Genomic DNA, 72,089 nt, shown 5'->3' on the forward strand with positions numbered 1-72,089 from the left:
GCATTAACAGCTAGTCACTGCCCTCCTGGCAGGTGTCGGGAAGCCCCTCACCGAGGACTGAGACTACACTTTCCCACCAGATGCCTGCCTTCTCAGCTGCCAGTCCAGGTGATGACATCATCACGGCTTCCCATGCAGGAGCCCCCGAATCTCCAAATTTCAGAGACCCTGCTTTTGTTTTACCAGCTTTAGGGGTGGGCGTGGATGAAGTGGGAAATCCTACATCACCCCCTTCCATTCCATTTAGGGGGTATTCATACAGGTAAACACACAGGTAGAGTTCCTAAATATTTCTAGGCACCCTGGTGTCCTCTACCCCCAAGTGAACTCTACCCCCAAGTGAAGCGAGTACAGAGCTGGGAAATAGGTGAGTCAGAGGCCCATTCCCTGGCTTCCTGGCTGGGGACACACCTCAGGTGCCAGGGAGGCGGTGATCTTGAGTGCTCACCTCCATGCCCTCCGGGGACTGAGACTACAGTGGGATAGGAAGTTCAGACCTGACACACAAGCAAGCTCTTGAAATACCCCTGGTTCTGGTCAGGACCAGGGAGAAAGGAATCAGAGCCTTTAGGGTCTGGGCGCCCATGGCTGGCATTTAGTGAGACTTAAGCTCCACACAATACATGTTGCTACCACACTCACTGATTATGAGAGGACACAAAAACCAAAATAATAAAAATCAAGGCTATGATAACTTTTAAACTATGCTGGACTTCCTTGCATATGGCCATTTCAAGAATTATTCCTCTTCATTAACATGAATCCATCAATGAGAAAGAAATACTTCTCTTAATCACAGGCAATATTTTCTTGAGGAAGAATCAACCTCTTGGCGGCTCTTCCTATAACAAACACTCATTCTATTATTACGAAACAAATTCCAAGTTCCAAAAACATAACTGTTCCTAGTTCCAGGTTTTACGGCATTATTTAAATTGTAAAAAATAATGGGTTTTGGCCAGGTTTTTTTTTTTTTTTAACCGGTTGTCTCACTTGTAGTCCAAATTCTATTTGGGAATTGCTTTGGGGGCTTCTTCCTGAATCTGTGGGGCAAAGGCTACAAGTCAAGGAAGAGAGTGAATTTTTATCAGTAACTGTGTAAAAGGCAATCAACGCTTTCCTTTTCCGAGGCAAGAGATGAGTCACACTCTGTTCCTCACCCACCTCTGGGGCCACGTTGGCTGGCGTTTGAGGTTTTGTTGTGCTTGTGCATGTCTGTATGCATGCATGCATTTGAATTATTTTCTTCAGAGACCTAAGTATATTGCAACGCCGCGGCTCATACCCTAAGCTAAAATTATATGCTTATACAGGGCTTTATAACTTCTCAAACTGAGTTCATGGAATAAGCAATTTGATTGTCCGGCCAGCATGTGCAAGCACTCACAAATGATAGGATTATCCCTACTTCGTCGAGGAGCCGGCTGAGGCTCAGACATATTGAATGGCTTGCCACATCCACCTACTACTCTGACCAGCCCCTTCTTCTTTCCGAGCCTCCCACATGCCCTTCATGGGCTGACTACCTGAAGGAACACTTGCTTCAGGGTGCTGGAATTCCCTTTATCTTCTTTGTAATTAGGGAGCCAAATTCTCCAGGCTCGTGCTAGCAGAAGAGGAAGGAAACAAGAAGGTGCACAGATGTCCACCTTATCTTCCAGAATCCAGGAGACATGACGTGCAATCCCATTTCATTTTTTAAATTATCCCCTTCTGTGCTGAATGTAATTAGGAGTAGTATAAAGATGGAGGGGAATTCATAGTTAATGGGTTCCTACAATGTTTTAGGAAGAACGGTAGATTCATACTTCATTTACATTTTCTCATCAGTTTAATCCTCAAGACAACTTATAAATAAAATATTATTTATGTCTCAAATAGGAAATCCCAATTTCCTTTTGAGGAAATAATATTCAGAGATATTGAACCACTGATCCAAGTTTACACATCAGCAAATGGCCGGCAGGATTTGATTCTCACCTCATTTACCCTAGGCTCATTCTTCCACAAACACGAGATGGGGCCAGCCCTCGACACTGATCTTCCCTCCCCTATTTCTAACCCCCCTAAAAGCCCTGTTCTGTAGGACAGGGTGAAAAACCAGCTAAGGAACTGAGGACATTCTCTTTAGTAGAGAAGATTAAAAAGATAAGGATCCTAACTTATTTAAATCCCCAGTTCTTTGGAACTTTGAGTTAATGATATTATCTTTGGTGAGTTGGTTGGATTTTTTCTGGGTTTTTAAGTAGGGATAAGGAAACTGTTAACGTTTCCCTTCTTGCAATTTTACTGTTCTCTTCTTCTTTATGTCCCTCTGACATAACCTCACCCAGCCATGTCTACTCTGGAAATGTCACCAAGGAGCCATCAGTAAGTGCAGAGCAGCAGAGGACAGTTTCAGTATCCAGTGGTGACAGATCAGATCCACCAGCTGACTCTCAGAGAGAGAGAGAGAGCCACTGCAAATACTGGATAAAGCATGAGAATAAAGGAGGGTAAGAAGGAAGAGAAAAAAAGGAGGGTAAGAAACACAAAAGAGGAGAAAACATGACATGGACAGAGAACTGGGAACATTTGAGGCAAATAAACTTTGAAGTTATTAAATAAATATTCTCCCCTCCCCTGCAAAAATCCCACAACATCATCATCATCATCATCATCATCAACAACAACAAAAAGACCACAAGAATTCCATTTAACAACATATAGCTTGGTCGTCTAGAGCTTACATTGAGTCTGTTTGGCAATCCCCATGTAAGTTTTAGGAGAATAGAATATTCATTAGGGAAGTACTAGGAATCCTTCCTAAAAACATATTGATTTTTTTAAACTTGTTATTGTGGAAAATTGTAAAGACAAATAGATGAAGGAGAGCGCCTGGTATCATGGACCCTCTGGGGCCAAGCGTGTTTCAGAACTATCACTTGCCTCCTGGATCCATCACACACCTGCCAATGACATCAACCCAAGGTCAACTTTGCCTCATCTAAAGCCTCCTTTCTCTCTCCCATGTCCTGGATTATTTTGAAGCAAATTCCAGACATCGTTGCAACTGTAATCAATGCTTACCCCCAAAGATAAGAATTTTTACAAAATATAGCTTCAACGCCATTATCACACTGAAAAAGTTTATTAAGAACTCCTAATATCATGAAATATCCAGTTAGGGATCAAATTTTCCCTATAGTCTCAAAAGTTTTTTACACACTTCAGTTTTACGTGCTAAGGCTGAGTTCACTTTCAATCACTGGTGATGATATAAGCAACGTTCCTTATGTTTCTATGTCTTTTGAGAATATTTCCACTAAGATACCTGAGCAACCTTTCCAAGTTCTTTACCACTTAATAACCTTTACCCTGTGACTCGTGGCAAACTTCACAGGAAATAGTTTGGTCAGTCCCTAGTAGAGACTGACCACATCCCTACAGATAAGCTTTGCGAAGAAAGGTTTGTTATTGCCAGAAGACCATGCCAGCTCAACCTCACGTACAGTTTATGAATCAATGTGTGTAACTGTGCATAAGCCCGGCTCCTTCCCGGTTCACAGCTGTATGCTTGCCAATTGTGCTTCAGAGACATTAACCTCCTCTTGAAAGTAAACACCCTTAATCTATTTACATGCTGCTTGGCAGTATTTACATGTATTGCTTAACTTATTCCACATGCAGATATCTGTATCATTTCAGACTGTGGCACTTTTGTATGAATAGTATATGGCCATCCTAAGTAGAGCAAGAGCCGTGCAAAACTATTATGCCTGGAGTTGAATCACAGGATATGATTCAATAGGAACAAGGAATAACAGGAACTGTTCAGATGAACTCTTGTAAAAACATCCCACAATGGCTTTTTCTTTTTTCCTTTTTAAAATTATTAATCCGAAAGTTTGAGAATCCTAAAGTCTTCTGATTTTACTAAAGATACCTGTTATAATAATCGTGGTGATGATGATAATAGTCTATTAAAATTTGAAATCGTGGCTAAACTGGAAGTAAGCTTGTGGTGAGTCATGCTTCATAAACCATGACCTTTGGGGATTTGTAACCATTGGCTAAATACTCCTGAAATTCAGATAAACAAGATGACTGGCAAATATAAATTTAGGAAATTTACTGAAGCAATTCATGAGGAAGACAGAGAAAAATTCAAGGGAGTAGACAAATACCATTATCCTTAACTCTACATGGGATCTACCCGCAAAATAACCATCTGTTACTCAGTTCTATAAGCCAGGCGAACAATCTGCTTGTCTGAGAGATGGGCTGTGTTCACACTTCTGAGTAAAAGCTGTCCCCCCCACCTCCTTCCTCCACCTCATGAGCTCCCAGGTAGAAGCTCTTTGGTGGGTTTGGTCCCATGTAAAGACAGGAAGCACTTTATAGGCATTTGGGCAGCAAGGCAATAGCTTTCAGCTGTTACAGAAATGAACAGTAATGAAATATTAATATGAAACCCATTACAGAAGACAGAGCTGATTCTAGAGCTCATTAAGAATGGGATTTTAAAGTCACCTCCTCTGGAGGTGCTTAAAAATCAATGACTTGTTTATTTATTCAAACTTTCAATGAGAATGGGATGTAATTCTGTACTTCCATGGATTCAGATTCCCCAAAATGAAAACTTGACTATGTAAATAGAGCAAATTATTTTAGACTATGTAGAAAACACAAATTGGTCAGATATTTCCAGACACAAATTGATTTGAATTAGTTGTTTTGTGTATTTTAATTTTTAATTTTTTAAAAAAGATTTTATTTATTTATTTGAGAGACAGAGCGAGAGCATTAGCAAGGGAAGGGGCAGAGGGAGAGAGAGAAGCAAACTCCCCCGCTGAGCAGAAAGCCTGATGCTTGACTGTTAAGACAGGCAGATGCTTAAGTGACTGAGACACGCAGGCGCCCCTAAGTTAGTTGTTTTTAAAGATTATTTTTCTTTAAGGAGACTTTCAAACTGAATGAATCCTTTTCCTCTGAGAAGCCACATTAAAGATAATTGTGGCAAATAATAGTTGAACAAAATTCCAGAATTATATCACATTGAAAGTCAGAATTTTTTCTTGAATTACTTCAGGTAAAGAATAGATTTGGTTGTGTGTTTCTTTGTGCAATTTTACATTTATAGACCATAAAATTCACTTTCTGTGCATAATTTTGTACTTTTTGACAAATGTATAGAGTCATGTGATCATCATCATAACCAAGGTTATAAAAGAGCTCCCCATCCCCAAAAAAGCTCCTGGTGGTGAAATGTGTAGTCAAAGCCTCTGCCAATCTGTTCCTGTCATTTTCTCTTTTCCAGAATGACATATAACTAGAATCACACTGTGTGGAGCCTTTGGGTCTGATTTGTTGGCTTTCATATAATGTATTTGAGACCTATCTGAGTCGATGGATGTCTCGGCGGTCCACTGTTTCTGCTGCTGGATGGTATTCATTGTATGGATAAACCATAGTTCATTGATCCATTTGGTTATTGAAGGATTCTTTTTCCACTCAATTTGTTGAAAAGACTGTTCTTTGTCCATTGACTTGCCTTGTCAGCCTTTTAGAAATTCACTTTACGATAAATTAAAGTGTGTTTCTAGATTCTCAATTCTGTTACATTGAATTCTATGTTCAGCCTATGACAGCATCAGACTGTCTTTATTACTCTAGTCTTGTAGTAAGTTTGGAAACTTGGGAGTGTGAGTCCTCCAAGTGTTTTCTTTCTCAAGATTTGGTTATTCTGAATGCGTTGCATTCTCATGTAAAATTATAGGATTCATTTCTTAATTTATATATAAAGTCCAGCTGGGATTTTGATAGAGCTCGCACTGAATCAGTACATCAATTTAGGGATTTTTGTCATCTCAACAGTATTAAGTCTACCTGCCCATAATTGTGGTATATCCTTCTATTTAATAAATTTCTTTGAAAGGTATTTTATAGTTCTCAGTGTACAAGTCTTATAATTACTTTATGAAATTTATTCTAAATATTTCATCATTTTGAATACCATTGTAAATAAAAGTATATTTATTTAGGCTTTTGAATTGTTCATTGCTAACATATAGAAATACAATGAATTTTTGTATTTTGATTTTACATCCTTTGCCTTGCTAAAATTGTTTATTAGTTATAATAGGGTTTCTTTTTTTTTTGCAGATTCCTTAGGATTTTCTATATAGAAGATCATTAAATTTACAAATAAAGATAGTTTTACTTCCTCCTCACTGATCTTTATGCCTTGATTTCTTTTTCCTGGCTAAGTGCCCCATGTAGAAACTCAGTGTTGGATGGAGTTGTGTCTGTGGACGTCCTTATCTTGTTCTTGATCTCAGGAAAAAGGCATTCAATCATCCACCGTTAAGTATGATGTTAGCTGTGGGCTTTTTGTGGATGCCTGATAGGTTTCAAAAAGTCCTTTCTGGTTTGTTGAATGTTTTTATCATGAGGGTTTGTTGGATTTTATCAGATGCTTTTTCTGTATCTATCTTCAAATATAATTGTTAATCCGTCTACACATACTTTCTGTCCTATCAATTTTTAAAATGTATTTTGATTGCTTGTTGTTTAGTGAATATACATGCAGGACTGTTATGTCTTTTCAGTAAATTGACCTTTCTATCCTTTGGTAATGACCTCCTTTAGCCCTTTCAAACTTCATTCTTTTTGAAGTTCACTTTGCCTTAATGTTTATGCAGTCAGCACAGCTTTCTTTTGATTAGTGTTTGCATGGGTTATCTCTTTTATTTTTTTCCATCCTGTTCCCTTTTAACCTCTCCATAGCGTTATATTTACAGTGGGCTTCTTGCAGACACCACATAGTTGAGATTAAAAAAAAAAATCTAGCTTGCCAGTCTTCATCTTTTACTTGGTGTATTTAGATGAGTGATATTTAATGTATTTATTGATTTTGTGGGGCTTAGTTGTATCGTTTTATTGTTTATTTTTTGTCACCTCTGTTGTTTGCTTCTCTGATCCTTCTCCCTGATGCTGTGGACTGACTGTTTGTGACACCCCAACTCCCAAATTCCTATGTTGAAGTCCCGACACTCAGTGTGATGGTGTTTGGAGACGTGGCCTTTATGGAAGCAATTAAGGTTAAATGAGGTCAGGAGGGTGGGGTCCTGATCCAGCTGGATTAATTCCCTTATAAGAGGAGACAGACACTGCAGAGCTCTCTCGTCATCTCTCTGTGTGCACACAGAGCAGAGGTCGTGTGAACGCACGGTGAGGTGGAGGCCACCTGCAAGGCAGGAAGACATCTCTCATCAGAAATGGAATCTGCTGGCACCTTGATGGTGGACTCTCAGCCTCCAGAATTGTGAGAAAGCAAATGTCTCTGTCTTAAGCCCCCAGCCTGTGTATTAGTCTGGGTAGAATAACACATTTGTCTTCTTTTTGGGCTCACTTGAATATTTTTTAATGTTTCGTTTTAACGTATTTTTTTAACCAACATCTCTTATTATTTTAAGTGGTCCATCAAGGGATTAAAATACAAATGTCTGACATCACAATCTTCTTTAAGTTAATATTTTACCCCACCAAGGAAAACGTAGAAGACTTGCAACCCCGTAGACTTGCTCAGCCTCCCCTCGCTATTGTGGTTTCCAGGTGAATCACAGCTCTCTCCACCTAATGAACTCTCCCCAGACAAAGTCAGAATGTTTGCTGTCAAAAGCCAGACATAGTTTAAAGATTTTTAGCGCTGGAAAAATACTCCATTACTTTAGATAGATAGTTACTATTTCTTTTGCTGTCCCTTCATTCCTGATTTGGGAAGATTCCTTCTGGTATCATTTCTTTTCAGCCTAGAGATTTTTAGATTTTTAAAATAGCTTTTCTGTTGGAATTGAATGATCTTAGGTCTTTTTCATCTAAAACTGCATCCTGCAGATAGACACTCTCATCTCAGACCTTATATTATCTTTCCCATCTCTCGCATGCATGATCGGCTCTTTCTTGGATTCTATGCATCCATTGGCAAAGTAGCCAGACCTCACCCTGGGAAGTCTTGCCCTCCTGCCCTTTCTCTCTCCTTTTCTCTCATCTAAGTTTTAGTGTCATACACATCAGTAATTCCAATTGATTTAACACAAAAATATTTTCAAATATACCCATTCTTTTCCATTCTAAGTGACACTGCAAAATACAAAGTCTAGAGGGTATCTCTGCGTCTAGTCTTGCCACACAAAGCTGTTGGATGCACGACCTGTATTTCTCAGTTTGAAATCTACCCAAGTCTTCTTGCTCCTAAACCTTTCAGCAGCTCCTTCCTGACTATGTGATGAAATGCAAAGCCCTTAGCTTGGTATTGGTCTTATAAATAGGTCATAATCACATTGCCCTAATAAGTAATAAGTTTCTCAAAGTCAAGGTTCATATTGTGCTTTTTTTTGTATCCTGAATGCCTAGGATAATTATTGCCTAGTATAAATATTATCTACTACGTAGTAGTAGATACTAGTAGTAGATACTTACTAGTATTTCCTGAGCTCAAAATCTTGTCTTTTCCCAAAATGTCACCAATAATACAAGCATACCCCACTATGGCAATTAACTCTTCCTCTTATTTAGTCTAATTTTGTTCACTTACATGTTTTACACACCTTAATAAACTCTAAGCTCTCTTAAAATAGAAAACATGTCTTTCTTTTATAGCATTTTGTCTACAGTAAAGATCCTCCCTCATACCTGATTGATAATCAATAGGTAGTCTATAATTAGGTGAAGGAAAAAGTGAAATATTCAATGATAAATTTCTTTTGATATCGTAAAAATTCCTTCCTTAATTTCATTTATGTTTGTAATATTATTGTATGATCTATTTTTAACTGGGAGGTCTTTTCTCATGAGCATAATAGGAGTAATTGCCTTTCAAAAGTCACAGTTTAAAAGGCAGAAACAGGATCTATGTGATATATTTCAGAGAGAAACTCTGTCATGTTTTCCAGCCTGTTGATTCTCCAACATAGTATATCTATATCTATCTATCTGTTGGATAAAAGAGTGAAAAATATCAAGTTACTCCTGATGAAACACATTTTAGCTATCACAAAAGCTATAAATTCAACAATTGGGATCAAGATTTTTTTTTTTAAGATTTTATTTATTTGTTCATGAGAGACACAGGGAGAGAGAGAGGCAAAGACACAGCAGGGGGAGAAGCAGGATCCATGGAGGAAGCCCGATGTGGGACTCGATCCTGGGTCTCCAGGATCACACCCTAGGCTGAAGGCAAGTGCTAAATCGCTGAGCTACCCAGGGATCCTCTGGGATCAAGATCTTTAAACAAATGTCCTCAATGGGCATTCAAAGATATTTTCTGATTACAATATTTTCTAAAAGTAAAATAATCTGGAGAATTATTATCTGTTAATATTATTAAAGAAAACACTCTGTAAGGACTTTGATTTTGCTTTGGTTGGAAGTTAGTTTTTTTTCTCAAACATTTATGTCTGTAATAACCTTGATGTTCGCCTTGTGTCAACATGTGGCCCACGCATTCAAGTTCATGGTGAGTCCTGGTCCAAGGTCACTGCTGGTTTTTTTGGTGCCTGTGGAGCCCATCAGGGAAGCTGTACAAAGAGAAGGTGACAAACTATTTGAGTAGGTGGGTCTGTGTGAGTGATCAAAGGATTTGCTGAAAGGAGGAATTCCGGCATCAGCTACTTTTGGCCAAGACCTTAGAAATAAAATAGAAGGGAGTAGAAGGAAGATCTGAAGTTTCCAGGGGCACAAATCAGGTGATTTACCACGAGAACCAAACCGAAAATAGCTAGAGAACATGGATTTAATTGAACTGGGGGTTTTCTTTCCTCTTCTCCTTAATTTTCCCAAGATGTGCTAACTTCTTTTTTTTTTTCCTTTTGAGTTCCACAAGCGTGCACACACACATATGCACTTGTATGCAAGTGTACTGTAATCACATTCAGTAGCTTATTCTTGACTGTATTATTATCAACAATCCTGGAAGCAGATAATAGATCTCCTTCAACCCAAGATGACAAAATGAGATATTTTAGTAAAATTAGAAGCTGAAGCCAAAAACCAGAGTTTAGAATTAGAGAGCTCAGCAGTGCTCATGTAAAGGATTGTATATTTTGTACTATTTATTACAAATATGAAATGATATGATCCTTAGCTGTGGCCTTGGGATGGGCATTAATTTCAAGATTCCAGTCTGCTTCAGGGAAACTTCCCCCAAACAGAGCCAAATGGAAGAGTGCAGAGGGACCAGCTTGACATGCACAACACAAATGGGAAGACTGAGTCAATTCATAGGCTAAATCAGAATGGGTTTTCCTACTGTGTGTGCAGGTTGGAAATCAGGTTTATGGGGCTGTGCAAACCATGGGATGGGTAGTCTGCTGAGGTGCCGGCAGTAGGCATGTGAAACAAGAGGTCGCCTTCTCATCGAGAGGAAAATGGGTGATGCATCAGTTGCATGTGTCCAGTGCCAGAACCAGCCAGGACCTTTCACGCTGCCAGACGTCACTCTGTTCTCTCTAAGCCCATTCTCTCTGCACGTTGGTCATTGGCTCTTCCAGTCTCTCCTTGGGTGGGGTTGGCTGGCAGTGCCTTCACAATTTTTTTTTTTTTACCTGACTCTTCAGATTGTAGGTTCCAAGCCCGCTTCCTCTGGCAGTGAGGCCTTTGCACTCCTGTGCTATTGGAGTTTTAGGTTGTGCCTCCCTCCCACCCAGGGGGTGGTCCTGGCCCCCAGCCCCCCAGCTGTCACGTGCTCTGAAAGTGGGGCTCAGGTAGCTAATGTCTGCAACCAGAAGGAGACAGGCTGCTATTACTTACTTCTATTTTGTAAACAGAGAATCTGAAGTTGGCAAAAGTAACTCTTGATCCCCCAACCCTGGGCACTCCATATAACACGCTATCACCGTACAGGTTTACGAATGCTTGAAATGCAAGAAAGCACTTGATGTACCTCTAAGTGTTTCCATGTTCTGTGACAAAAGTCAATGAAAAGCTAAAACTCAGTACAGGCAGGGGTCATGGTTCAGAAGCTTCTGGAGTGAGCCATAACCAGTGGAAGGGGTGGCTAAGGGCAGAGAGAATGGGAAATGGATAGCGGAGGAAGTAAGTTGCAATATAATCTATGGTTACAGGTCCAGCTGCAGAAAGAAGGACTGTGGTTGTGCTCATTGTTTTTCCTTGAGATTTGATGGGATTCTCTCTTCTTTTCTTCCATTGCTGTACAACCTAGAATAAGATACTTTAATAATAATTAACTTGACACCTCAATAATTAAGTGGCAAGTTAATTTCCTAAAAACACTTGCCCACCTGCCAGGAATTCTGAACAACTCCTCAATCCTCCTCTCTGTCCTCTTCTACCCCAGATGGGGGCCCCAGGATGTCACACATTACACGGGATGGTTTGTCATTTAATTTTCCTTTCTTCAGAAAGATGAACAGTTGTGTAGCCAAGGTTTTGTTTGTTTGACTGTTTTCTGTTTCATGCCTCTCACCTGCAGCCTGAGAGGGAAGTTCAAAGTGTTGAGGAGGAAACCTGATCCAGCTGACCCAGTGGGATTCCACACATAGCGCAGCATGAGTCACAAGTGACGCTCAGAAGGAGCAAGCATTAAAGGTTCCACTCACTGGTTGGGATTCTCATCCTATCTATTTTGGTATGATGCAGTTAACGTCCTTTGATTGTTAAAATTTACTTTTTCACCTGTTCAATTTATCTGTTGCTGCAAACAAACCGCCCCAGAATTCAGTGGTTTGGCCTGGCATCTTTCACTGGTTATGGGGCTCTGTGTCCTTTGGTGCTGGTTGGGCTTTGCTTGGGGGAAATCAGCTGACAGAGGCTGGTCTGGAGGATGAAGAGAACTCCTCTCACATTTCTGATGGATCTTCACAGGGATGGCAGAGACGCTGGGCTTGGCTGGGCCCTCCCACTGGTCTCTCCATGTGGTCTCTCTGGCAGGGCAATCCAATTGTTGATAGAGAAGCTCTAGGCTCTAAGGGAAAGATGGGCCCTAGAATATAGTCTTACCTCTGCCACTTGGCTGAGGAGTGGGAAAGTCAACCCCATTGCGTGGCAAGATGGGTCAAAGAATGTGCAGCATCATTAATTCACCTCACCATTTCATCTCAGTCCTGAGGCCAGAGCTTATGAGTAAAAAGCACCAGTAAAAAGCACCTGCTGCTGTAAAATAGTGCATGAGGCCATCAAAGGGACTGTGCTTTGTTTAGTCATGCACCCCCCCTTGTAGGGGAGGAAACACATCTTTCTACCCTCTTAGGTTCTTCGGTTCGGCCTGTGAATTAGCTGTAAGAATCTGACATAAGGCAGGTTAGCAGGAGAAAAGCACATACATTTTATGTAATTTATTTATTTATTTATTTATTTATTTATTTATTTATTTATTTATTTATTCAAGAAGGTTTTCTCCTTTTATTTTTTTAAAAGTATTTATAGTTTTAGTTTTTTTATAAATTTATTTTTTATTGGTGTTCAATTTGCCAACATATAGAATAACATGTAATATTTTTTAAGTGTAAGAAGAGTCCTCACAGGGAGACTGAAGACCCCAAAGGAGCTGTGAGATCCAAAAGCTTACATACTTTTAAAAATAAAAAGAAATAAATCGTGGGGACATAATGAAACAAAAGAGGTTGGGCTGGGGCAGTAAAGTGTGGGTCAATGACTATGAAATCCATGGAGGAAAAGAATGGAAGAGAAGGGTTTAGAAGGTCTGTTCACGCAGGTCCGTTATGGTGTCCACGCTCTGTCTCTGGTGATGAGAATGTGCACCTTTCCTCGTATAGGGAGGGCCTTTCCTGTGGGAAGTCTGATGCCCTGCTTCTAGGTACAGAGAGGGACACCAGTGGCCCTTCCCGTATGCACTGATTCTCCAGGGCCTTCAGCTCACAATAATCAGCATGCCCAGGTGGCATATTTTGGGGTGAACATGTTCCGAACCCCTTGATCTTCACAGCTCTAGGTTTTGTGCATTTTAACTACTGTTACTTTTTATCACCCACTGATTCGAGAGTGCTTAGGGATACGTACGTGGATAGGCAGATAGATGAGAGAAAGATAACATTTCACCTATCAAATAAATAAGCAAACCCGATTCTTGGGTCAGCGTTCTCCCTCTTCAAAGATGATCATTGTACACAATCCCTCAGAGCAATGCACAATGGAATTGCGATGTTAATGGGATTGTCTAACATGAAAGGGACATCGACACAACAGCGGTGAAGAGATTCCCTCCAGGGTTCCTGCAAACTGAAGCGCCAGTGTGCAGTTATTGCTAACGCCAATACGCTTTGTCTAGTTTGCACATGTCTGAAGTCCCCGGCTACTGCTTTTGAGATTGTGTTTGCTGGCAGCAAGTTTTAGCTACTGTTGCCTCATTAGTTCAGAATCATAATTAAGGGTCAGATTCTTGCCACAGGTTCATGGAGACACTGGGAAACGTTTACATCTAAAGTCTCCTCCCCACAACTCTAACAGGTTCGAGTATGAGTGCCATCTCTGGCTCTCTGGCATTTAATTGCCCTCAGTTTTATATGCCTTTTTCCAGTTCCCCAGATTTCTTTATAGAGTAATGTTTAGAGAAGTTCTGGAGAAATTTTTTTTAAAGATTTTATTCACTAATTTGAGAGAGAGAGAAAGAGAGAGAGTGAGCACCAGCATTGGGGGGGCGGGGCAGAAGGAGAAGCAGGGTCCCCATGGAGCAGGGACCCTGACAGGAGCCTCCACCCCAGGACCCTGATCATGACCTGAGCTGAAGGCAGACACTTGGCTGACTCAGCCACCCAGGCACCCCAGAACTTCTGAAAAATTTTAATACTAAGATCAGGAAGGAGCACACTTCTTTAAAGATAGCAATGTACCTGGCATTCTGCTAACCACTACATATAATCCGGGCACCATATGAAATGCGTTTTAATATTATCCACATTTTGAAAAGGAGGTGAAACAGACACAAATAGTAATTAAGTTGCCCAAGTTTTAAAATACAGAAACAAATAAAACTGTTGACAAGGCCCTGCATGGTCTGGCCCCTGCTTACCTCTTCAGCCTTATCTTCTTGAATGGTCACTGCATTTTTGCCACGTAATTTTTAAATTAATAATATAAAAACAATAAAGTAAAAATAAATGTACAGTGTGCTGGAAATGAACTCTGAAACCATGCCAAAGATTGAGAGATGGCAAAGAGGAACTAGCTGTGTTTTAAATGGGCACATCCTGGTTTAGTGAGTTATTTGTATATTTGTAAGTATAAGAATAATATAAGGACTTTGGATCTGTCATGTGAGATCTTGGTCCCTTTCACTATAACTTTTCTTTGAAGTCTGAAGTTTGGTGGTGATTTGCTCTCCTACCTGGGTCCTTGTGCCTTTGTTTGTTTTCAGACAATGTGAGTGGCTGCACTCAGTTCCCTTGCATCCTTGTTCCCATCCCCATGCTCCATCCCTTAGATGCTGAATGCAGGTTCCAACTAGGCTTATGCTTCTTTCCAATCCCTCTTGCCGCTAGAAAGAACACACAAGTACACAGACACACACAAAGCACAGAAAAAGAAAAAAACATTGAAACTGGAATTTGGCTTCATGTTACAAAATGCCAGATATCAAAATGTTAATACTTGAGCTGTATAATCCATTCCTAAACCACATATATTAGAAAGAACCTAAGTAGTAAAATGCCAGCAAAAATATGATTCTAGGCCTATGTTCATGTCTCTACTAACAGAAGGCGTAGTTATTTACCAATTGCATGGGGATAAATAAAATGATAAATGAGATGATTTTTAGGCTAATTGGAGGACAGGTTCAATAACACATATATTATTTCCACAAATTATATGAGAATATTAAAAATACAAAATGTATATTCTGTTTCAGATATATGGATGCCTTACGCACACATATCCTGGGATCTTTTTTTTTTTTTTTTTAAGATGTTTTACTCATTAAAGAGAGAGTGAGCATGAGCAGGGGGAGAAGAAGAAGCAGACTTCCTGCTGAGCAAGGACCCCCCAGGATCATGACTGAAGCTGAAGGCAGATACTTAACGGGCTGAGCCACCCAGGTGCCTCCACCCTCAGATCTTTCTAAATGTTAATAAAACCTCATTGGTTCTAGGCATTAAGTAAGAGATGATAACTTTCATGATATAGTAAAATTATTTACACTTGGTCTCACTGCTTCTGCTCTTGCCTTTCCATGGTCTGCTTTTATACAGCAACCAGGATCCTTTTGGAATATAAGCCACATAATTGTCTCTCTCTCTTTCTTTTTTAAGATTTTATTTATTTATTCATGAGAGAGAGAGAGAGAGAGAGAGAGAGGCAGAGACACAGGCAGAGGGAGAAGCAGGCTCCATGCAGGGAGCCTGATGTGGGACTCAATCCTGGGACTCCAGGATCATGCCCTGGGCCAAAGGCAGGTGCCAAACCACTGATCCACCCATGGATCCCCCATAATTGTCTCTCTTATGCTAAAACCCTCGCAGTGGCTCCCTACTCACCTGCTGAAAGCCAACACTTTTACAGTTGTCACATGAAGTGCTCTCTGCCCTGTCTCCCACTCCTGTCATATCTGACCTAATGTTTCCTCCTTTGAGCATTTGCATTTGCACAACCTGCTTTGTCCAATCTAGAATGCTCTTCCCCTCATTTCTCTGTGGCTAGTTCCCTCACCCTCTCACCATCTTCAGGTCTGTGCTCAAAAATTCTATCCTTGATGAAGTGTAGGGGAGGAGAATACTTTTCCTCTACCCTCTTAGATTCAGTCTCTGAGGTCCTGTGAATTAAATGAACAGAAGCTACATTAGCAGAAGAAAACGTATGCAGATTTTTTTGATGTTAATATTTTTATGTGTATGAGGGCTTTACCGAAAAGAAGTGAAAGCACAAACAGGCAGTTAGACTGGGGGCTTGTATGTCATTTTAACAGAGAGTGATAAACTGTGAGGAAGTGACACAAAGGAGAGGGGGCTTTGGGCTCTAGGGCTGGTTAATTGTCAGAGGGTAAAATTTGGAAAAGTAAGGGTAGATAAGGGTTACTTAGTAAAGTCTGTTTATGTAGATTTGCCTTGGTGCCAGCCTCCATCCTCCATGATTAAGGTTGTTCTCCTCCAGATGTAGGAGATGGGGAACCTACAAAAGCAGAATTTATGTCCACCTTACACAGGGAAATTTATGCTCTGCTTTTAAGAACAAAGGGGAGGGCAGGATATTTCTCCTGTATCTGCTGCTTCTCAATTGCCTTCAGCTCAAAATAACTCTTACACCAAAGTGACATATTTTGGAGTGGCATGTTCTGAGCCACTTCAGAGGCCACCCTGACCAAACTCTTTGTATTACGATATTCCCAATCTCTACGATATTCCCAATCACTGCCTCCCACATACAACCACCACTCCTCAGCAATCCAGGAGAAGAATCTCTCTACCTTCTCCTTCAGCTTTTTTAAATAGCACCTTTCACACTTCATTGTTTATTTTCTATCTTTCCTGCTATAATATAAGCTTTATATGGTTAAACTTTTCTCTTGTTCTCTGATATATCCTAAGTATTAGAATACTGCTTGGCATGTAGAGGCAGCCAATAATTTTTGGTTAAATAAATTAATTAGCTTTGTAAGTATTTGTTCTGTATGACACCTGAACATTTAAACATGTGTCCACCTAACAAGAGAGATAAGTTATGGTTCACATTGCAGCTTTGTTTCACTTTACTGGTTTATTTAACTTAAAATAAGTGAAATTTTTCATGTAGCTTCAGCAATCTTCAGCATTTCCAAATTTTAAACAGATTCTCTTTCTTCCACAATGAAATTAATTTGTTGGGGAAGGTGACTAGTGATGTATGGAAGCAAAGCCTACTTAAATACCGAAGCCTGGTGTGCTAGTTCACATTGAAAAAAATGATATTTTACAGATCCTTGTTTCTGAAATTTAAAATCAAAGCAAATTCTTTCTTATTACTGTAGTATTTTGTTTAACTGAACGCGTTTCTCAACAATGCTTCAATAACTATGCCTGACAACATTGGAAGATAGTCAGCATAGACCATCTGGTTCAGAATTGTGGATGGCAATTCATAATGCTCTCATTTGTATTTGCAAAGCTGACAGTCCTGCTCTGGGGTAAAAAGTGTGCAACCAGATTATCTGTCCTTTCCACAGTGGGAATCCCTAGAGATGCCCTGTGTTTCTTAGAAAGGCCTGCCTGCTGAGAGGTTTGGCCTTCCTGTCTCACAGCCTGAGTGATATTTTTCTCTCAAGTAAACTTGTCTACCTAGTTTAACTCCCTTTATCCTTAGTAGTTTCAAAATATTTTTATTTCCATCCTTCTGTCTCCTCTAAGAGTATGGGTATATAAAAGTTATGATCTTTGCATAGCTCATATGTATATGAAAATGTCAAATCAGAAAACTTGTTTCATATTTAATTTATAAATCCTTACTTTATTATGGGAATTTATTGGTTAGCAGAAATGTCAGGTAAATATTAAAATTGTCCTACAGTTATTATGATATTCATATTTAAAGGAATCAAGGAACCAGTGAATCACATCTTGGCCTTTTGGCTAAGATCAAATGTAAGGAGTCAATGACACGTGTGTGTGTGTGTGTGTGTGTGTGTGTGTGTGTGAATCACGTACCTCATTACTTTTCACACCAAGAACCAGGCTAATTTCCCACCAACCACAGTACAGTTCTTTTTCTTCTCATCTGGTGTCCATTAATTTTATCAGATGGAATAATTTATTTCAGGTCTAACCAACCTGATGTGGGTTAAGTCCTCCAGAAAATAGATTTAGTCCAAGATAAGAAAGGAAAATTAATTCTTTTCCATGACAAGATGAACTCATGTGGTTGACTAAGCTGGAATGAGAAGAACAAACCATGGCATGTTTCAGAGAGGAACTGCCCCTTGATGTTCCTTCTCCATCTGATCCAATCACTGTCAATCACATCTAGCACACCTTTGAGACATGGCCTCAGAGGGGGCGAATCATTGGGAAAGGAGAAAGTTTATGTAAAGCATGAATCCAGGCTGCTTCTGAGACAATGGAAAAGATAGAATAGATTTTAATTCCCTACAATAGTGAAGTGACCGTTTGCCTCGTTTTTTTTTTTTTTTTTTCAATTTGCTTTTCAAACCTGAGCTCCACCAGAGCACCTGCTTTCTGCCCAAATTCCCACCCACCCCTAGCAATGGGGAAAATCAGGGAGATTAGTAGGTGTGTGGTGATATGTTCACTCTGAGTTTTAAATATCATAAATATTTTCCCCTATAGTTCATATTTTCTACTTTAACTCTGAAATGTAACTGGGCCATGAAAATCCCAATTTTCCCCTAAACAGAAGCTCTTAAAAAACTTTTTATCATTGGTTAGGAGAATAACAAAGGATCGTACATTGTTTAATCTATTTGGGTTTCTTTTAAAATGAAAAAAAGTATATTTTCTTGGAAATTGTACAATATTCTGAGATAATGAATATTCACCATTTTAGTAAATATATCACATAAGTATTGATTCATCAACTATTCCTTCATTTATTTGTTTTATGACCTCTTTGTCTTGATTTTTGGCACCATACCTGCCATAAAATGTGTTAGCTTCAAATAAATTTCTACAGTGTAAATACTGAACTCAACAGACCTGTATTTTTCCTTGAACTTAAAAACATTATAAAATTACAAGCTTTCTTATAGCAACAGGAACAAAAAAGAACACACTAAGCTTTTTCCCATTGTTTTTAAAGTTCAAGTTACAGAGCCATCACTCAAACATCGGAACAATGAGGTCAATGTATTGGCTCTAATCTGGATGCCTTGGGCTGAGTGGATCAGCCAGTGACAGCAGCATGGCCTCTGACTCAGCTGCCTCTGTGTTCACCTCTTTTCCTTTAGATTCCTCTCCAAATCATGGTAAAGATGTCCCCAGCAGCTCCACACTACATGAACCTCAGTACTCATTCTCCCAGAGGGAGACTAATTCTCTCCTGTGCAGTGTCCATATTAAACTCAGGTATATTGGATTTCTAAAATCTTGCTCTCACTCCTGGACTGTGGAAGGGAAAAACTTATCATCGATCTGGATCATGCCCATTCTGTGTGAGTAAACTTGGATGCACTTGATCAGGGGTGGGGCGGGGGGATAATTTTCAAAAGAAACAAAAGGGGAAGGGATGCTGGGCAAAATGAAACATTTGATGACATTTTAGAGGCAAAATAATTTTGTAAAATACTCGTTCTGTTTATCTCATTTGCCTGGGGAATTCTTTGACTCTCTGGTCACTTTGTAAGTAGTGGCCTCAGCAAGAAAAGTGCATTTTTTTTCTATGGCTTATTCTAAAGCCCTGCCAATACTTTTGAAAATAATGATCAGTGGGACATTTTAAAAGGAAATTTCTCTAAGTGATGCTTCTCTCCATCCCTTATATTGACCTTCACCAAGCTTACTTAGGTTAATCTATGTATCATACATATATATGTGTATACGCAAGTATATGTATTTTGTATGTGTATATAGATAGGTTAATCTATATGGTGATTCATTTCTTTAATGCTGTCATATTATCAATTTTGTCAGTTATTAAGATTTGTACCAGAACCTAATACTAATTGCTCTTGCAAGAGGGACAAGAATATGCTCTCCCTTTTTAAGATTTTATTTATTTATTTATTTGAGAGAGAGAGAGAGAGAGTGATAGACAGCACAAGAGGAAGAGGCTGACTCCCCCTGAGCAGGGAATCTGACACAGGGCTCAATCCCAGGACCCTGTGATCATGACCTGAGCCAAAGGCAGATGCTTAACTGACTGAACCACTCAGGAACCCCCCCAAAAACAATCTCTTCAACAAATGGTGTTGGGATAACTGGACAGCTTCATGCAAAAGAGTGAACCTGGACCACTTTCTTATACCATGCACAAAAAGAAACTCAAACTAGATTAAAAACCTAAATGCAAGACCTGAAACCATAAAAATCCCAGAAAAGAGCACAGGTAGTAATTTCTCTGATATTGGCCATAGCAACATTTTTCTAGATGCCTTCTGAAGCAAGGGAAATAAAAGCAAAAATAAACCATTGGGACTATAGCAAAATAAAACACTTCTGCACAGTGAAGGAAATAATCAACAATCTAAAAGCCTACTGAATGGGAGAAGATATTTATTTACAAATGACATATCTGATAAAGGTTTAGCATCCAAAATATATAAAGAACTGGGGAATGCAAAGTGGTTCATTGTAGAAAACAGTACAGAGGTTCCTCAAAAAGTCAAAAATTCTACAATCCAGCAATCTCAATACTGGGTATTTACCCAAAGAATACAAAAACACTATTTCGAAGGGAAACAAGCACCCCTATGTTTATAGCAGCATTATCTATAAAAGTCAAGCTATGGAAGCAGACTGAGTGTCCATTGACTGATGAACAGATATAGTAAAGGTGGCACACACACACAATGCAATATTACTCAAACATCAAAAGAATAAAATCTTGCCATTTGCAGTGACATGGATGAGGCTAGAGAGTGTAATGCTGAGCAAAGTAAGTCAGAGAAAGACAAATGCCATGTAATTTCATTCACATGGGGAATTTAGGGAATAAAACAAATGAGCAAGGGAAAAACAGAGAGAGTTAGAAGCAAACCAAGAAACAGACTCTTAACAACAGAGAACACACCACTGGTCACCAGATGGGGAGGTGGGTGGGGCCCAGGGGAAATAGGTGATGGGGGTGAAGGAGTGCACTTGTGATGAGCTCCAGGATATGTATAGAAGTGTTGAATCACTACATTGTCCACCTGCAACTAATGTACACCATATACTAACTATACAGAAATTAAAATAAAACACTTCAAAAACTTTTTTAAGAACCGTAATTGCCATTCTTAGCAGATAGATTATCTTCCTTGTTTAAATTACATTCTAGCAGCTTGCACACAACTGTAGAAAGATCTCTCATAATGGAAGAAAGAGCTCAAACTAGTTCCTGATCACCCTCCAAACCTCTCCTGTCCTGACGTTTATGCAAAGACAGGTTTGTGTTATCTACATGGGCCCACCATTAAGTCTTGACAGTCCATGTGCATAACTTCCAATTTCTCCTACTGCTATCCCCTTCAGCTCTAGTCCTTCGGTTTTATGAACCATCAGAGGCTTGTAAGACAACATGCAGTTGGCCTTTGGTCTTTCTGCCTGAACAAAGCGTGCACCACTGGCTTCACTTGGAGTGCATAGGAAGACAGGTACATTATACTAAAGTCTGAAGAAACAAGCCCAAAGTAGTTCAGATAACTGAACATTTTCCCAGAGCAATGCTCGATCCTTTCAATACCAGACCCCAAGTGAAGAGATAAATAACATTCCAAGGCTTAAGTGTTAGCATCTTATCTGTGTGCACAGAAAAACACAGAAACTTCCACATGTCCAAGGGAAATTCTAACAACGCAACAGCATCATGAATCTGTCATCACAACTTTGAAAATCTGTAGAGTTTTTGTACCCGGTAATATAAATGTGTGTGGGTATCAACACCTGTGCACATAAAGAAATTAATTTCCATATGCATACATGTATAGGTTTATATGTGCTCATGACAAGGGGTAGAAATATGACATAGATCATTTTCTTTGGAAAATGCCATAACAGACAGCAAACTAGTGATGCCTTTGTGATTCAGTGGCTCCTGGGATTCCACAGGGTGGCTGCCCAGTGGGCAGGGCACCAGTGTTCCGCCTTCAGTGGCCAGGTAGGAAAGGACTACTTGCAACAGAGAGAAATGCCAGTCAGAACGATAGTGACTTTTGTCCTCATTAAGAGTGTGTGAGGGTTTTCACAGCTCCACCCGTTTCCTGTTTAATATGCAGTTTGGACATTTTGAGGAAGAAATCTAATTTCAAAATTGTCTACATATGTTTAACGACAACCATCATGCTGTTTGAAAGCACATCACTCTGAGTGACATATGTCTTGTGTGCTACTTGCGGTAGGTCCAGAGATTTTTTTTTTCCTGAAACAATTTTCTTTCAGCAGAAAATATTATACTGTTTCTGAGTAACTAGACAAGTTACCTGCTATAGAAACTGTTTGCTATAGAAGCTAACTATATGGGGATCCCTGGGTGGCTCAGCGGTTTAGCGCCTGCCTTCGGCCCAGGGCGTGATCCTGGAGTCCCAGGATCAAGTCCCACATCAGGCTCTCTGCATGGAGCCTGCTTCTCCCTCTGCCTGTGTCTCTGCCTCTCTCTCTCTCTCTGTCTTTCATGAATAAATAAATAAAATCTTAAAAAAAAGAAGCTAACTATATCACAATGTTTGGCCCTGCACATTTATATAAAATCGATAGGACTGATTCTTTTTTCTATCCTCTTTATAAGTAAAAACCCAACATATAGAGAAGTATTGCTCCCAAGGCTTTCCCTTTCTGCAAAAGCTTCAAATGGGCTTTAAAATTATCCTCTGAACAACTTCAAATTTGTATGTAAAGGCACATGCATATGGTATATTCTTATCCTACCCAAATCCAGTGTAACTTTCAGAGTAAAAACTCCCACCGCTCTTCAAACAAGAAGAAGACCAAAAATAACTTGATGCCATTTATCATTTGTGTGAGTTCTCAATACCAGGAGCCTTCTAGACTGAGGGAAATTTCCATGAAATTCCATTGTATGCCCATGTGGTTGGAACATAAGGATGAAGGGAAAGCTCACCCCAGGTCTTTGGCCCTCCCTACCATTATGATAGGATTCACTCCATTGAGAGTCAGGGAAACTGGAAACTAAAGAAAAGAAAACTCATGGTGTTGGAAAGCCAGCACTGAATGGGAATCAGAGGTTAAATCCCTGCTGTAGGGTATCAGCAAAGTAGGCTACCCATCATCTTGTTCATGTATATTTATGTCTTCCACCTCCATCCATGAATCCACAGCCACCTCATCTCTACTCTGCAAAAGGCACTGTGCTCATCCATACAGGAGATGCCAAGAGGGGTGGAGGAAATCCTGTTCTCATGAAATTTATGGGCTAGATAAGAAGATACAGGTACAGCCCCAGTGCTGTGTCAGCATTTATAAAGCTCTTCCCCAGCCACTCCTGCTGCCGAGCACACACATGGAATACTTATAGGATAGTCACTTGCCAGCTAGTGGAATTATATATACCAAGAAAATGATGTAGATATTTAGTGATATTATTTCAGAGGTGTAATATCCAAATTAATTAGTGTAAGAAGTCAGATATGACCTAGGCTTGATGGGACAGATGTGGGACTGATTGAAGTGTGAACCCCTCTCAAGTGCCTCCTGTCACCCCCATCTCTATCAACACCATTCACCACTGGTATTTGTATTTCTAGAGCCCTCTGTAAGGCATTATTCTGGAATGGTTCATTTCAGGAAATAATAATGGCTGGTTTTTAGGTCTGTGAAGTTGGTCAGTTTGAGTATGGATGACCATGCTTTCCATGTGACCCCATACAACCTGACTATTTACCTAAGAAGGCTGAGCAAAGAGAGATGGGCTGCAGAATCCTAGCTTTTAAAGCTTTGCAGGGGCAAGTGTAACACAATAAGAAATATATATATATATGCATATATATGGTATTAATTATATATAATATAAATACATAAAATATAATAATATATAATATATATCTGTGTATATATAATACATATGTATTGATCTACTATGTGTATATATTTCCTGGGTGACAGAAGCATCTTTTTCTCTCACGAGGCAATGCTTGGTGGCCTCTTGGCTAGGGGCTGGTTACCAGAAAGCCCAAGCCATGATGAGAAGCTTAGAAATTCCAGCCCACCCCCATCCTCTGGAGAGGGGAGAAGGGGCTAGAGATTGAGTCAATAACTGATCATCTCTACATGACGAAGCCTCCATAAAAATCCCTACACTGTGGGGTTGGGAGAGTTCAGGTTGCTAAATGCTTCCTAATGTGAGAGGATGATGTACACCAACCCCACAGAGACAGAAGCCCCTGCACTCAGGAGCCTCCTGGAGCTCACCTATGTACCTCCTCATTGGCCTGTTTGTTTTTATCCTTCACTGTATCCTTGGTAATAAACCATAAATGTCAGTAAATTGTTTCTTTGAGTTTTGTGAGCATTTAGAGCAAATTGTTGAACCTGAAGAGGGGGGATGAGTTGCCCACTCAGACAGAACTGTGGGGACCATGGGGACCTTCTACTTGAGAATGGTGATCTGAAGAGAAGGCACTGTTGTGGGATTGGCCTTCCCCGGTGTTCTCAAGGCTAACTTTGGGCGGTTCAATTTGAATGAAATTGTAGGATAGTCCCTTGGTGGATGCAGAGAATTGGAAAACTGCTTGGTGTGAAAAACTCAGGCATTTGACATCAGAAGTAGAGAAAGGGATTTTCCAATGTTCAGTAAATATAGAACGGTCCAGCCACATTTGTCAGAGTCCCTGAGAGGGGCTGCTGTGGAAGGTTCCCAGGTGGCCTCTCCAGGTTCCTGGGGTCTGTAGGACCCATTTTTCATCACACCCCTCTCAGCACTGTCCTCTCCCTACTTCCTCTGCACCCCACTCCTCCACCCCGAACTCTAGTAGACCTGTCTTTCCACCCTTCAAAAATAGGCCAGCCTCAGGGCCTTTGCACGGTAGCTCCCTCTGCCTGGACTCCTGTTCTCCAGGCATCCTCAAGTGCTCACTCCTCACTTCCTTCAGGCTTGGCTGAGACATGACCTCCATAGAGAACGCTCATTCTGTCTTCCTCTCAAAAACAGCAGATGGCTGCCTTCCCCCTTTAATGGCAATTATTGAAACCTGACTGCATATTTTATGTCTAACATCTATATGTTTATTCCTCCTCTGTCCTCTCTGCTTTCTACACTCATGAAACCTTTGTGGTCAGACATTAGATGTTTCCACTGCTCTTTTCATGTACACTGCCTGGCACATAATGTTCTCTTGAAAATATCTGTTGAATGAGTGAACTACAGGCAGGTAGGAATCACAAATCATCCATTGTGTGTTGTGTATTTTCCTGAAGCATTTTTTAATGCTCAGGATCAGGAAACTAGGCAAACAATGCTCTTGCCGTTTGCTTTTCTCATGGGGGAGACAGTTAATTGAAATCTGTGATAAGTGCAGCAAATCCAACCCTTTGAGGACTTCAACTGGTTCATTCTGTGTACTTTGTTCTTGGTGAGGCTACAGTGAATTCAGCTAGGCATCCGAAAGGACATTGAGTGATAACTTTAAGGCAGGGCTATTATTCTTAAATCCATGGGGATGACTTTTAAACTGGATGGATCTACTCTTCTTATGAAAATTTTTTTAATACTTCCCTTGGTATTCTCTTCTCCTGCTTTGGTTTTCCTCTGAATTTCTAAGTCTACATGTTTTGTCATTTTGGGTCCCTCCCTCCAGGGCTCTTGGTCATCAGAGGTTATCCTTCCTATGAAAAATCCCTAGATAGGGAGTTCTGTGAAATATTTCCCAGTGCACTATAAATAGGGACAGCTGGCTTTGGTTCCCAATTCCTGCTCTTTTGTTTTCCTACATTTTTTTTTTTTTTGGAACTGTAAAAAAATCTAGCACGTCTAGATGTGCTATCGCTTACATTAAAAGAACATAAAATGTCTTTATGGAATGCCAGGAAATCCTAAAATTAAAATTAGATTATTGTATTTGTGTTTTTGTTCATTCACCCAACAGATACTCACTGTGTCTCTGACATGAGTCATGCAGTATGTTAAAGTGCTGGTGCTTTGAGATGGACGCGGGCAGTCCCTATTATAAAGCAAACCATTGTCTGGATGTGGGTGGTACTCTGTCCTCATTTTCCTCTTTACTGGAATGATGCAGGCTGAATAGTCCCAGAGACAAACTGGTCATTAAGTCTGCCTTCTGCCCCTCCACCAAGTCATTTTGTCATGTTGCCTCCATGTAACTTCACATTTTTGTCTTTTTCCCTCCCTGTTCATTATCTATTTTTTTAAGATTTTATTTATTTATTCATGAGAGACACACACAGAGAAAGGCAGAGACGTAGGCAGAGGGAGAAGCAGGCTCCCCGCAGGAAGCCCGATGCAGGACTTCATGCCCTGAGCCAAAGGCAGATGCTCAATCACAGAGCCACCCAGGCATCCCTCTCTCCAGCTCTTTATTGACACACTCTTCCTTCCAGCCATCTGTGGAAACAATCCAATAATTCATGCACGTAGTACTGGTCAAGAAGGTTGAGTTGCACACCTGTAGGTATGACCATTACTATGCATCCCCCATAGTGCTACCCGGGGTCCCAAGGTGTGAATTTGTAGTGATGGAAAATTGGGGGTTTCTGGAAGACTGCCACATAAAGTAACTTCAGAGGAGGAGATCCCCACCCTAAACACAGTTTACTTCTCAGGCCCTTAGTGGAAATCTCTCTTTGTGAACCAAATAATTATTTTCTCATTGAAAACCTGAGATAAATGGGAGGTATTGCAGTCCTAACAGTTATTCTTAAAGACACCGTCTATCAACACCCACCTCATATCTTATCCACAATGCTGTTTTCCCCTTTCTTCAAAGCATTATAGAGTCTCTCCTCGATTTCCACAAGCCAAAAAGATTACTGAGAATGCTCTGAAGTACAATCATAATAAACAAAAATATAAAAACACATAAGTGGTTTCCCTACTAAGGTAAATCCACATGGGATAAGGAAGAGATTAAAGCTTTCAAAAAGAATATTCATGGCTTCTTATTTTCAGAGAGGGAGCTGAATAAGAAACCCCCCCTATAGGTAAGGATACAGCTGGACCCTCCTTCTAAGTAGAATAAGCAGGCAAGGGCTGGGGACGGGATGGAAACAGTACAAAGCCCCACCACGCTTCACCTTTGCCGCTCCCCGCAGCTGAGCCTGAACATTCATTCCTCTCTCTCAGTTACGCACCAGGAGGCCAGGACATGTTGATGTAAGTAGCCCCTCATACCTGAGTGTGAATTACAGAGCCGATTAAAATTTTAAGAAAGGAAAGACTAAGTACAAGGACATAGGTTATTGGAGGGAAGGATGCTCCCCCGTGATCTGGGAGCTAAGACTACAACAATGAAGATCATTAGAGAAAAAAAAAAATCACTCAGAAAAGTTGATTCTGACTCGTTCGAGCAACAGCTCAGTGAATATATTCATGATGAACTATGCTAATGCTCACTCACACAAGAGCTAGGATGACCCACATGGACATGCTTGTCCTGTGCTTTCTGAGTGATGAAATCATCCCCCTTCTGTTGTCAAGGTATTAGCGCTTACGTTCAAAATGGGCTAATGCCCATCAGGCCATTGCAGTGCATTAGCCAAGTGATGATTACAACCTGAACACAGACGCTATACATTTTAGCATACATTATTCAGCTAAGATGAGTTTTAATCCTCATGCATCCTGACTGTGATCCAATAAAAGTTTAATGGCACATTAGAGTAGATGCTTTAGATTTATTCCTACAAATATCAAAGCGAGCCTTGGTTGAATGAGTCTGTCCATTAACTTTTGGGGACTTGAAAGGCTTCTGTGTCTTATATGATGGCTCTGGTATTTTTGTGTGTTTATCAGAGAAAAGCAGTTTCCGTTGGAATTCCTGATGTGAGTTTGTTTGCTATTGGCTTTAAAAATGCTTTTGCTTCTATTCGCACGGGGTACAGGCAGACAAATGTGTGGCTGTCGGACTGTAGTTCCAGTGAACTGTTCCCATGCAGGGCTCCTACCCAGGCCCCATCTCACTTGCCACAGGTGCAAAGGCTTTAAGACTCTGAAATTTTCTTTTTGTGCGTCAGTCCAAAACTATTTCATGACTCCCTGATTGTTCCGACATCCTTCCTCCTTGAAAACAGATAATTTAAGAGCTTTCTGAAATCTTTATTACAATCATGGCTCAGGTAACTAAGATAATGAAAACATCCCCTAATTTCTACCTGCCACAGAATGAGTCTAATCTTCTAATCTACAGCATCCGTCTCCCTGCGACCTACCCCATGCTGGCTGTGGGGGACACGGTCCAGCCCTGGGACAAGTTCCAGCTCACCTGGCAGTCAGGTGTCAGATTTTGTTGGGGGTAGTTTCTGTGGTCGCAGATGCCAATAGGCATTGGGTGACATGCAGCCCTTCCAGGCAGGGAAGGCAGGGCAGGGTGCAGAGACGCAGAAGAGCAATATATATTGCATTTTAGACTTTATTCTCCTGCCCTCACACTTGGCCAAGGTGGCTTAGGAAATATTATTTCACCAGGTAAAATTAGAAGCACTTGGAATCAACTTGTCAGATCTAAAAAAAATTTAGAGACGGAATCAATTAAGCTGATGTTTATTTCCGATAATTAACCCATCATTAAAAGAAAACAGGTAAGGCAGATATTTTTGGCCTGGATTAGCTATATGTTTACCTTGGTTTGCTCACTCTCTTTGTACTCAAAATATTCTTAATACCCTTGCCTCTGAAATATAATGTATTGGGTTGGCTTTTTTTTTTTTTTTTTTTAATTCTGGATGTGAAATACAGAAAGAAATCATATAACACACATCTCTGTCCTGCAAAACTTCCATCTTATTCAATGTTCACTATTTCCTATCTTATCATATTGTTATTTTTGCATGCTTATCTTTATTGTGTTTCCCGACAGAAGGGTGCATGCCGGAATCAGTTGGGACCCTTCTATAGCAAAGAGCAAAGCATATAGTCAATAAAACTATGTGCTAAGCTCTGAATACATGAACGAATATAACATTCAAATTGTAAGCTTAATTGTGACACATTCTTCTTGTCACGATTGTCTTGCTGTTGTGATCAGAGATTGGAATTGATCAGAGATGCAAAGTATGGCAGGTTCCAACACCAGCTTGGAAACTCCTTTCCTGAAGATAATTCCCTCTTGGAAAGCCACAGCATCTGCATCATCCACCTGTATCACTTATAGGTAAAATCCGAGTCGCCGGAGACACACTTAATTATCTCTTTGTTAACCGTGACATGTGGTGACTCTACACATCCTGATCCCGATATTTTTGTGAAATTAATTCAAGTGACCTACGGGCCTTTCAGCAAAACCCAAAGGAGCAAGGGAATGAGATTTCTAAAGGAAAACCATATGAAACAAAAACAGTTTAGAAATAGTTAACAACATCTATTCAGCTATCTCTTTAAAAATCAAACTCGGAAAAAAAAAAACACCTCTTACATTTTTTTTTTTAGTTCAGATATTTTAGGGGAGAAAAAGTTCCATAAATGAGCTGAAAATTCACATGATGTTTTGTGATGCCTTCATCTCACCGTAAAAATATTCAAGAGAACCAATGTTGCTTAAGCTATTTCTTCTTTTTCAAAAGGATGGTCTTTTTTTGCTAAAGGTCAATGAAAAGCTCTGTACCTGATTCCTCTGCCAGCCTTGAGCATGCCCTCAAGGCAAAATTAGGATGGGCCTGTGAAGTCACAGCAGGGGTAGGAGTGGGGTGGGGGGGACCAGAGGAGCTTCTCACTTAATGAGAGCCTGGGTTCTGACCCCTGTGGGTGAGTGCTGGGGGTGTGCACGCTCAGTCCTTCCTGCAGCTGGGAGGTGAGGGTCTTCTGTTTTCAGATGAGGATGCGAGGCTGAGAGCCCTGACTCACCCCAGGGCATAGAGCCCCTTCACGGGGACCCAACCTCCTGACCTGACCTCCTGACCTCCTGACCTTCACCCCATCTCCCCAAGGTGTTGGGCATCTTCAGTCTCTCAGCTGCTTGTTCTACATGGAAAGATGTGGCAAAGTAATTTCCATGGAGCTAAATGACTGTCAGCTGCGCTGTCTTCCCTGGTGTTAACTTTTACCCCAAGGAATACGCTTCTGATGATCATTTGTGTCGGGGTTTTCCCAAGAATTTATGATTTCATACTAGCAGCAACCTGTTTTTTTGTTTTGGTTTGGTTTTTGTTTTATTTATTTTTTTTAGCAACCTGGTTTTAACTGTTCGTTGGCTGTTAGGCTCTGTAAGTAGAAAATACTAAAAAAGCTAAAGATTTGAAAATTAAAAAAAAAAAAGAAGAAGAAAATAGCTTCCCCCCACCAAACCTTTACAGGGTAATTTATAATTTCCTGCTCTCTTAATTCTTACCGAGTTTCCTCCTATATTTCTTTTCCTATGTGAGAACTTTAATATCTGCTGATGATAATAATAGATATTACCAATCTTTAATAATATATGTTAATTATATATGTTTATATGTAAACATATACATTTAAACATATATATAAACACATAAATATATTCAGCGCTAAAGTGAAACGTATAGATCAGTCATTTTACTGCCCCGAGCCATGTGATTCCCTTGTAATAAGTTAAAATATAAAATTCCATTACATTTCACTTTTATGCCTCTTTCTTTACACTTTCTGTTCAGGTTTTTGCAAAGCAACATAGAAATGGCTAATAAACAAAATGTTAATTCTGTTTGTGATAAAGCCATTTTATTCCAGGTGATAAACTAAGATATTAGCCATTAAAATATTTCATACTTAATAGGGTTTGGGGTAGTATCTACATTTATGAATAATATTTGACAATGAAAAGGGACTTGGAAAAATAAAGGATTGGAGTTTCCTGGTTACTAGAATTTACAAATACAGAGAGATCAAGTAGCGTAACCAGAAAGAAAGCTCCAGGAATTTCATTTTTGGGATAGGGTGTTAAACGTGATTCAGACTTTCTATTGATTTCTTCTCTTTTATTTACTGAGGGGAGGAGATGGGAATGCCAGAATTCAAAAGTATAGTCAATCAATAGTTTCACTCTCCTATTTATCTTTTAATTCTAGAATATGAGAAATAATAAAAAAAAATCATATTCGTGACTTTCTCATGATCTAGACAAGCTTAAGGAAGAGGAGACAAATAAAACAAAGCTGGTCTTCATCTGTGGCAGGCAGGCAGGAAATCATGGCAAATGGTGATGACAACTCAGTTTGGTTTCCTTGTCCAAGCAAATGCACAGCTCTAGGAGCTTCCCGCCTCTGTGTGGGCTTGGCCAGGAGTCAACGTGAGACTGTGAATGAGCATCTTCATTCTTTTGTACCTTCATGTTTCCTCATCTGTAAATACTGAGCATCCGTCTCCCATCAAAGTGATTTCTTTTATTGTTTTTAAAGATTTTATGTATTTATTCCTGAGAGACACACAGAGAGAGGCAGAGATAGATACAGGCAGAGGGAGAAGCAGGCTCCATGTAGGGAGCCTGATGTGGGACTCGATCCTGGGACTCTGGGTTCATGCCCTGAGCCAAAGGCAGATGCCCAACCACTGAGCCGCCCAGACGTCCCATAACTTCTGATTCTACGTTACTAAACAGTGAAATGATGCTGGAGGATGAACTGGGTTCTATATAAGCTCTTAAATATTATTTTTGCAAGTTGACACAATATCAGTATTAGAATTACCTTGAGATGAATGGAGAATCAAAAAATGTGGTTGTTTTTTGTTATTGAGGAGGGCTTTTGATTTGAAGGGCCTTGTTTTGTTTTGTTTTGTTTTGTTTTGTTGGCCTTTGGATCTGCTTTTCCACCTTGGCTCTATGCACCTGACAAACGCGCCATCTCCATTCCGTGGTTCATGCTCTGAGGGAGGAGCTGACTTCAGCTGCCTGGCTTCTCTGAAGGAAAATGAGCATCAGACACTTGGGGAAGGGGGGGGGGGTGCAGGGAACTTCTCAGAGGTGTGACAGGACTCCAGATTGGTTTCTGATTCACTAATTCAAACAGGTCCTTGGACTCTAATTAACTTCTCCCCAGCCTGATATTTTCCTCATTCACCAATCACAAAGGAATGATTATAGAGCTTTACAGGCAACAGCATCCATTTAAACTGGGTCTTAAACAAGGATTCGAAGGAAGTTTGAATCATCTCCACGAACAGGGGTCATCAAATCTATCATAAACTGTAAAACTATAGAAGCTGCAGATGATACATGTTTTCCTATCTCTACGACGTTTTTATTTATTTATTTTTCTTAGGGAGGTAGTTTCACTGAGTCCTAAGGAGACTTCGGGTCATTCTTGACATATGGAAGGGTAGATGTCTTCTTCTTCAAATAATTCTGGGTTCTTTTTACTCTTTTAGAATAATTTTTAGATGCATGTGTGTGATTCTCTGAAAGCCATTTAAGAATTTTGATTAGAAAAAAAAATTTTTGATTAGAACTTCAAAAACAATGTATGTATTTGTCTTCTCTTCTTGCCTTCATTTTGTGTGTATATATATCATATATACATATATAAGTAATATATATGTATATATAAAATATGTATACATTTGTAAAATATATTCAAATATTTTCCCCTTCATATATATATATATATATATCTGTTTTATTTTTTATTTTTTAAAAAGATTTTTATTTATTTATTCATTAGAGACACAGAGACACACACACAGAGAGAGAGAGAGAGAGAGAGAGAGGCAGAGACACAGGCAGAGGGAGAAGCAGGCTCATGCAGAAGCCTGACGTGGGACTTGATCCCAGGTCTCCAGGATCACACCCTGGGTCAAAGGCAGGCGCTAAACCACTGAGCCACCCAGGGATCCCCGACTGTGTGTTTTAAAGCCTTAATTCACAATGTGATGGTCCTTGGGGATGGAGCCTTTGGTAGGTAATTGGGTTTGGATGAAGATGGGCATGGAGCCTCCATGGTGGAACTGGTGGCCTCATAAGGGGATGAAAGGAAGGGACTACAGGCGGCTCCCTCTCTCTCTTCACCACGTGAGGACACAAGTTGATATCTCTCTGCAAACCAGGAAGAGGTCCCTCACCAGGAACTGTATCAGATGGGATTTTGATCTTGGACTTGCCAGCCTCCAGAGCTATGAAGAATGATTGCTGTTGAAGCTATCTAGTGCTTCCTGATTCTGATGTAGCTGTTTCAGCTAAGACCTTGGGGGTATTATTTTTAAAAACTTATTTATTGGTCCTTTAGAGTTTTGGGGTAGCTATTGTGAAATATTTGTTTAATTAGATTATTATTACATCACAATTGATTTTTTTGTTGGTGTGTAGTAATATTATTTGAGTTCTGATCTTGTAGCACAAAGCTTTTTGAATATTCTTTTTTGTTTAATTATCTATTCTCTTCAAAGCTCATTGAGAATGATCCTATGGTCAATGGCAATAATAATTTTATTTCTTCTTGGATGAGCTATTTCATGGAATGATGCTCTGTTTGTATTCCCATTAATGCAGGCCATTCAATAAATTGGTCCCAGAGTGTGTTCATTTCCTGAGGTGACTATAACAAAGTACCACAAACTGGGTAGATTAAAACAGAAATTTATTCTCTCACAGTTCAGGAGGCCAGAGGTCTGAAATCAAGGTGTTGGCAGAGCCCTTCTAACCCCCAAGGTTGTAAGGAAGGATGGTTCCCTGCCTTCTTTGGCTTCTGGTGGTTGCTGGTAATCTTAGTTTATGGTCCTATAAGCCAATCTCTGCCTATGGCTTCCCATGGCTTTATTCCTTGTGTGTGTCCATGTTCAGGTTTCCTCCTTCCTATAAGGACACTTGGATCAGCGACTGCTCTAATCCAGTGTGAACTCATATTAACTTCATCACACCAGCAAAGACCTTGTTTCCAAACGAGGTCACATTTGTAGGTTCCAGATGGACATAATATGTTTTTGAGGTGGGAATACTATTCAACCCAGTAGAGTCCACTCCCTGGTACCCCAAAATTCATGTTCTCTCATGTGCAAAATACATTCACCCCATCCCAACATCTTCCAAAGTCTTAAGCCATTCCAGCATTAACTGTAAATCCAAACCTCATTTAAATATTACCGACTGGAAAGAGTTCCAAATCTCATTAACCAGATTACCTAAATCAGGTATGGGTGAGACTCTTGGTATGATCCATTCCGGGCCAAAATTTCTTTCCATCCATAGAACAGTGAAACCAGAAAACAAGTTATTTGCTTCCAAAGTACAATGGTTGAAAACAAAACAAAACAAAACAAAACAAAACAAAACAAAACCAAACCAAAGCACAATGGTTGGACAGGCATAGGATAGACACTTCCACTCCAAAAAAGATGAATGGAAGGAGTAAGTTGGGGAGGAGGAGGGCACTGGTCTAGAGAAAGTTCTCGACCCCCTCCAGGCAAGTTGCTGAGAACCATCCTCTGTAGTTTGATGCTCTGTCCTTAGGGCTCTCCAAGAGGGTAGCTCTGCCCTCTCTGGCCTCTGGGGCCACAGCCCGGGATGTCAAACAGACCAGCACTTTTAAATGTGAGCATCCAATGCAGTTCCTCCTTGGACAACCTGCCCGAGAAGGTCGATCGGATCATGAGTCACACTTGTAGTCTCTTTAACAAGTGGTTTTCCAGTCACACCCTTGGCCTTGTTTCTAGAGCATGCTATCTGGAAAGACAGAATTTTCCAAATTATCAAGTGCTGGTTCCTTTCCACTTAATTTAATGGTCCATTGCTCAATTTCTTTCTCTCTCTCTCTCTCTCTCTCTTTTTTCTTTGGTAGCATTTTACTACAAAGAGTAAGGAGGACAGGGGTCACATCTTCCAGTTTTGCTTGGAAATCTCAGCTAAATGCCCAAGTTCATTGATTACAGGTCCTACTTCCTACCCAGGGGCAGAGCACAATGTGGCCAAATTTCTGACAGTTTGTAACAAGGTAGCCTTTCTTCGAGGGTCCGGTAGTGAGCTCCCCGTTTCCATCAGGGACCCTGTTTAGGGTTGGGGTTCCCTGTTGTTTCTTCCTTGTGCTGAGTTGTTTCCTGTGTGGTAATTTTTTTTTAAAGTTCATGTTGAGTTGCCTTTGTTGTTCGATGCACCCTGTGTTGTGGGACATTTGTACAATTTTTATATCTGTGTCATGCTTTATTTTATTACAGTTCCCATTGTTTGCTGATTGTATGCAATAATACAATTGATTTCTGATCTTTTAAAATTAAATTTGGGATTTCAGTATTTGTTTTGTAGATTTCCTAGGCTACTTTGTGTAAACAACCATAGTGGTGCTTCATTTCTTCCTGATGGTTTGAATTTTGCCTGGTACAAGTCCTAGCATCACACTGTCTTTGTCTCCTTTTATCTGAGATTGTCTTCATTTTACCTTCGTGTTTGGAGAATATGTTTATTAGATGTAGAATGGTGGTGTGGCAGTTTATGATGTTGTGCCACTGCCTTCTGATCTCCAAAATTTCTGACAAGAAATCAGAAAAATATTTGCACCATTTTTTTTTTTTTGCATATGGGTAATGTATCATTGTTCTCTAGCTAATAAGTCAATCAGAGAAAGACAATTATCATATGGTTTCACTCATATGTGGAACATAAGAAATAGTGAAGGGGACCACAAGGGAAAGGACGGAAACTGAGTGGGAAAAAATCAGAGAGGAAGACAAACCATGAGAAATTCTAACTCTGGGAAACAAACAAAGGGTTGCAGAAGGGGAGGAGAGTGGGGGGATGGGGTGACTGGGTGACAGGCACTAAGGAGTGCACTTGAGGGGATGAGCACCGAGAGTTATACTATATGCTGGCACAATTGAATTTAAACTAAATATTTAAAAAAAACCACTATTTCTTTGGTTTTTAGTATTTTGACTATGATGTGCTTACTCATTTTATGCACACCCACTCTTGTGATTCACTGAAACTCTTGGTTCTATAAATTAGATTTTTCATCAAATTGAGGATTTTTCAGTCATTCTTTTCAATAGTTTTTTTATGTCCCGTTTTCTCTCTCCTTTGCTTCTGGGACCTAGTTACATGTATGTTGGGAATTCAGATATTATTCACTTCGGTTTTCAACCGTCTTTCTTTGTTCTTCAGATGGAAAAATATCTATTGATCTGTTTCCAAGTTTACGGACTCCCTCCATTGTCAACTCCAATCTGCTGTGAAGCATATTTACATCATATACTGAGTTTTTCATTCTTGCAATTGGGACTTTTTAAATATCTAGTTTTCTGATGAAACTTCTTATAGTTTTACTTATTGAGAGTATATTTTCTTTTATGCCACTTAGTTAAAATAGGTAAAATAAAATCCTGTCTGCTTATTCCAACCAAGATATGTTCATTTGGGAATTGGTTTCCATTGATTATCTTTTCTCTGGAGAATGGGTTAAGTTGTCTTTTCTTATCTGTCTGCTGAATTTGTACTATTTCCTGAATATTCTAAACATGTAAAGAGTCTGAGTTCCATTGTATTCCTAAATGGAATGCTGATTTTCTTAGTTTCAACAGATAAGGAATTATCTTGGACTCATAAACATTGTCTCTTTGGTGCAGCTCCAAATTCATTTCAAAATGCTCTGAGTCTACCCTATGTATGCATGGTTCAAAATTATGCAGTCAGTTGGCCAAATTTCTTACATAGGATTTGGTGCTCCATCTCTCTGGCTCTGTTCTTTTTGGGGTATCTTCCTTACTTTCTAGTGGTAATGATTATTTCAAACTCTCTCCTGTAGTTTTGAAGGCCAGAAAAAGTATGGATTTTCCACCAATGTTTTATCCTGTAAGAGCTGAGTCCAGCCTGACTCTCAGGCTTAAGCCATTAAAAAAAACAGGAAAATCACCCTAGGCCATTCTTTCTTCTGAATTGATTCTCTACTATAATCTTCCTGCTTTTGTTCACTCTGCTACCTCTAGGCAGTTTTTAAAAAATTTATCCAAGTTTATAGCTGTTATTTGTGGGAAAATTGGTCTGGCAGGAGCTTCCTTGGCCATGCCGAAGTAGAACACATAAAAAGTGATTTTGCATTTTCTTTGGCTTGAGCCACCAATTATTTCATCTAGCCAAAATATATTTTCTCTTAATTTACCAGCTTGGGAGTTCCACAACCCTTTGATGATATTACTTTGGACTCTATATGCGTAAAGATCAGAGTAGGATTAAATTTCTCACAAAAAGTATGTTTCCCCCCAAATCAGAGTCCCATGCAAATGTCTAGTTCCCTTGTAGTATTTCTGGTCCTGTTTGGGGAATGTTTCTATTTCTAGAGCTCTTATTATGAACGGCATTCCTTTAAGAGTCTCGACACTGGACAACCTATTTGAAGTTCCCAATCTTGTATATGTTTAAGACAGCGGACCGTGTTCTTTCCTCATGTGCGTGTTAAAACATCAAACACTATGCACACTTCTTTTCATAGCTGGGAAACTATCATCCACCTAGGAGATTTTCACAATCTTTACTGGACTGAAATAAATAGAAAAGCGTGGAAATAGTTATTAAGTCTCACATAAGAGACTCCTTGATCAACGAGCAGGAAAGATGGCCACAGCTTGATGAAGGCACTTGGAACGTGATAGGATGACTTATTTTCTGACTCTACCAGACCAAAAACGTTTCTAGGTCCATTAGAGAGACAAGTCTTAATCACATAGAGTTTACAAATCTTGTTAAAAATGATGGGACATATGCAATGTTAGAATCACTACCCTACTCATAAGTGACTCTCTGAGATGACAGAAAGAATGAGCCAGAATGGCAACCAAATGTGTGTTATTACTATGTAGTTCATGAGAAAGTGATAATAGTTTTTGTTGCATGTTTTGATTTTGTGTAAAGAGAACCAAAATATGATTTTTATGTAATAATGAAAAACTTCTGGAGACATCAATTGATATAAAATTGTTTGCAAAATCAAAATCCTTACCAGGAACTATTATAACATTAAAAAGAAAGTTCTTTGGAAGCAATGACTCACGAAAGAGTGACAAGTGCCATATGCTTAAATGCTGAATCATGCCAAGAAAATCTCAGTGGTTTGGAACATTATTTTTACTACTGGTTTAGTGATATTTTTGAAAATCCAAATATATAATTAAAATGGCTAAAAGCAATACATTAAAATATTAAGTAGTTTAGACTTTTATTGTAAACAAGCTGTATTTTGATAAAAAATTCCTATCTATTATTTTCCCAAAAACTCCAGACAACTTGTGTGCTCATTTGCTATTTATGTTTTCCTAATAATTTACATTCTGTATTGAGTTACAGTCTGTGGCATTAAGAATAAAGATTTTGTCTCTGGCTGTTATCTAAAAAGGCAAAAAAAAAAGAGTAGTATCTATATATTCTTATACAGAAAGAGTATTATAAGAAGTCCCTCAAGCTATTTCAATCTTCATGGAAGTTCAGATAATCAGGAGGTATATTTATCATTAGCATTACTTTTAAAACCAAAGCACAATAAAAAGAAAAGAAGCAAAGATTGCCTTTGAGTCCAGGTTCTATCAATCACTAGTTGTGTACGTGTGGGCCTCTTATTTAAGATCTCCATTTTGTAATTTGTAAAATACAAGTTCTTTCTATTAGCTTCTTCAAAAGATTGTTGGAAGTTGCAAATTATACAATATGTGTGAAAATGCTAGGCACGATATTAGGATACGGTGGTGGAAGCTCCAGAAATGAGAGTGGTTTTAGGTTTTTATTTTATTTTTTACCCTTTTCTCTATATTCACAGTTTGTAAATTTTAAAGACATTATAGTTTCCAAAGCAATCGTGGAATTTTATAATACTTTTGATTCTACTTTAAATGGATCTTAACCACAGGGTTGTTTGAACAGTGTGGTCTATTAAGACCAATCATATTAAAAAAAAAAACTAACAAAATACAAGTTTGAAATCTCATAGTGAAATGTACTAGCTAGGAATTCAAAGAGAGAGAAATCTACTGGGAGAAATGACTAATCTAAGTCATTTTGATGCAAGTGGTATCTGAAAGTAGAAGAGAATAGGCCACTCTTATGTGCCAGTAAATATTTTTTTTTTAAGATTTTATTTATTTATTCATGAGAGACATAGAGAGAGGCAGAGACATAGGTAGAGGGAGAAGCAAGCTCCAAGTGAGGAGCCTGATGCAGTATTTGATCCCAGAACTTCGGGATCATGGCCTGAGCCAAAGGCAGATGCTCAACCACTGAGCTGCACAGGTGCCCCTGCCCAGTAAATCTTATCCAGGGGATAAATTGTGCCTTTACAATTAAACCCAAACTAGCTTGCTCTGCTTGTGATCAAAAGAATCATGACAGTGACTGCCAAAAATGTAGGTTTTCCAACGCGATGAATGGAGTGTGCTTCCAAAAGAATGCAAGTGCCACTTAATCAAATTGAGAACTTCACATTTTCAGGCACTTTGTTTCCTATGATTCTGATAAATTCAAAATAAGGAAATTGTTTATCAGCTGGAAGAGATGTGGCCACAGGGCATTGGCGTGGATGATGGACTAAGGACTTCAGGAAATCTTCTCCTCTATGAAAGCCATGAGAACATTGGCAACAATGATCAGAATAGACTTTTTCAGGGATCCCTGGGTGGCGCAGCGGTTTGGCGCTTGCCTTTGGCCCAGGGCGCGATCCTGGAGACCCGGGATCAAGTCCCACATCAGGCTCCCGGTGCATGGAGCCTGCTTCTCCCTCTGCCTGTGTCTCTGCGCCTCTCTCTCTCTCTCTCTCTCTCTCTGTGACTATCATAAATAAAAATTAAAAAAAAATAGACTTTTTCAGTGCTCAGGAAATTAACCAAAGACAACAATCCAGGGAGTGTTTATTAAAATGACAAACAAACAACGAACTGCTTAATCTTGGTAGGAACAGTGAGTCTTGTGGAGTTTTAATATAACTTTTCCCATTTCCCCTTCTGCTCTCTCAGCTGTGCGGTAGCCTTGGAAACAACACACAATCTTGGGGAAAACCGGAGCCTGGCAGCCTCCGATGGCACAAGCCCAATTCCCAGAGAACTGTCATTATTTTAACTGTCTGTGGTTCCCAGAAGACCCCACTCATCAGTCTTGTCTTCATCTGACCTGACTCGGAGATTACTCAGAACAACAGTGTTTTGCAGGGCATTTACTGAAATCAATCAGGCAACATTTTCATTTGCCAGTGGCTCTAGGTGGTTGGTTTGCCTACTGATGGAGCATGCCCAGCAGTAGGCAAACCAACAAGGTGAAAAAAGATAGCTGGAGAAGGTATCTTGAAGGGGTGTCTAAGGCTCTGGCCTGTTCCTGGGAACCTGGAAGGCTACGTGCATGCATGGAGCCCTGCTCATGCCCAGAGCTATGCCCAGGGAAGACCTAAGACATGTAAGCTCCCACGTTTGATTGACCCCAAGATTCTTCTCAAGGACAAAGTGATGCTGAGGCGGAGTCTTGAACACCAGCATAGAGCTGATGGGCTCAGTGGAGACTTAGAGATGTACTGCGTCCAGGCATTTAAGGAAATTTCTCTTGAATCATTTGCTGATCACTAAGCCAACTAAAAAACAGACAAAAGATACAGACTCTACAGAACTGGTTCTAAAAATTCATTAACAAGGAACCACAAACACTTCATGTGTATGTGGATCTGATTTCCAGTGTTGACATTGCATTATTTAAAATTCCCCATTTTTCAACAAAAGCCACTATATGTGCAAAGGAATAGGTAGGTCTGACCAATACAAAGGAATAAAAGCAGTCGCTAGACCCCATTCCCGAGGAAGCCCAGGTATTGTGCTTAGAAGGCATAGGCGGCATTCACAAAAGTGCTTGTGCACCATTGGATGATGCCCCTCTACCCCAAATCCATGCCCATCGAGAACTTCAGAATGTGAGCTTATTGGAAAACGGAGTCTTTTCAGATAGAACTACCTAAGTTACGGTGAGCTCATACTGGATTTGGGTGGGATCAATGAGTATTCATAGGACTCTGTTCAACACCAGCAGAATACACATTTTTCTTTTTTTAATTTAAAGGTTCTACTTATTTATTCGAGACATAGAAAGAGAGAAAGAGCACAAGCAGGGGGAGCAACAGGCAGAGGGAGAAGGAGAAGCAGACTCCCCGCTGAGCAGGGAGCCCAATGTGGGACTCAATCCCAGGACCCTGAGATCATGACCTGAGCCACCCAGGCGCCCCTAGAACACACATTTTTCTAAAGAGCAGATGGAACATTCTCCAGAATAGATCACAGGATACGTTGTAAAATGAGACCTTTTTTAAAGTTAAAAGTACTGGAATCATGAGCTATCAACTCAGGTCACAGTGGAATGTTATTAGAAACCAGCAACAGAAGAAGAATTAGGAAATTGACAAATATTGTTGAATGTCTAGAAAAGGCAAATCCTCTCTCTCTCTCTCTCTCTCTCTCTGTGTGTGTGTGTCTCTCATGAATAAATAAATAAAAATCTTAAAAAAAAAAGGCAAATCTGGAGAGATGGATGTTTCCAAGGGGCTGGGGGCAGGGGGGAGAAAGGGGCATTGCTGCTAGTGGGTTATGGGATTTCTGTTCTCTGATGTGAAAACATTTGGGATCTACACAGTAGTGATGAATGTACAACTTTGTGAATCGGTATACTGAGAACCACAGAAGCGTACACTTTAAAAATGTGAATTTCATGGTATATTTTAATCTCATTTTTAAAAATGTATGAGAAAAAAAGGCATAGCCACGAGACAGAGAACAGACCTCATGACACACACACATGCTATAAATATATATATTTTATATTTTTACATATCTATTTAACAGGAGCACTTAAGGCTAGGAATGGACTAGACACAGGGACTATTTTCACAGGAGCAGTACAAGCTCACTTCCTGCATTTCGAGCAACCTTGATTTTGTAACCAAACCCACAACGGCATTCATTATATAATTGTCTGTTTAAAATATACTGATTCAGTGAAACCAGTGAGTCTTTAATGCCTGCTCATTTATGTGGTAGTCATGAAATCTCACCCAAAGACTTTCCAGGCTGAATCATAACAGGATTTGACATATTTGGGCAATTTTTGACATACTGTTCACATCACCTCATTTCATCCCCGCAACAACCCTTTCAGTTAAGACTCTTTTGTTCTCATTTTCTGTACTAGGAAAGCCAAGGAACAAAGCACTTAGGGGTCATAGGCAAGATACCCTGATAAAGCATTGAGGGAGCCAGGAGCCGCCTCCTAATCCCCATTCTGAAGTTACTGCCAAAACACACCGAAGGGAGAACTCAAGCTAAGAAAAGTGTCTGTTAATTGAAGTGCTTAGTGAGAACATTTCTCCTACCGGCTTACAAAAATCCTGCCAATACGTACGTCACTGTGTTGAATGAAACGTTCCCTCTGCGTTACTGGTGATGCCATCCTTCTTTGAGTGGTTTGAAGGACCATTAGTCTCTATCAGGTTACACTGGGGCAAAGACTTCATAAGCGTCCCGTTACTTTTTAAACAGACGTTTTAAATCTGGCTCGTTCGCAGATTAAAATCCATTAACACTGATCTCTGTTTGTAGAAAATACCAGGACACCTGGAGAAGTCATTATGAATAAAAATAGGTCTGTTCCTCAACCCGATTCCTTAGCAGGGGCATTCAAACATCAACAAGGACACTGCAAATGCCCCATGAAACCTGACCTGGGTTGGTGATGGTGTCCCCAAGTGACAGGTAGGCGGATGGATGGGGACATCTGGGAAAGCCTGGAGCCCTATTTACGCTGGACTTCCAGCAGCTTCTATAATCAGTGCTTTCTCTGTGCCACCTAGATTTACTTGGCTGCGCCACCGGAATCTCTGAGTGGGAAGTGAAGGGACCCAGCGTGTGTCTGAGAGCTCTGTGACTGGCTCAGCCAACACCACCCAGGGAACAGTGCCTGAAACCCAACCGGCCTCGAGTCAGAGGTGGGGAAGCCCTAGAGATGTGTTCCCATGACTCACACTGTGACCTGCAAACAGCCAGTGGGTGCAATGCCTAGGGAGCGTTGACTTAGCACGGTGACTTTGCCCCTGCCACTCCTGGGTGATTTTGATTTGGACTGAAACAAAACACAGACGAGAACAAAATGTGATGAAGAACTTGCCCTTTCTCTAGAAAATCGAGGCCTTTGCAGAGTCATGGGTTAGCTTCCTTAAGCTGCTCTGGATGCTTGTGTTTACAGGGAACATGAAAATCCAGGAAACTCGGGCAGAGCTCATAAACGTGGTGGAGGAAGAAATAAAAATAAAATAAAATTAAACTGCGTGTGTGTGGGGGTGGTTTTAATATAATTGTAGTAAACATGTTAATTTGTGCCATTCTTTCTTTTATTTATTTTTTATTTTTTTAAATTTGTGCCACTCTTAAACAGAAAGGTGTTTTACATGTTGCTGAATGAATTCTTTCAAGCTTTTCCTGAAAAAGACTGCTTCAAGTTAAACTTCTTTAAAAAACTATTTTATTACTTTTTTAGAGCGGTTTTAGAGTCACAGCAAAATTGAGGAGAAGGTACAGAGATTTCCCATATGCCTTCTGTCCCCAGCCCCTCAACATAGCCTCCCCCTCTATCAACAGCGCCCCCCGCCCAACATGATGGAATATTTGTTACCAAGGATGAACCTATGCTGACACGTCATCATCAGACAGAGCCCATGGTTACCCTAGGGTCGCTTTTGGTGTGGTACATTCTATGGGTTTGGACAAGATGTTTGGTGACCCGTATCTACCATCAAGGTATCACACGGGGTGGTTTCCTCTGTGCTCTGTCTTCATCTGTCCCTCCTCCAAACCCTGGAAACCACTTATGTTTTAGCTTCCTTTGTGTGTCTCTCTAGTTTTGGCTTTTCCAGAATGTCATGGAGTTGGATCATACATGTGTAGTCCCTTCAGACTGGCTTCTTAGGCCATCCCTCCAAAGGTTTTGGTTAATAAAACTCACGTGTGACAAATTAAGGAATATCGCCATGAAAATACAATTACAGACTTGCCGTAAGTTAGCCCTTCAGTATTGGAAAACTATATATTTAAATATATATTAATATTTATATATTTATATATTTATATATATATATTTATATATATATATATTTTTTTCTGCATAACACACTCTTCTAAGATTCAGTAGCTGCAGAAAACCATACTCATGAGCGTTTCTCTGTGAAGGCACAAATGCATCCACACTTGGGTTCTTGGGGAGACATGGAAACTGAGCTGAAGAGAAAGGAACTCAAATGTCAGACGAGGCTTCAAAGGCACAAAAGTGCACTGGCAGACAACGTGAACGTGAGAGATAATCTCCGTGTCGGCCAGAGACAGATGCGAGGGATGGACTGTCTAGCTGCACACGGGCCGCAGATGGGAGCAGAGCCTGGCCTGGAGGAAGGAGCACTGAAGACAGCATTAGGGGAGGCACGTTTGTAGGTTGGCTCATTCCGAGTCTGTGAGTCACAAGCTCAGAGTTAAAAGACGAGAAAACATGGGACATATAATCTTGTTGGCTGTTAATGCCATCGGCGTCCTTTGTGGCTGACAGGGCTCCTGGGAGACGGGCCCCAGGATGGGATGCATAGGACAGAAGCCCAGGCCATGCCCCCCAGGAGCTGAGCTGTCCTGTCGCCTTGACATGCCACACTTACAGTTCTCCCACATGCACACCAAAGGCCAGCTCTTTCTGAGAAATTAGAGGACAGAAAAGGAAAAATACAGCCTGGAACGAGCCAGGGCAGCAATGACCGGCACTGGGCACCGTTCACTCCATCCTCTGCAGGGCCTGCCTGCCCACGCACTGGCCAAAGAGCAGGAGAGAGTCCTGTTGGGGTTATCGGCTCATATTTAAGTCAAAGTGAGTTTTGTAAGCGCCGCCAGACACAGGGTAAAAGTAGCTTTCTACGTCTAGCTGGCTGGCATACACCTTTGGTTAATTCCCTGCAAAGGAGATATTGCATAAATGCTCTCTTGGCTACTTCTTTTGCAAAACTCCGTGTTCCCTCAAGAGTAGCAGAAACAAAATCTGTGTGTTTTTCATCATGTAAAGTGGTTTCGTTGCCATAATATGACTCTTGTACGTGGAGTCCTTTAGCTTCCTTTGTGTGTGGTGCCACAGTTCAGCTCCTGGTCCTGCCTGCATTAATCACCTTGCTGAACCCGCCCCCCCCCACCTCCCCTCTTTCCTTTCTGTTAATAGTTTCAGCCCAGCCAGGTGTACACTCTTTCTCAGGGGTCACCCAGGGTCAGAGGGGGTGGAGGAAGTGGGAGAGAGGGAAGGGAAAGTGTGAAGAGGAGAAGGATGAGGAGCTGGAGGTCAGGGAGTGGGGAGAGTAAAGAGAATGGGATCCATGGAGGACTCTGCAAGATGCCAGGCACATAGGCTCCATTTACTCCTGACTGCTCTTACAGCTTCGTAACGCATGTCATGGACATTTTGTGTCACTATCCTCTGGCACCTCTATTTCATCCTCCACACTTTCCTAAAGATTTGTGGTCAGTGACACTGATCTCTGTCTACTGTGTTGCCCAGGAGCCTGTGCCCTCTTAAGCTCCTGTAGAGGCAGGGGCAGGTGATGGGAAAGTGGGAAGTGGGAGATATTGGGGGATTTGTTACCTCCTGATGCCCTACAGCACCAAGTTTTAGAGACACAGTTCCTGCTGAGAGGCCGTCCTGTGGCTCTGGAATGTACTGGTAATAGACACATGGTGGCCTAGGGTGGCAGTGGCTTCCTGCAGCTGCTGGTCTCCACTCCCGTCACCACCCATAGGAGAGGGCATTCAGATCCCTTCACAGCCGGCACACTGCACCCCTGCTGCTGTGAGTGATGGCTGTGCAGGCCACTGTCATCTTCTGTAAGGAATCATTGGAGCCCACAGCTCCTGGCCTGCCAGGTTATGTATGCCATCCTCTCCTCCTCAGGGGCAGCTGGTGGCCAGCAACCCAATGAAAAGGGTATAAATGGGCCCCTTTAGAAGACAAGTTCCCCACGGAGCTCTCTTCGGCAAAACCCTTTGAGAGTGCTGTCTACTTCCTAAATTAATCTGGTGTTCTATTACCTGTTTAGTGTGAAAACAAAGACTGTCTGACTATGGCCTATACAGTACAAAACTCAAAGTTACTGTCCAAGTGAAAGTAAATGTTCTAGGCTTTTTTTCAGAAGCAAAACCACTTTTTTTTTTTTTTTTTTTTTGTCCCTTAAAACTTATTCCTCCCCAAGGATGTGAGAGAAAAGTTGGCAGACCATGGGTTAATACATAGAAAAAGATGCATTAAAAAAGAACATTTTTGGGCAGCCCAGGTGGCTCAGCAGTTTAGCGCCGTCTTCAGCCCAGGGTGTGATCCTGGAGACCTGGGATTGAGTCCCACGTTGGGCTCCCTGCATGGAGCCTGCTTCTCCCTCTCTCTGTGTCTCTGCCTCTCTCTCTCTCTTTCTCTCTTTGTGTATCTCATGAATAAATAAATAAAAATCTTAAAAAAAAAAAGAAAGGACATTTTCATTTTCAATCAGGTTTTCTGTAAAGTACACTGCATAGAGGGAGAATCAAGTGCAAAGCTTGCGAAGCTTTCTCAGTTAATATGTACACAATCTCAACATTTTCAGATGATTCTGCAAAATTTAATTGGCCAGGGGAGAAAAGGATGCTGAAATCTACATATCTTTCTTAATTCCTCCTTTTTAACAGCAGTGAGACATTATTAGCACCGGATGTTTATATAGGGATTTGTTCATTTCACGGCCTTTCACATAATTATCTCATTTAATCCTCACACTGCCCCACGAGTGATTGAGCATCAGCCATAGCAAATAGGACTTGCTGGTCCATCCTACAGGAGACTGAGGGGGCTTCCCACAGTACCTTACACACTGTGGGGGGATGGACAGATTCAGTGCCAGGAGAGTGTTACATGAAAAAGAACTAATATTTATCTTTGGAAATGACAAATTCCTGCTTATAAGTATCACAAACCCTAAGCCAGTATATTTCCGAGTTATATGTTACATGTCTGGATTCATTTTTAAAGCAATTATCCCAGGTTTTTGACACTATGGTATCAAAAAGCCTGAACTAAATTTCAATACTTAACAGATGAAATCACAGAAAATAATGCAATAGCCACTGAAGTATTAATACTTGACCTAGCTGTGCCCCAGGGACCGGGAGCCGCCATCAGGATGTAGAGTAAAAAGGTTTGCTTTCAAACATATTTCCCCCTTGGTTTCTTTCCAGTGTCTTTGGTTCTGTAAGTACAACTATTGATGTGGCTATTTTAACTTGGTTATGGCTAAGGCAGGACTGTATTTATCACATTGCCTATGTTTTTCCTCCAAACCAGCACATGTTTCTGAATTCAATGGTTGAAAGCATGTTTAAGAAAGGAATTTGCCTTCAATGTCTTTTGCTGACTGTAAATAAATTGCTTGTAGATCTGAAGACTTCATCATATCAAACCTAGCTCCAAGGAAATGCTGAATTTCACAAAAAATAACAAACAACAACAAAAAACCTCCCTTGGATGTGTCAACTTCTAAAACAAATTGGAACTTCAGATAACTTCAAAATGAGAAAAGGCTTTTGCCAGCTGTAGAGTTAAAATGCAGATGGTTGTCACAGTTTAGGCTCTTTATATATATATAAAAAAACCCAAATCCGACAAGTGCAAAATAATTTGCAAAAGTATGTATGTGTGTATACTCTATATATGTCCTATCATATATATACGCAGTACTATATGCTGTACATATAAAAACTACACACATAAATATATACACAAATGTATACATACATTAAAAAGTATAAATAAAAATATATGAACAACGCATATAGAGTATATAAAAATGTATTAAAATACAGAAAGTACTTTGAAAACTATAAAACACTGATGAAAGAATTTGAATGGCACAAAGAAATGGAAAGACATTTCATGCTCATGGACTAGAAGAGCAACTATTGTTAAAATGTCCATCCTATCCAAAGCAATCTATACATTTAAATGCAATGCCTATCAAAATACCAACAGCATTTTTCAGAGAACTGGAACAAACAATCCCAGAATTTATATGGAATCACAAAAGACCCTGAATAGCCAAAGTAATCTTGGGGGGAAAAAAAAAACAGAGCTGGAGGCATCACAATTCCAGACTTCAAGGCATATTGTAAAGCTGTGATAATCAAAATGGCACAAAACAGGCATGTAGGTCAACAGAACAGTCCAAAAAGGCCAGAAATAGAGCCACAAATATATGACCAATTAATCTTCAACAATGGAGGAAAGAATATGCAATGGGAAAAGGATGGTCTTTTCAACAGATAGTGTTAAGAAAACTGGACAGCCAAATGCAGAAGAATGAAACTGGATCATGTATTTATACCATATCCAAAAATACAGTCAAAATGGATTAGGGACCTAAATGTGAGACCTGAAACCACAAAAATCCTAGAAGAGAGTATAGACAGTAATTCTTTGACAAGGGCTATAACAACATCTTTCTAGATATGTCTCCTGAGGCAAGGGAAACAAGCAAAAATGCTGTTGGGACTACATCAAAATAAAAAGCTTCTGCACAATGAAGGAAACAATCAACAAAACCAAAAGGCAACCTACAGAATGGGGGAAGATATTTGCAACTGACATATCTGATAAAGGGATAGTATCCAAAATCTATAAATAACTTATACAACTCAACACTCCCAAAATAACTCAACATCTAATTAAAAATGGGCAGAAGACATGAACAGACATTTCTCCAGAGAAGACATCCAGAAGGCCAACAGGCACATGAAAAGATGCTCAACATCACTGATCATCAGGGAAATACAAATCAAAACCACAATGAAATAACACCTCACACCTGTCAGAATGGATAAAATCAGCAACACAAGCAACAACAGATGTTGGTGAGGATGTGGAGAAAGGGGAACCCTCATGCACTGTTGGTGGGAATGTGAACTGGTGCGGTCACTCTAGAAAACAGTACGGAGGTTCCTCAAAAAGTTAAAAATAGAGATACCCTATGATCCAGCGTCCTTTATGCAAAGAGCACAAAAACACTAATCCAAAGGGATACGTGCATCCCTGTGTTTATTGCAGCATTATTTACAATAGTGAAATTATGGAGAGACCAAGTGTCCGTTGGCTGATGAATGGATAAAGATGCGGTATATATAATATGAAATATTTATTATTCAGCCATAAAAAGAATGAAATCTTGCCATTTGTAACAACATAGGTGGAGCTAGAGAGTATAACGCTAAATGAAATAAGTCAGAGAAAGACAAATGCCACATGATTTCACTTATATGTGGAATGTAAGGAACAAAACAAATGGGCAAAGGAAAAAAAAAGACAATCAGAAAAACAGACTCTTAACTCTAGAGAACACACTGCTGGTTACCAGAGGGGAGGGACGAGGGAGGATGAGTGACATAAGTGCAGGGGATCAAGAGTGCACTTATCTCAATGAACTCTGAGTAGTATATGGAAGTGTTGAATCACTATATTGTACACCTTAGACTAATATAATACCATACGTTAACTACACTGGAATTAAAATTTAGAAAAAGAAGAAGAAAAAACCCCCAAAGTATACAGACCATATAAAAGTGAATAAAGTACATATTTACTATGAAAGTGTATATGTAATATTACTAATATATTAAATGCATTAGCATATTAATATAAAAATATATATTAAGCACTAATATATTAAAATATATGCTATTATAATACATACTTGAAAAAAAATCCTAATATATTTTAAAAAATGGAAAGAGATCAGATTTCCTTTCTGTTTGTGTTCCTGCATGTGAAGTCCACGTTTTTCTGGTTTATTTCATTAACCGTGGTCAAGATAGTCCCTCCTTCTATGACCACATTCCCAGGGTGTATGTGTGAGGGCCCCATTCTCAGGGTTTCTGAGGAGTAAGCTCTGGGGTTTGTAGTTTCACAAACAGCAATGTCCCCAAGAGATGCTTGCCAACAGCAGGTTGAGGATGACCAGACTTGCTGAAGGTGGACGGTAGGGGGCAGAGCTGTCCACACTTCCCTGGTTTGTGCAGCTCTGCTTCTAGCCTGGAGCCCAGGAAACCATTTGACAGTTGGTACATTCAGAACTTACAAATGATTTCTTGTCTGCTCTCTTACTTTCCATCCTCCAAGCAAGTGACTTTTTATCCTTGTAAAAGTAACACAAATTTATTGACCAAAATTTTCCAAAATTTGGAAAATCACCAATATGACAATAGAAAACAAAACCAAAATGAACCACTCCAATTCCCGCTGTCGAGGAACAAATATTCCGATGATATTTTGTCTTATTTGCTTATATAGCTTTTTGTGTGTTTGTGCATATATACAAAGTGTCTTATTATATGTCTACCATAAATAGAATAATATATAAAAAATTATAGGTATAGACCATATTCATTCCTACGCGTGTAGTTTTTAAAAAAATGCAGGTCGCTCTGAAATATCCACTTATAATTTCCGTGTTTTTCTGAGTTTTGGTAATGAACAGATAAAGTTCATGGCAAAACACTCCAGACTGAAGCACTTTGCAAAAGGGATTAAATATTGTATGACCGTGGCTGTGTGACAGAAACAGAAGGGGTGTCTCCTCTTTAGCGTATCTGGATCACAGAGACCCAGCATGAGTTCATTACAGACTCACATTCTAACGTATTTGTTGCAGAGTCTTAACCAGTTCAGGAATGTCAAAGTCTCGGCATATCTCATGGTCTATAAGCTCTCATTTTATATGCGTGTAAGTGGGTTATATTTCGTGCCTTAGGGATTTCCATCTTGAGATATTCTAGGCTTTTTTAGACACGTGTCTTGCCGCATTTACTTAGAATAGTGTTTAATCATTTTAGTTCTCTGTCCTCTAACTTGGAAAGCTCGACTGATATCATCTTTCAGGCTGTCAAGAACTAACAGTCTGAAATTAAATCAGTTCAGTTTACTCTTTCTCTTCATAAGTACCTGTGAGGGGCCTTGGCAATCTAATTCATGGAAAAAATGGTAAACAATAAAGACTATCAACTTTCTAGCCTCTGCGTAAAATGCCACTCTCAGAAAGTGAAGGCTACGAAGTGCTGGTTTTCTCTGTAACTTTTATGTGCACCGAGAACAACTTTATTCTGAGTGTTCCTAGTCAGCATGTGGACGGTGGAGAATGTGCAGTCCCCTAGTGAGGGGACGAACATATCAGTCCCAATGCTACGGCTCAAAGTACTGGTCCTGTGCTCCTTGCCCAGTGAGGACTTTTACAGCCTTCTCATAAGTATTGGACCAATTACTTAAATCAAAATCAAACTTAATTGAATTAACATCAGGTTATTAAGGAGATCCTTATTTCTAAGGAATGGTAGATCCTTTCATAGACTGAAAAAAGGAAAAAAGTCTTGCTTTTCATTTGATGCATGTTACTGGAAATCATATAGCCATGTAGAAAACACTACAGAAAAAAATAAATTTTATCTAATGTGGACTAAATATGAAAAGCAAAACTTAAAAGATGTAGAAGAAAATACAGAAAAGTCTCTTTGTGTCCATAAGGAAGAAAAGAATTACTTACAACAAGTCATGAATCATGAAGGCAATCCATCAATCAATAAAATATGGAATATGTTAAATATTTGACCAAATGTTCCACAGTAAAAATAACGAGCCACAGATGGGAAGAATAGATAGATTGACAGCATGTATAATCTATAAAGAGTTAGTAATCAAACGATTTAAAATTGTCTAACAAAACTCCAAGTAAAAGACCCAAAAAGAGGAACAGAAAGTGCAGGAGAAGAAGAAGCAATTCAGTGAAGATTAATTTTTCATGGTCAATAGAGATGCAGTCATGTTAAAATGGTGTGTGTGTGTGGGGGGTGCTAAGGAGGAGAGGAAATGAACTGAATCTGAATGCCCATTAGCAGAACAGGTAAACAGGGTTTTGCATAGTTATACACTAGAATATGTTCTTTGGATTTTTGTAGTCTTCAAATTGTTTGTTGAAGTGGTCTTGGTCTTTCTTTCCAACAATTCAAACACAGCCTTCAACAGGATCCGGTGTTATGTATGTAAGTTACAATGTACGTGATGATGGAGAGAGTTGCATTAAGTATAGTTTTGTTCATATATTCTCAAGGCAATGTGTTTTTAAAAATGCAAAAACTTCATTTGGGTAATATAAAAAATAGTGAAAGGGAATAAAGGGGAAAGGAGAAAAAAACGAGCGGGAAATATCAGAAAGGGAGACAGAACTTGAGAGACTCCTAACTGGGAAACGAACTTGGGGTGGTGGAAGGGGAGGTGGGCGGGGGGTGGGGGTGACTGGGTGATGGGTACTGAGGGGGGCACTTGACGGGATGAGCACTGGGTGTTATGCAGTATGTTGGCAAATCTAACACCAATAAAAAATAAATTTATAAAAAAACAAATAAATAAAAAGGCAAAAACTGAACTAAAATGAACTAAATTTTTTTTTTTTTTAACTAAATTTATATAAAAGAAAATGCCTGCTCTTGCTAAGCGGTCTGACGTACCTGAAGTGTTACCTGAAGTGTTACATGTCTTCGGCTGAAATGGGAGCAATCTAAATGGAAAGCAATCTAAGTTGCTTTCGAAGCCTAAATTTGTGTTGGAGTAAAAAATAATCTCAGAATAGTGGAGAGCTCATGGAGTACTAAGATTTGATGAAAGGTAATTCCTACAACAAAAAATATGAGCCAAAATGAATGGACCAAATGAGATTGTCTTGGTTTGAGAGGTTAACAAGGTGGTTGATTTAAGATCTATAAGGAATTGTAATAGAGGCAAGAAGGTAAGTAGTACAGACCACAGAGTGCAGAGAAAGAAAAAAATCCAGCCACCTAATGATGACACCGTCTGCCAAAAATATGGATTTAATCTTATTCCCATGCAATAGCTTTTGGTATCTCCTAATTTCTTACATTTTTGGTTTCACGCTCTTTCAGAAGCAAACTTGGTAGCATTGAAAAATTATCCCTGCGATTCACAAGGCCTTTGCAAAGATTGTTCCTAAAAATCTGTGTCTCACCTCATCACAGGGCACTTCGCACCTGCTCCAGGTGTCCACTGAGTAGAGTGGGCAAAAGATGTCATCGGGGGCTCTAAGATGTAGTTCAAATTTAAAATAAGTCCAATTAACTCATTGGCAAATCCTTCAATACCTTAAAGTTCAAAGAGAAGATCCTGGATCCTGTAGATGACTCAGTGTCTTACAAAGCCTAAATCCTCAGGGTGGGGCCGGTGAGGCATCTCACATTAGGAACAATAGGTGAGATTTCCTAATCTTTTAATTATTGGTTATAACACAAATCAGTTGCAAAAACAGCAAGTCTTTTATGAGTTTATGATGTCATCGTGTCTGTGAGCTCCCACTATAGGCAGCTTCACAGAATTTCTGGTGGTGTGAGTGAAATTGTTGACATTGCTTTTCTAGATTATTCTGTAAAGTGTATTTACCCTTGTTTAAATTACATTGACCACATGGAAAGGATTATTTGTTGCCATTTAGCAATAAATGGTGTCTCACTTAAATGCTCTTGTATTGTACAAAAATAATATTAAAGTGGATCATCTTATCAATTTAGGCACCTAGGACAGGATATTGAAGGAGGTGCTACCCTGATAATTTATCAAATGTGAAAGTAAAATCTATTAAGTCTGTTTGAAAACCCGTATGTGTGTATTAAACAAAGTGTGGGACAGTTAATTTCCCCATTATCTAGTTGCAGATCTCTTTTTCTTTTTCCTTGTTTACTTTTTATTAATGAAAAACTCTTAACCTCTAATTTTAGGTCCACATTTTTACATAATCCCTAATAGGAAATTAGTGAATGAACACTGATGAGAGCAATACTTTTACCTCTCCCCTGCAGCCTCCTCCATCTGGGCCGTAGCCGGCTTCCGTTGTGTCACAAAGATTGAGCTCAAAGCTTGACGTCATACTTGGATGGGAGGCCACCAGTCTTTTGAATCCAGTTGAATATTTGTTTCCTTATCTACAACATTATGGAAACAGAAGACTAGCTGGGGGAAGTTAGGAGAATAGACACTGGGTGTACAAAGCTGGCTGCGCATAGGAAGGGGATGAGCAGGATGCAGCTAGAACTGCAAATCAGTGTCATGAGTGAGAGATAGTCATTTGCCAAGGATTAAACTGGACAGTTGTGACACGTACCTGAGCACTAGTCACGCCCACATTTTGCTCACCGGGAATACCTTCACACTCATAAATAGCTCCCCACCCTCCTGATGAATGAACACCTACTGTGATCGATTTCTCTCTTTTGTTATCCACTTCTCTACATTTCACTACCCGATATGTGCAGGAACGGTCTAGTAGGCCTCAACCTTTACTTTTTATGCTCCAGATATTCTTCTTATTAGACTGGTGGTTTGAACCCTGGGTGGTAATGTAGGTTTGGAGGGTTTTGGGGGCAGTGGACAATGCAGAGCAGCAATGACTCACCAACAACACTGAGTATGAAACCCTGATAGACAGTTTTCACTGGCATTGCATTACATTCTCAATCCTAAAATAAGGCCAGTGTCAACATCACATCAAAAGTTAGACAATTTCTCCAGAGCAGCTTTAGGTAGACAGCAAAATTGAGGAAAAGGTACAGAGATTTCCCATATATCCCCTGACTCTACACATGCACAGCCTCCCCAACTATCCACATTCCCACCAAGAGTGATATATTTGTTACAATTGACTGGTGAAACTACATGGACACGTCATCACACCCCAGGTTGATAACTGACAATAGGGCTCACCTTTGGTGTTGTGTATTCTGTGGGTTTGGACAAATGCATAATGACACATCGCTACCCTTATTGTACCATACTGGGTATTTTCACTGGCCTAAAAATCCTCTGGACTCCATCTATTTACCCTTCTCCACCTAGTCCCTGGAAACTACTAATATTTTATTGTCTACATAGTTTTGTCTTTTCTAGAATGTCATTGAGTTGGAATCATAGAGTGTGTAGCCATTGAGATTGGTTCATTTCACTTAGTAATAAGCATTTATGTTTTTCTATGTCTTTTCATGACTCAAATAAGCATTTATGTTTTTCTATGTCTTTTCATGACTTGTACTCATTTCTTTTTAGTGCTGAATAGTACTCCGTTGTCTGGATGGATCACAGTTTATTTATCCGCCACCTACTGAAGGGCTACTTGGTTGCTTCCAAATGTTGGCCATTATGAATAAAGCTGCTAGAAACATTCATGTGCAGGTTTTTATGTGGATATAAGCTTTCAACTTCTTTGGTGAATACCAAGAAGCAAAAACTACAGTTTTAAGAAAGGAATTACAAATGTCCTGGAAAATCAGAGAAAAAGAAAAAAAGAAAAAGAAAATGTAATCTGAAAGGGAGCTCTTGAATTGTACAATATGTTTAGAGCATTGGAAAGTAGGTCAGAACGGTGATCCAGAGAACCTGTCACCCATGAAATGAGTGTTTGTGAGCAGGTTAATCTTTATCTATCTGTTGGGTCAGAGTCTGGATTAGTCACACACTTCAGGTGACAGACTGGCCAAAACATAGTCAAGATTAATCGAAAGGTGCATATCCCTGCAAAGAAAATCCAAATATTAAAACAAACATCTTTCCATATGCCCCTATTTATTTTCTGTCCACTGACTACCCTTCTGCATTATAGCTTCACCTACAGCATTATGCTTGGCGTGGAAATAGGTATTGTGTCTGCCGTATTAGTTTTTTCATTTTTTCATGCCAGGGGGCTGTGTGCGGTGATAGAGAGGTTTCTAATATGTCATGCTCTCCAGCATAAAAGCCACATTTCCCCTAAAGTCATTTAATATTTCAATCCCCGAATACTCCATGATGTAAAAATATCTGAATCCTTTTACTTTTTGTTGTATGAGTGAGAAAAAGAAAACATCGACTTACATAAAAATCCCACAGATGTCACTTAAAATCAAGCCATAGATAATATAGCTTGGCAGCCATCACAATGCTCAGTATTTTTATGATTCAGAAAACATCGCAGTCACGTTAGACAAATAGTACTTTTTATTAAATGTCACTCAATCCCAGGGCTGGTTCTTCATCTGTGCTCCATTCATGGACTCAAACACTGTACTTATAATCAAAAGACACCTTGAGTCGGAACTTACAAATCCTGTCAGTTAGTCTTACTCTGGAAATAAAGAAACAAAGCACCCCCCGAATCACCAAAAAAAAAAAAAAAAAAAAAAAAGAAAAAAAGAAAAAAAGAAAAAATAGGAAGCAACGTCCCATTTAGGACAAAGATGTACACGTCTGTGCTGTGAGTTGAAGCAGGGATTTCTGAAGCCTAAAGTTAGTGGCAATGGGAATGTACGAGTCCACATTGCTCCTTCATTTCAGAAATCCATCCATTTTCTGCAGAGGAAGAGATATGGCACATGTGTTCCATGGTGGGGTCAGTGTGTGTGCTCTCATGGCAGCTTTGTGTGGAAACACACCAATGGAAAGGCAGTTAAAAGCCCTATTCTTCAATGAGATGGTGCACAGGGCAAATAATAGTCACAGCACATGGTATTGCTGGCTGGTAGCTCCTGCCTGTCAGCACAGTGGGACAGACTTCCCCCCAAAGCATGAGCTGCTCCCCGGTGACCTGGCTATGATCTGCTCCATCCCATCATCTCCCAGCACACAGTCCTCCAGGAGTCCCCTGACCAAGCTGTGCCTTTCCAGTCTGATCATCAACATTTTAAGCATACACAATAAGCTCCCTGACCCAGAGGCATGCTCACTTGATCATGTTATCAGCATACAGCATTATGATGGTCAATTTGCTCATCACCATTACTAGACTATATGCTCCCTGAAGGTTGACTCTGGGTTTGCGATCCAGCATTACTCCATAAATATTCGCCAAATGGGTGAAGATGTAGATACAGTGGCCGGGCATCAATTTAATTTTGTGTTTGTTATTAATGTTAAGGATATAGGTAACACAGTTATAGCTTCAAAACTGCTCCCCTGTAAGCCATGACTAATACTAATTGGTATCTCTGTTATTAATTATACTTTTGTATTCCCGTAGATGTTTCTAAAATAAATAAAAAGATTACTCCAGGAAAATCCCCATTCTCCAGAAACAATGGCAGGTGAACACATGTGCATTTTCACTTCAAGCAAGAAACTTCCATTGGTAAAATTACGTTGTTATTGCTTGATTATGAAATCTGGGAAAAATGTCCTGTTCCAGGACCTGAACTATAGTTTGTAAGTGTTTAATGGGATGAATGCTATTGCCATCACATTTGACTCATATATATTTTTTAACAGTTTCATTCTGTTCCTTTTTCACACTTTCATTGTGTTTGGCAACATTGGGCACCTGTATGCATACACAGAATTTTGAATCACAAAACTGTGGTAAGTCACCTAATACATCTACTCCATTTACCTTCTAAGATAGACGAATCATAATAATTTCTACATCAGATTCTCCTCTCAGACCTCCAATAATTATTTCTAATCTACTTCCTAATTTTTGGTATTATTATTTATTTTAATTCTATATGGCCTCCTATGGATATTGATGGTTTCAAAATTATCATTAGTTGTCATAACCAAAATTTGATCATTTTGGTAAAATCCAACATGCTACTTAAAACTATTCATTCAGAATGACACAAATTGCTGGAATTATTCTATTTAGTGGAGGATATTTTATTTATATTTATATGGCTTAAATTGCTGGGTGTGCAGTCGGGAAATTTAAATTAACATGGTGGTAGTGTAATTTCTTCCAGTCAAAGATACCAACAGAAAGGCAAAGGGAAGTGGCTCGGTCAGTGGTTGCAGATCACTGAGCAATTATGAGATTTTTCTCCTAATAAAGATTCAGCTTATGCCTGTTTTTTTGAAGTCTGGCAGAGTCTTTCACAGTGGTAATAGGTATCTGGTTTTGAATTTCTTTATTCAAAAATATGCAGGACCTCCATCAAATTTGTTGGAAGGGATCCAAATTTGTAAAGTTCTTTACAAATGTAAAATGATAGATGAGCGGTTCTGGATTCTCCCGGGCCTGATTGCTGGCTGACCAAGGGATTCGTGAACTGTGTCCTTCTCCAGGCTCTGAGAGGTGGCAGGAGGCTGGCTGTCACTCACCCCCACTGAGAGTTGCTTCCGCCATCTGCCCACTCACAGCTTCGCTTCCAGAACAGCTGCCTGGGTCACTTATTTTGACTAAGATATATCAGAATCGGAAAGTTTGAAAAATGGATGGAAAATGTTCATCCTACCATGTCTTAAATGGTCATGATTCTATCATTTAAGAAACTCCAAGAAACAGCTTTTGGTGATATGAAATCCCATGGAGTGGCTGTGTGATGATATTTGTGTGTTTAGATTCTATTTCATTTTCCAACGTCCTTCCTATTTTTTGGACAATTCTCCACCTCTGTCGTACTGCATTTAAAACATGTCTGCAAATTCTTTGACCTTCTTTCCATCAGGATTTGGAAGCTAATCCTTCCCCTCGGATATAGTCTGGTTTAGGGATAAAAAGAATGAAGTTGAAGTGAAGCTCATCTCTAGAAAGCGATCACACCTTTGCACCAGCCTCCCCCATCCTCAATTTCTCTCTGTCTTCTTGGGATGCATGCTCTTGGAGACATGCCACCGGACTCCAAGGAAGCCCCTGCCATTTGGAGAGGCCAAGTGTAATACTGACATCGCATCCAGTAATACATTAATATGACATGATTAATCTTGGCAGTGAAATATAAGTAGAGTAGATGTGTTTTCTTAGGAAGTAAAACAGTGAAAACCCCATGTTTCTCTTGTCCTGTAACAAAGAGCATCTGGGATGTATTTATAAGGAACAACGATCAGATGGTGGGGTTTCCATCAGTCTGAATTCCTGAAAGAGTAACAAGCAAATGTAGGTAAGTCCTTGACTCACTCATTCTTAATTATTAGACTTTTAAGGCAATATATGGAAATGTATAAAGATAAAGATTGCCATCAGAATAAAAAATCTAGAGCCCTTCTTCCCATTGGTATCATCTGGCCACACCTCCCTTATTCTCTCTGAGACAACAACCTTGTATGTTTGCTGAAAAAACGCAGGGACTTAAAACCATTGAGGAAATTGATTTTTCTTCATGAACAAATTTTTCTTTTTATATTTTATTTTCATTTCTAAGTCTGTAGAGAAGATGAATTACATGTTAGGCAGGTTTTCCATCTTTTGGTACATCTAAGTCAAGGATAAAAAAAAATGAAGAATTGGAATGTCTTTCCATTGCCAGGGATGGAATTCATTAACATTTAAAATTCACTAATTCTATTGATCAGTTGCTGGAGGACTTGGTTTAAATTGCTCTCCTTCTACCTCTGATGTATAGGCAAGTGGGAAAAGCAACTGAGGCAGGAAGGAACATGTGATAGTCTTTATGTTTAGGGTGGAAGGAAGAATGGGCAGGGCCAGTACTGCCTTTTTATTTCAATTTCTTCTTTTCTCTTTTCTCTTCCTTTTTTTGGTCTTTGCTAAGAAACTGGTTATTGTACATTCCCCTCATCCCATTTGAATGGAACATGCGATCAGCAGTAGACTGACTGTACATTTGCCCTCAACAGCATACCTGCTAGGAGAACCCAGACAAGCTTTGGTGTTGCTTCCAATTTCTATAGGATGGACTTTTTAGTTTCATCAAGACTGATGACAAAAGAACTATTTTTGGTGCCTCTGTGAAAGAAACACGCTGGAGCCTGTTATTTTTCAGTAATCCTGCTGTTCGAAGAGAAAAGTGCCCACAAAGCCGCTGCGTATCCAACAGCACTAAATTCTCTCACCTCTGTGGGTCTGTTCTTTAGTCTATCCACTTGGCCAAAAGTGTGACACATCAAGGTGAATGAGCCCTGCTGGTTGTCTCTCCAGACAAAGCGACCAAGGGTGTATTGCTCTTTTTGTCACGCCCCAGATTATGTATCTTTAAAACATTTTTTTTTTTGTCTTCAAGTGTTGAACAGTGGTGCCATTTTTTTTGTATTTCATTATGGGAAATAGTTTGAATTGCTATCTCCTCTATTCTTCTCAATCTCTCCTCCCGCAAATACACACCCATGCATGTTCAAATGAAGGTTTGCCCAACTTCACCAAGCAAGTGGAGAAAACCCCCTATGGGGCCAGGATGGTAAGATTTCTCACACTCTCCCTGTGTACTTACAGTTCAACAGTGTGCATTTAATAACAGGGACACACCTGTGTCAGAATGAGGAACATGCATGGGCACAAAAACTCAATGGGGAGAAAATGAAGATGGTGAGCACTGCCAATGAGAATGGAGCAGATGTATATGACATCGTTAGCCCAATTCCACAGGATGAATATGAGAGGCACAACAGAAATATCCTTAAGATAATTTGGAGAATAGTTTACATCCATTTGAGACCAGGAATTGAGGTAACAGCATAATTTAAAATTTGGATGACAAATAGGATATGCTGGCCTCTAATAAAAAAAGGTTACTGGGAAGAGATAGAAAAGACTCCTTATAGGTGGAGAAAACTGGGGTCCATTAGATTAGGGAAGGGGAACTTGGTGATAGGGAATAATAACTGCTCAAGACATATGAGAACTGTCATGGAGAAGACTGGTGAAGATTAGTAGGCTTTCTTCGTGTTTCTATGGGGGAATGCTTTTAGAAGAATCATCAGATTTGAAGTGGATGGGTCAATAAATTTTTAAAAAGTATCTGTTGGAGAAGGACAAGGAATTCAGAAGCCTTGGTAAGTAGTGAACACTGGTGGTGGTCAAGCTGAAGGGGATGGTCAGTGGACAGTCTGGTGCGTGTTGGGAAGTATGGCTCACCTCTCACTCCTTACTGTGCCTGTATCCTGAGGCTCAGGACCCACATCTAGTATCTGACTATGTCCTGTTAATTTTGTGCAGAATTATATATTTGTATGACATTTGTACAAATTTGTATAAACTTAGTATGAGCTGCACATCAAGTGAAGTACTTGGGCTATCTTGGGGAGAAACACAGAGCTGTTTCCTGTTCCTATGGGTTTTATACTCCATGGCAAAATGGAGCAAGGAGATTGACAAAGAACATTCCTTCATATAGGTTTGAGTGGCATGGAGACAAAGGAAAGAGCAGGCTAATGAGTTAGGTGGAGAAAGTTACTTGTTCTTTTTTCTTTTTCCAATTTATTGAGGTATGATTCATAAATAAAAGTATCCATTTGAGGTGTACTCAACATCAAACATGATGATTTGATATATGCACACACTGTGACATGATCATCACATTCAAGCTAATTAACACACCCACTATCCACACAGTTGTGTGTATGTGGTTGACAACACTTAAGCTCTACTCTTTTAGGAAACTTCAAGTATAAACCACGGTATTGTAAACTAGAGTCACCATGCTGTGACTTAATCATCTTTAAACTGGACATTTGTACTCTTTGACCAGCATGTCCCCATTTCCACCCCCACCCTTGATGCCTGGCAAACCACAATTCTATTTTGTTTCTATGAGTTCAACTCAGATGCCACAGCTAAGTGAGATCATGCTGCATTTGTCTTTCTGTGTCTGGCTTATTTCACTTAGCATAATGTCCTCCTGGTTCATCTATGATGTCACAAATGGCAAGATTTCCTTTTCTGTATGGCTAAATATATTTCCTTGTATATATATGCCACCGGGTTTCTATCCACTCATCCAACAGTGGACACTCAGGTTGATGACATGTCTTTGTTATTGTGAATAATGCTGCAACGCACATGGGGTATATTGCTTCGAGGGACTGATTTTGTTTCCTTGGGCATATACTCAGAAGTGGGATTGCTGGATCTTATGGTAGTTCTATTTTTAATAGCTAGGGTATGGATATATTTTGGCAGTACAGCCAACGTGACTGGTTGACTGACTGGCTGAATGTGGTTGAGGGTATGGCGAGGAGAACAATGGTGGGAGAGAGAGAAGCCAGAGTGGTTCTAGGTTTTGTTTTTTTATTTAAGATTTTATTTATTTATTCATGAGACACACAGAGAGAGGTACAGATGCAGGCAGAGGGAGAAGCAGGCTCCTCGCAGTGAACCTAATGTGGGACTCGATCCCAGACCCTGGATCATGCCCTGAGCCAAAGGCAAATGCTCAACCACTGAGCCACCCAGGCGTCCTGATTTTAGGTTTTGTCTTGAGTGACTGAGTGATGCTGACAGAGATGAGGAGAAATGAGGAATGAGCCGACTGTGCATATGGCAGGGATAGTGCAGAAGGAGTGAAGAAATATTATGTGGAGAAGGTGCTATGGGGGGAGATGGTTATGAAATATCCAAGTGGAGACACTTTGCACCTACATCTGCATCTGTATCCATATCATCTGTAACCATTTCTATACCTTAAATACATCCGTATTTCATATATTTGATATTTAGGACATTAAGTTTACAAATATGTTTGGCACCTTTGGGGTATGGAAGGGAAAGGATGAGAACTATATCAAAGAAGAGAGGTCCATAAGCTCTTGTTTATTAAAGAATGTTGCTCCACGGGGTTCCTGGGTGACTCAGTTGGTTAAGCATCTGCCTTTGGCTCAGGTCATGATCCCAAAGTCCTGGGTCCTGGGTCCAGGGTCAATCCTCATGTCGGGCTCCTTGCTCAGTGGAGAGTCTGCTTCTCCATTTTCCTCTGAGGCTCCCCTTGCTTGTGCTTTCTCTCTCAAATAAACAAAATCTTAAAAAAATTTTTTTTTGTTCCAAAAATTTTCCGTTTTCATCACCAGCATCATTGCTTTCTCACTTGTATCTGCTTACAGACATCATCTCATTTTAAGTTCAAACTACCTCCTTCTTCTGATTTCTCTTTTTCTCTAGCTACTGCCCCGTGCCTCTGCTCCTTGCTAGAGTGATCCACTTTCTTCTCTTTGTTCTTTCCTTCACACATTCTGACCAGTCACCCCACCACCATACCTGCTGCTTATCAGGAATGTCCTGGATCTCCGTTTCACCAGGTCCAACAGCCAACCATCCATTTTCATCTTATTTAACTCCCTTAACAGCAAAACAAGGCTTTCCATTCTTTCTTTCTGCTCTTTCTCAGTCCCCTTTCTGGGATCCTCCTACCCACCTAACTGCTCTCATTCCAGGCTCAATCCTGGGCCTTCTCTTCTTTGATATACATTTTTTTATATGTCAAAGATATCTCAATAAGTCTTCTTTAAATATTTATGTAATAATTTGTTACATAGTAGTTGAAAGCTAATAGAAGGGCCAGTAGATTGTCGACCTTATTGGAGTAGAAGAATTGTCAAGAAGGTATGGAAGTATTCAAAGAATCAAATCCTTGCAATTTAAATGTTGGAGGTGATCTATCTGTGATAAAACAAGCCCAGGGTGAGCATAAAAGAGAGATTTTTTAAAAAAGATTTTATTTATTCATGAGAGACAGAGAGAGAGGCAGAGACATAGGCAGAGTCCTGTGGGACTTGATTCCAGGACCCCAGGATCATGACCTGAGTCAAAGGCAGAAGCTCAACCACTGAGCCACCCAGGTGCCCCAAAAAGAGAAATGTTAAGGAAAGTTGCAGGGAAAGATTTAGAAGACAGAAGACTGGAAGAATCCTGGTGCCAAGAAAGAGAATGCAGTATTGGATGTTGCGTCTTTCTCCTCCAACGCCTATGCCATCCCCGACTCGGCCTTCTCTCTGGTCCCTATGAGCCTTCACAGTCTTCCCATCGCAGCATTTTGCTTTTCTGTCCCTCCTAAAATGTTCAGATTAACTTAATAATTGTTTGTGTACTTACCTGCTTTACCAGACACCTTGTAGGTGGGATTGTGTATTATTTACTCCTGGACATACAGAGCTTAACTTGGCTTTGCCAGATGGCAGATTTTCTTCTAACTCCAAGCCAATGTTTATTAAAATTGTAACATATTAATACAATTTGCAATTTTTAATGTTAGCTGTGTATGTTATTTTTTCCACTTGAGATTTAACCTATTTATATTAGTTAAGTAATTTTCTTACTTTAAGATTCACTTTGTCAATTTTGTCAAGGCTCATGGGGGTCTATGACAAGTTAAGATGCACTTTCTGTATCTATATTCCATTTGTTACCCTATCTAGCACATCCGTGCCGTGATTTCATATCATTACACGCATTACCTTAATTTGGAGAAACAGTGGTCTGGCCAGACTGGCTCATCCTCCACTTTCATAAAGATCACACATATTACATGCTGTTTGGCAAAGAATGGAGGCCCATTTTGAATATTTTTTTTTTCAGGTCACACCAAGCATGTATTTTTGTGGCTTTTCAAAAATATTAAGTGAAATCTGATCACAGAAATTTAAATGATACTAAAAGCAAAGCACTTAAACTTTAGATAAATTTGAGTTTCATTACCCTACCATTACAACTTTTATAACCATTTTGGCAACAATTGGTGGAGAAGTCTAGAAATAGACTATACAAAAAATGAAAGCAAATTCATTTTTGTCATGTGGTGAATTTATAATCCAAAGTTCCTATCTATAATTTCCTGTGCTGTTAGTACATTGATCTCAACAGGATTATTGTCTGTGAAATGATAACAGGGTATAAAACAGAATTTCCCACTGAGACAAAGAAATCTCATTGAATGCCTCTGAAAGGTGATGTCTACCCTGAAGTTTATTGTAAATATATATAACTATTGGATTTCTTTTTTCCCTTTTTCTGTAAGCTCTGCTTTTCATGGGGTCATGTGTCTGAAGCCTTTAGGCATTTCGTCTGTCTCACCAGCACAGAGGTTCAAGCGTATTAGAAATTCAAGACCTACCATAGTGTTGTGCACACAGCGGGAACTTAATAAATAGATATATACATATCTCATTCTATATTTATATAAAATACTTCTCTGTCCCTTTCATATCACGATTGGATGACTTCAGTCTTTTAAATATACAAACTCTGGTTTATCCAAAAAGAATCTGTGTTTGCTCTTTAAATTACTCTGTCCTTAGTACTTACAATTAGATGTGTTTAAAAAGTTTTTTAGATAGTTTTAGGTTCACAATATAATTGAAAGGAAGTTATAGAGATTTCCCAGATACATGCCTGTTAGAACTGATGAACCTACACTGATTCATCATCATCACCCAGAGTCCAGTTTATGTTAGGGTCACTCTTGGTGTTGTACATTCTATGGGTTTGCAGGAATATATATATATCTATATCTATATCTATCTATATATATATATATATATAATGACATGTATCTACCATTATAATAAAGTTCAGAATATTTTCACTGCCTTAAAAGTGCTCTGTGCTTGTCACTTCCAAAATCTAGCATTCACTGATCTTTTTTTACTGTCTATACAGTTTTGCCTTTTCTAGAGTGTCATACAGTTTGAATCATGTGATAACGTAGATTTTCCACATTGGCTTCTTCCACTTGGTAATATGCATTTAATTTTCCTCCATGTATTTTCATGGCTTTATGGCTTTTTTTTTTTTTGCATTGATTAGATTCCATCATCTGGATGGGCCACAGTTTATTTATCCATCCACCTACTGAAGGATACCTTGGTTGCTTCTAAAAGTTTTGGCAATTATGAATAAAGCTGCTGGAAACATCTGAGTGCAGGTTTTTGTGTGGACAGAAGTTTTCAACTCCCTTGGATCAACCAGTAATTTTCAGAGCTGTCCTGCTTCCCTTCCTTTCTGAGGTTAGTGTTGACTTTTTCTGACTTACTTGAGGTATACCAACTGCTTCCAATGCATTCCATTCTTCCTTGTTATAGCCAAGTTTCTTTATGTTCTCTGCCAGCAGAGAACTCTTAATAGGTCAGGAACTCTCACTGGATCAGAGCCTACCAACATTATTTCCAGAGAATTCTGTAGACAAACAACTCCAGTTGTTGCAATTCCAACCTCAGAACTTTATTTGGACCATGCTCTATCAGCCTGGGAGGCTGACAGTGATAAATGAGAGGTGCATTCTTATTTGAGCACACCGTATCAACTCTGTGCATTCTTTTATGCTCTGTACAATTATCATGTTGTGTGATTATACATTAATGGCTTACAAATGGCCTTGATAAAGTGCTCCCTAATACACATACACACTACAAGTCTGCATGAAGAACTAACTGCCCAGATTTGATATAGATTTTATATTACATATGGACTGGAAAGGAGAAGGTTGATCTTCTAGAAGATCTGATGTGTTATTTGCTCACTCAGATGTTGTTCTTATGCATAACTTTGCAACTTCTGGTGATGATTTTTGGGTCTGGAAGCTTCAACTTCTTCTGTTGTAGACAAATACTTATTATTTTATCTGTTGTGCATGCTGACTTTGCTGACTTCCTTCTGTATCCTTTATATAAGGAAATCCTTTTTGGTTTACCCATGTGCTATCTGTACCTGGGTATTTTAGTCAGTCTGAACCAACTGGTAATGTGTCAATCTAGTGGTTAAGTGCTCATATACTTGATTTTTATATATTTCTCTAATTCTAAGGGATCTTGTCATTATTTTGTGTTGTGCAATACTTTCTACATTTGAACATAGCAGTCTACTTATTGGAAGAAAACAAGTCAAAGATTTATATGTTAAAAGGTTGCTCTTCCCAACTTTGTTGTTGTTTATTTTTGTTTAAAAAAATGGTTACCCCCAAAAAATGGTTACCTAGGAGACCTGATTTCTAAACACAGCTTTTCACATGGCCTTGTGGGCTATTAATATTCAAGCTCAGATATGTTATTATTTCAGTCTATACTAAAAAGATCTGTTGTGTTAACTTGTGGGGCTGTTGTGAAAACTGAATATTACAGAATAAATTATTTCTATACATCGAAGCAAATTCAGATGATCATAGTACAAACCTTGTCATTGAATGGATATAAAATTGACGCCCAGCTAATGTGAGCAAATCATCAAGATGGTGTACCTAATTAGAGCCCTCGTAAAGAATATATATTTTTTAAAAATATGATGTGAAAAACAAACAAAACCTCGGAAACTGTAATGTGATGTAAAATGGAAGACAATATGTTTATTTTTATTTCTTGGAACAATTTTCTTCCCAATACAGTACATGGGATGATTGAAGATGATAAGTAAGATATTAGATATTATTTGTGTAGGGAAAGATACCCAAATGCCATGAATTCTCTTTGATAGAATTATACAGACCAGAGGTAAAGTTTCAGAATGCTGTTTATCCCTGTCACTCAACACTTACTTTCATATCTTCCCCATAAAATAGTAGCATCTATTGAGGTTGAAGTGGTGGCAAAGAAAAGGGACTTCCGGGTAAACTTGGAAATTCTTACCGTTGTATTTATCTTCATTTCCTCCTGAGAGGGAAAATATGAAATTGATAGATTGCTTAATGTGTTTGACCTTATTCAGAGGTGTTTTGCATTTATATTGGAGAGTTTGCAAAGGATTAGAGATCGATGCTCAGGAAATAGGACATTCATTCATACTTTAGAGTTTCCCTTAACTAGATGTTGATGAGGCTTCTGCACCAGGCATTGTTCTAGATGCTGTAGATGGGCTGGTAGACAAGAAAGGCAAAGGCAGGATGGGAGAGTGCAAAATGGAGCTGCTGTCTTCAAGGAGCAGTGCGGAGGCCAGTAAGCTGGGGCAGACACATGTAAGGGGATGTGGTTGAAAGGGGGTTGGGAGGAAACAAAAGAGCAGATGGGACTCAGGCTTAGTCCACTGTAGCAGTTGGTTTTTACTCTGGTGGAGATGGGAAGCCTTTGCAGGGCTTTGAACAAAGACTCCTATGTTAAAAGGATCACCCTGGCTGTGTGTTGAGAACAGAATCTAGAGGCAAGGACAGAAGTATGTGATTAGTTAGGAGGGTTATTTGTGAAGTGCAGGTAAGGATTATGTGTGCTTTGGATATATGTGGGAGCAAGGGGAGTGGTGAGACAAGGCTGGCTTGTGAACATACCCTGAAGGTAGACCCAGCAGGACTTGGATTGGAAGTTGGATAAAGAAAGGTTGGAGTAATAGAGAGCATGGAGTTCCCACCAACAGATGCGGAAAATTTTGTGCGAGGAGACATTTTGGAACCAGAGCTAGAGTCATAGAGGGGGCTATAAAATCAAGAGTTTTGTCTGGGGCATAGTCCTTACAAGTACCTATTGGACACCTAGGTCGAGATGCAGACAGTTTGATATACAAGTTGGGAATATAAGAGAGACATTTGGGTTAAATGCAAATACTGTATCAGTGGCATGTAGGTAATTTTTTAAGCCAAGCATTTAATAGGGGTCAGAAGAGGAGTAGGCTTGGTACATGGAGTAGAGCCCAGGTCCAAGGACTGAGCCCACTTTGTCCCCACATTCAGCAGGTGCAGACAGCAGTAAAGGATGAAAGGAATGGTCAGTGGGGCCCTGGGAAAAAATGAGCTCTGTGTGATATTTTGAAAGCAAATGAAGTTTCCATGAGGGACAAGTGACCAACTGTGCTACGTGCTATTGTTAGTTCATGTAAAATGAGAATAAAAAATAACCACAGGATTTCATAACCTTGGGGGAGAAACTCATCTAAGGAGGCTCAAGAGAGAATGGGAAGAGAGGGCTTGGAGATAGCAACTACATGTAATTCTACAAAGGAGACTTTCTGAAGAGAAGCAGGAAGTGGAATGATAGGCAAAGTGAGATCAGGAGAGGTTCATTTATTTATTTTTAGTATGCTTTTATATGGAATGGAACGATCTAGTAAGAAGAAAGCAGAGAAAGAGAAGCCTTTAAAAACCCATTGTACCTCATTGGTTTCCTAACTCACTTTCTACAACTTAATTTTAACCTTATAGAACAGAAGCGTTTCCAGGCCCTGATTGCTTGCACCTCTACAGGTGGTTGGATGATCCTAAGGTGGGTGTGTTGGAAGTGCTTTAACATGGTGCTTTTGGGATTTAATGCATATTTGTGAGAGCATAGAAAGTTCAGCAGTTGGGAGAAGAACAGAATGGTGTAGATATTGATACTGGTCTGGGTGAACTTATTAACTTCTCATTCAAAGAAGATAGGCCACCAGAATGAAATGGTAGGCAGAAAAAATTAGCAAGGTGACCCTTGAACTATGTGGGGGTTAGGGACACCAATCTCTCCCCCCAACCCCCACCTCTGCACAGCTGAAAATCCATGAATAACTTTTGACTCACCCAAAACTTAACTACTAATACTGTTGACCAGAAGGCTTACCAATATTATAAACAGTTGATAACAAATATTTTGTATGTTATATGTATTATATATTATTATGTTTTTAAGATAAAGTAAGCTGGAGAAAGAAAACGCGATTCAGAAAAACCATAAGGAAGAGAAAATCTATTTACAGTTTGTACTACATTCATGTAAAAATGAATTTACATTTAGAAAAAAATCTGCATGTAAGTGGACCTGTGCAGTTCAAGCCCATGTGTTCAAGGGTCAACTGTAGTTACTGAGCAGAGAGAAACAAATAGATTGCTCACTATCGATATCAGTGGTAAGTAACGTGAATTGGCTTAAGGAAAAATTGTTATTTGATGACACTGGAAGAGTGACAAATAAGGATGATATTGAAGGCTATGTGGGAGTTAAATTCTGGAATTTCACAACAGGAACTCGAGGCTCATTTCCACACTTCACAGAATAATAACACATGAAAATACGATCTAAAAACAGGTAAATGCCAGACAAAGCAGAACTGGGAGCGAGCCTCAGGGGCAGGAGATGCCAGGTGCTGGGGACTGATTTTCACAGTGATGCTCATCATATAATGTGAATTTTAATATTTGATTTCAAAATTGGAAATAGAGAAGCAGAGATGTAAAGACATAGATGGATTCTATGTGTGGAGCCCTCTTGCCTTCCTGTTTTATGAACTATCGAGGTACGATATTAAGAAAGAGCCAGTATACCCACACCCTCCATAGAGGGATGTTAAGTACTATTCATTAAGTTGCAGATAGTTAGTTATGCTTAAAAATTAAAGGTTATTCATCTAACACGCTATTAAGTCTACTATCATTAGAGAGGGCTTTCTGGAATGGAAGTGGCAAGTGTATTTGGTTTTTGTTTTTTACAAAACACAAAGGACAACTTACAAGTGTGTTTGATATACTGGTGTGTTCTGTTTATTTACATTTCATTTAAAATTCTTTTCTATCAATATTCATTAGTGAAATTGTGTGTGTGTGTGTTTCTTTTCTTTTTTTTTTTTAGTAAAACTGTTTGAGGTTTTCAGATCAATATTTCACTTGATTTAGGAAAATGATTCAGAAAGTTAAATATTTCCATATAGACAGCTTACGTGTGCCTTTAGAAGGGGATGGGGACCCCCATCACTGGGTAAATAAGCATCAACCCCCTTGTGGCCCCCCTCATCCTTGGGTTCCCCAAGTGAGGCTTAGAGGAAGAGCTCCCAAAGCTGTGGTGGCCACTGTGGATCTCACACTCCTCCACATACACAAAAACATCGTGGCATGTTGGAGGCAAGTCATTCTTGGGACTTAGCACAGACTCCTCTTCCTGGGAGTGGGGTCCCTTCAACTCCTCATGGATGGTGGCCCTCAACAAAAGGATGTGAAAGCCTCTTGCAGTGACTGCCCCCAACCATGCAATTTGGGATTTGCTATTTCAGCCGATGGGTTCCATTACCAAACTGCTTATTAATATGAGTAATTAACTTTCATGGAATTTCTTCTATTAAAATACAGAAATATTTGTACTTCTCCCCATCAAAAAAACCACATTAAAATTTATGTAATTTTTGTTCTTTTCTCTGAACTCCAAAATTTAGGTCAAGGTATGCTTGGGGTTGGTTTGGGAAGTGAAGGAAAAAAATAGGTTTCACGGTAACTGTGACTTTCAGGGAAGTGAAATATTCTTTGTGACTGCATTTTTTTCTTTTTAAACTGACACAGCAATACCAACATGCACTCCTAATGTCTCGATTTTTGAGACATACCTACAGGGTTATTGCAGGAGAAATGAAATCTTAAATTTTATTTACTTACAAACTACCTTCTTTCTTACAGATTTCTTTTAATACAGTGTATTTAACACTAGAAATGTGTTACTGAGCTGGAAAATGTATGTGTGGGTTTTTAAATAATGCTAAGTGGACTTCCACTTTTCTCCTTATTTACATTTTCATGTTGAAGGTTAAACAGAGTAACAAATTATATGCAAAACATGTGCCCAGGATGGTTGCTTTTAGGTCATTCATAATTAGCATATATTTGAAAGCTTCAGAGAACATGTTCTCTATGATTCAGGGCCTATCATTATTATTTTTTATAATCACAGGCTTAAAAAATGCCAAAAGAGAAAGGAATAACAATTATAAGCTTAGCTCTTCAGAAACAGTAAGAATTTGATTGTTAATCTAATAAAGCCCTTGAATTGTGGAGGTCAATCCTCCTATTGCTTTTCATATAAAATGGTGTCAAAACAACTGGGTACTAAGGCCTTCAAAATGCATTAGCCAGGCATTCTGCATCAGAGTGGAAACATTCATGTACTCGAGACCATTAAAGAGAGGGAAGCTGTCAGTGTCCATGTGTTTGAGTATGAACCTGCCTACAGTCACCGTGTATCCTCTAAACACCAATACGGGAAGTGTCAGGCTTCACATCCCCTTGATGACGGAAGGCATGGAAATTCACACTGAAAAATGCAAATAACGAATTTCTTACTACTTTCTAACATGACACAGGCTCATTTTTTTTCTTCTTTAAATTTAAAGTTTTCTGCACACAGAGGGTATAACCACGATGGGGGAGAAGCAGTTATAATGCTCGCTGGCTTGCTACAGTTAATCGTTGAAAAGATACAGCTTCCAGATAACCATGCCACACAAATCTAAGAGAAGGCAGGTGAGGCCAGTGTTTAAGTAAGTGACGTAAGCAAAAACGAAAGAAAGAAGGGAAGAAAAAATTGTTGCCTATTTGGGAGTCAATATAAAGGCTATTAAGTGCCCTATAAACTATAACTTCTATATTGTTCCTTGTAATAATGAAACTTTGAAAAGCTAATGCCCAGACTGAGAACTCTGAAGAGTTATGAGATCATTTGAGATTAGCACAAAATTAGCAAAAAATGGGTCACTTAGGTTGCTCAGTGGTTGAGCGTCGTGATTCTGGGGTCCGGGGATTCAGTCCTGCACCGGGCTCCCCACTGGGAGCCTGCTTCTCCCTCTGCTTCTCTCTGTGTCTCTCATGAATAAATAAATAAAATCTTTAAAAAAATTAGCAGAAAACATTTTTGTAAATGTTCAGTTAATTAATTAATCAAATTAACCTAACTTTGAAGGACTGGATAAAGCTCCACTTCAGAGGTCTGGTCTGAGAGCCTCCTCTCCCACCCAGACCTCAGGTCACATCATATGATA

General features: G+C 39.6%; 1 long non-coding RNA gene across 1 annotated transcript; it reads left to right on the forward strand.

Moving 5' to 3' along the window:
- Window positions 1–18,821: 18,821 nt before the first annotated feature.
- LOC144313910 (uncharacterized) lies at window positions 18,822–42,970 on the forward strand. The gene is made up of 3 exons (XR_013379559.1): window positions 18,822–19,090; window positions 42,247–42,399; window positions 42,498–42,970. It is a non-coding gene; the product is annotated as an uncharacterized LOC144313910 (long non-coding RNA).
- The last annotated feature ends 29,119 nt before the right edge of the window (window positions 42,971–72,089 follow it).

Source organism: Canis aureus, chromosome 5 (genome assembly GCF_053574225.1).
Source record: "Canis aureus isolate CA01 chromosome 5, VMU_Caureus_v.1.0, whole genome shotgun sequence".
Lineage (NCBI taxonomy): Eukaryota > Metazoa > Chordata > Mammalia > Carnivora > Canidae > Canis > Canis aureus.